General features: G+C 34.0%; 1 protein-coding gene and 1 pseudogene across 1 annotated transcript; both read right to left on the minus strand.

The window, feature by feature from the left end:
* Positions 1-2,297: 2,297 nt before the first annotated feature.
* Positions 2,298-10,666, minus strand: LOC120158585 (annotated as a pseudogene).
* Positions 10,667-18,197: 7,531 nt separating this feature from the next.
* Positions 18,198-19,805, minus strand: LOC120158655 (uncharacterized GPI-anchored protein At4g28100-like). Its single transcript, XM_039169464.1, has 2 exons — positions 19,028-19,805; positions 18,198-18,627 (listed from the first exon to the last, which is right to left on the minus strand). Exons 1-2 carry the CDS (start codon positions 19,694-19,696, stop codon positions 18,286-18,288), a joined length of 1,011 nt encoding a protein of 336 aa, XP_039025395.1. The 5' UTR covers positions 19,697-19,805; the 3' UTR covers positions 18,198-18,285.
* Positions 19,806-66,728: the final 46,923 nt, after the last annotated feature.

Genomic DNA, 66,728 nt, shown 5'->3' on the forward strand with positions numbered 1-66,728 from the left:
TGGGTAAGGTGGCTCAATTCATGCACGCTCCGTGTGATGAGCTCCTAATTACAGTAAGAAGGATCTTGCGCTATTTGGCCAGAACATTGAATTATGGACTTTGGTTCTCCCCTGCAAAGGCTGGTCTGAGTCTCACAGCATTCGTTGATGCTGATTGGGGTGAGAGCATTGATGATCGCATGTCCATTTCAAGTTATGCGGTCTTTGTTGGAGGATGTCTTGTATCCTGGAATTCAAAGAAACAAAAAGCAATGTCACGATCAACTATGAAGGCCGAGTATAGAATTGTGGTTGATACTTTTACTGAGGTGATGTGGGTTGAGACATTGCTTACTGATCTAGGAGTAACGCGAGGTGAAGTTCCAATTATGTGGTGTGACAACACAAACATCATTGCTGTTAGTGAAAACCCTATGTACCATTCAAGCACGAAGCATGTGGATTGGATGTGTAATTTGTTCGTGAGAAGGTTACAACCGATCGTCTTCAAGTTTGGTATATTCTTGATGGCCATCAGTTAGATGATGGGTTAACTAAACCTCTTGCAAAAAGCTGCATTTAATGTTTTTCGTGAAAGAGTGTGTGCAGGCTTGTTGATAAAATAACGACAAAGGAAAAGTAGGGGGAATGCTGGCACGTGGAAGTAACTGAGTCATTAGTCATTATGGTTGTTAGGTTGTTAGGTCTGTTAGCTAGTTAACAGTGGAGTTAGCTTGCTCGTGGGCTATATAATGTAGCTTTCTTGTATTCTGTAATTACGCATATTTTCAATGAAATACTGAAGTTCTTGTACTTTCCTTTACACATCGTAGCTTGGTTAAGATTGTTAGGTCTGTCCTATAGGTATTACACAAAATCACTTTCAATCTGATTGCTTCAACGATAGGAAGTGTCATTAAAGTGAATTATAATACCAGTAAAGGAGAACGGGTGGATTAGCAAGACTAGTCATCTTAATTGACCTGAACAAACTTTCAATTCCATGCATAGGTATTGACTGATTCGTGCAAAAATTGAAATATGATGGACTCTAATTAACATGTTATAGTTGTGGAAATATGGACACACAAAAGAACAATGTGAAGCAAATAAACAATCAATGAAAGTCGGGCAGAAAGAGAACCAGGTGGAATCTGAAACTCGATGAGGAATCCAGGAAGAGCAAAATAGAGATATCCAACCTGCAAGAGAAGTCTATGGTCACTTGGATGGTAATTGAACCTAGAAAATGTAGACCAAGAAAGGAAACAAATATCATAACATCACACACCGATAGGAATGAGAAATCAAAAGGATCGAGATTTAATGTTCTCCAGGAAGAGGAATTGGTAACAGAGATAGAAAGGCCGCGAAATAAAGACAGTGGGGCAGGCAGCGATGGAGTCGAACAACAAGATATAAGAGAACATGGAAAGGTGCAAAAAGAGACCAACAACACTCAAGATAGTCGAGGGAAACAAGGTGAGAGCGGGCCTAAGGAGGTCACGGAAAACGGGAAACCTTCTATGGATAAGAGAAAGGTTGGAACAGAAACCATAGAGCAAACCGAGAGCAATCTTAACCAAGAAAGCAATAAAATACAAATGGTAACGGAGGTAGAAACATGCTTTCAAGGCAAAAGATCTGGGATTACGGGAACATAGTCAATGATAGTCATTCCAATCAATGAGGGACAATCTCCTGAGATAGCAGTTCACAATCCAACAATGGGAGAAGGGAAACACACAACAATCTTAATAACGGAAAAAGATTAATCCATAAAAGGAGACACTAAAGGGAGGAAAAGAGTAGGAGTGGGTGGTCCTGTTCAAAAAAAAAGGATGCCAATGAGGAAGGAATGAGGGCAAGAAAGCGGTATGGGTCGAAGCGCATGGCAGATGGAAAAGTAAGAATGATGGAAAGTGGGTAGTATTTACAGTAGCTCCCATACTGCACACAGGAAGCTGCTATGGAATAAGCTTAGAGAAATAGACGCAGCGTGTATGTTAAGTGATGATTTCAACGCAACACTAAGGAAAGAAGAAAGGAATAAGCATGGGCTTCGAAGATTTGTTTGACTCAGGTCAGGTCTACAAGACATGGACTTCATAGGTCCAGAATTTACCAGCGTCTGGTTAATGACAGGTGGTTCAAAATGCATCCAAGTTGTAACAATGTAGTTCATAAGTAATATAATAAGCATTCTTCCCCCTTTATTATTATATTTAATATATACATATTAAACAAATGCTGAAATTATAATGTATAACGTTAGTATTTAAAATCAATTCTCAAACTTAAATTGTACTTTGAACCTCAGTTTCATCCGGGGGTTAATAGAATAAATGTGGCAGAAGCAAACAACATATCAATGAAATACATGGTACCATGTTAACCTTTGATGATTTGGTCTCACCTATAATTTCAAAGCAAACATCAAATGATAAATGTAAAGCCCCCCTGCCCCTTCAATCTCAGGCTTTACTTTAGCAACATTTCAATCAAATCACCAGAGCATTATACCCAAAAATATATATATAAACTAGTGGAATAATCACTAGCTCCTTCAGCAACTTGATTTGGAGAATCTTTGCACTGGTGCAGGTGCCCTTTGGTAAATTAAATGTGAATTAAGACTAAAAGCATGGTCTCTATGAGGCTGACATACTGGAATAAAGGAGAGTGAAGAAGAGCCCTACTTCTGGAACACTTTGTATGATTTGGATAAACTGGTTTTTGCTTGATTCTTCAACCAAAGACGGACATATCTGTGCTATTCGTGGCAAAAGTCTAGCCAGCGGCATCCCGTTTGTTAGACTGCCTCCTCCGGATTGAAAGCTCTTATCCTCCACCAGGGCTTTCGCCACTGATTTTAATGATAATTCAACAACATTACCAAATTCAGCACTGCAACACAAGAAAAGCAGATTTCAAACTTCAACACCACGCAAAGTTATCTACACGAGAATAAGATTTGACTGCATATAAAAAGTTCACAGATAACATCTATAATTAAATTATGCTTTTTGAGGTCTAAAATCTAAATGGTAACTATTCAACATACTACAGGCAAGAAGGAAAAAAGTTGTCAGGTTCCACCATAATGAATTCAAACTAAAAGAAATCTGGGATGAAAGAATAGTCATCAAAATTCTCAACTGCCACAAAATATATGCTTTGCGGCAGGTAGTCAGTCTCTTTTAGAGCATTATTCTGTGACCAGAAGCCTGTCTAGCTCAAATATGATGTGATAATCATGAAAATAGTATGTTCCAGGTGGTCCAGACTACAAGACTTAACTTGCTCAGGCTGGTTTCTTCTCACTTTGGTTATTAAAAACCTGTGTTTTATTCGCCAATTAACCTTTCATCTCACAATTAAGGAAACTAAAGTTTTTTTTTATTTTCCTTCGCAGAACATTCTCCTCTCCCTCATGACTCATAAAACCTTCCCAAGACCAAACTGAGAGGAATTGGAAGGTATGGTTCCTCTTTGAAGGTTATTTAACATCTTGGTTTAACTAGGATATAACAACATAAAAACATAAATAAGCAATTATCCCCCTATTCTTCCTATCTTTTCCCTTTCCTTTTTTTTAAGTTATCTAAACAAGGGGTAGCTTCCTACTCTTTACTCCTGGTCAGTCATCCCAAGAAACCCCAAATATGAAGTCTTAGGTTTACGAAGCCCTACCCCGACAAGACCATGTACTCTCCTCAAAGTTCCACACTGTAGGTAGCCCTTCATTACATAATCAATAATTAATTCATTACCCCAAAAGTGCCCCTAAATTGATGTATGCACCCCCAACCCTTTTCCCCCTTCCTTCCTTTATGACTAGAAAGGTTGAAAACAAAAGGAAAAGATCGAAAGAGAAATAATGGCAGCTCTCTAAGGCTTAAGCACATCATTTTTTTAAAATATTTCCGTTCTTTCTTTCCCCAAGCAATGCTTTACAATATAAATATTAAATGAGAATGGTTGGTGTTAAAGCCTTTGTTGAGTAAGAATGGAGCTATGCAATTGACCACACCACCCCTTGTTCACTTCTAAGACTCGTAAATGCTAAACAGAAAGCACAATAAAACAATATTTTCTAGGTCAATGTACTAATGATACCTTGAAATTACTTCTCGTGTCTCAACCATAAGTTGATCAAATTGTGTAAACTCAGGAGGATTTGTTTTATCACCGCTGGATGTTTTGGCAAGCTTGTGTAATCTTGGGTCCTCGGGCATCAAGCAGTCCACCCAGTGATGAGGACTTCCCATGCTAAGGAACATGTCAAGTATCTGCATGATAGTTTCATGAAGTATTGCAGTATTGAAGAAGACCCTCAACTGCTTTCTGCAAGAAAGACGCAAAATTCCAAGCCATGTGAGGAAACTTTAATGTTCACTCAATGTCCTCGATAATCTAAGACAACATTCATGAAGCATTCTATTATACCGATTTCGAGGGAACAAGAAGTTTCACAGTAGTATCTTCTGAATAATAAAGTGAAGGCAAATAGAGCTTGTCTGTTAGCGGGGAATGCCATACAGTTCAGGAGGTTTTCTCAAAGAACTATTATTGATGTATATTTCACTTTCAAGTCTTGCCTCCTAATCATTTTGAATTTATTCTCTCGAGGACTAAATATTTAGAAGACATATCACATTACCCCTTAGTGAAAAGGGAAATAAAGTAAACTCAAGCAAGACTACATAATCTGAAGAGTTTTGAACAATATCAGAAATCCGTCTTTCAAGGACATTAGGTTTGGCTATTAACTTCTGGGAATAGATGCATCACACGTGTAAATACTTGTTCTATATTTTAAATAATAATTATATAATGAATACATGGTTGTACTTTGTACAAATATTCAAAATTAGGGTAAACTACATCATATACCACCGAACTTTAGGCGTTGTAACTTGTATCGTTTATACCACTAAACTTTCAATTTTGCCAATTATAGCACTGAACTTTGATTTTCGTTTCAATTATACCACTGAACAGTTAAATCGTTAACAAAATGATGATGTGGCTAATTGTTGCTGACATGGCTAACAGCTACTGACGTGGCTGACGGCTGGCAACATAAGCACCTCACCAAAACGACATCGTTTTGATCTAGCTGGTAATGATTTAACGGCCCAGTGGTATAATTGAAACGAAGATCAAAGTTCAGTGTTATAATTGGAAAAACTAAAAGTTAGAGGTATAAATGATACAACGACTAAAGTTTAGTGATATCTGGTGTAGTTTACCCTTAAAATGAATACCATGCCCAAAATACTGATATATGAAATTAATAACATTCATATTACCATGTAAGTTCGTGTAAGGCGTAGAATATAAAGTTGACAACTTTCAAATGATAATTATATACCAAATATATAGTCATATAATATAAAAAAATGAAATTAAAAAAATTACTGAATTCTAGATAACTTCAAAAATAATTCTTTATGTATAATATATCACAATAACATAACGAGTAGTACTTTTTACATTAGTAGAAAATAAAAACATCGAAGAAACATTTTCAGGAAATCCTTAACTCATTTTTATTTATAAAATAAATTTATTTAATTAAGGTTGAGTTCTTTTTTATAAATAGGATAAATCTTGTTAATATTTGAATGATAACATCTAAAAATGGCAATTTACAATACTGAAAGTCTTCAATTGAAGAAGAGTTTTTATTTAAAAGATAAAATCTTAAAATTGCAATTTACAAAATCATATTAATACTTTAACAATAAAATTTAAACCGGCAATTTAGAAATATAATGACCAATCGAATCCATTATAGTCAGTTCAAAAGATTTTCCACATCCATACTTTATAGGGTATAGATTATACAGTTGAGTGGAAATCCTTCTTGATTAGGAGAAGGAATGTGAATGGATTATTCCATAAATTGGAAGATCAAATTGACAGATCATACCTTATTTGAAGATGGATTATTGAAAATGCTAACCTCAATCAAGACCCAACATAAAAACCAATTTGAGCTGGCTATATAAATAATTTTCCTATATTTTTCTCATTTATGACTATGTTCTTTAGTAAACTATTTACATATTTAATCTCTCTCTAGCTTATACTTACAAAAATGCTGATTCTAAGAATAATAAACCAAAAGGAAAAGATAAAGAATAGGAGAACCACATACGCTTTCAAAACTTCTGTTGCTGCTGTCTGCATGCTGGAAATCAATTTTGGCAAGCCATGACTGGCAAGAAAGTCAGCACTTGCCAGAAATTTTTTGCTGGTCATTGCTGTCAATGAGATCAGCATCCTCCTGCATGAAAGGCATAAAGACCGTGTTCAGAGAATGAGATCATCGAAAACACCTGAAATATCATAACTAAGATTTATGGGGCCAAAAGATACCGGATGAAATGACAGAAATAGATAATGAGACTATTCCGTGATATTACCTACCAATAAGATGATGGCTTGAACGATACAAAAATAATGAACACTCACAATCACATAGCAAAAGAGGGAAAAAGTGGTGAAGATAAGAGGGTCAAGTCTATTACAACCACGGATTGTTTAATCTACAACAATCTCAGTTAACACATACAACAAGTACTAATTTATATGGTCAACATTGTGGCTATAAGACTTGACACCTAGTATGAATTGAAGTCTCATTACCATCTTAATAATTTTTTTTTTTTTTTTTTTTTTGATAATAAGGAAGGCCTCATTAAAAACCCCTTTCATATCCGTCAAGCAACAAGGACTTAACAAACATTGGAAGTAGGAAAGAGTGCCTTAGAAATTTTATTGCATAATACAGGACCGCCAAAATCCTTGGCCGCCCGCAACACTGCGCAAAGATGCACTACAATTAAGCATAAGAATTACCCTACAGAAAACAACCTTCTAATAAGACTCAGCCTGGAACACACTTAAACATAAACCTAAGCTGTTAAAAATTCCCTAGAAACAGGACAGTAAAAAAAAAAAAAATCCCCTCCACTTAACCAATCCCTAGTTTAGCGAATTTATCCGCTTCCCAATTAACTGCTCTCACCACATGACGAACAATGAAACCTTTATCTACCACAATCTCTGCAATATCTTTTACTAAGGATAGGAACATCGGGGTGGAACTTAATGGATTTTTTATCCAATTGACTGCCACAACACTATCTGATTCCAAAATAAGCCTTCGGTTTGCCGACAACCCCAAATCCAGAAACAAATTCAAGCCTCTTTTTACCGCCATCAACTCTACCATAATAGGAGGCTCGGATCCAATACCTTCAGAGAACGAACCCAGCATCACTCCTTTCTCATCTCTAATCATCTCACCAATGCCACCCTTCGACCACCACTTATCCATAGCGCCGTCAACATTCGCTTTAACAAATCCTGACGGAGGAGGAGACCAAGTAACTACCTATAAAGTCCTCTTAACAGAGCACATCGCACGATCAGCTAACGCAAGGTCCCCCACAAGGCTATCAAAAGAAACCATCAGATTTGGAAACTTCGAAGAAAACCAAGCTGTCACTCTGTACCTCGATAGAAAAGATAGCAGAACACAATCCAATTTCTCATTATTAAAAACAATATCATTTCTCATTTTCCAAATCAACCACAAAACAGCTCCTGGGATGAACCCCCAAACCCTTGATTTGGGTACAAGATCTGCCCAAACAGGAAAAAAAAATCATAGGACACTCCAGAATTGCAAAGGAAACCTCTCAACGATGCAAAAAACTAGTCCATAGCCCCCAAGACACATTGCAAGAGAAGAAAAGGTGGGAAACCGTTTCTTGAGCCAACCCATAGAACGGACACAATGGATCTTCTATACCTTGCACCCCACGTTTTATTAACTCTACTTTGACATCAATCTTCTCGTGCACCACTTGCCAAACAAAAGATTCGACTCGAGGAGGAGCCACACCATCCCAAACGTTACTTTCCCACTGAAAACAATAGACAACTCTACTAAGAAAAATTTTAAGGCAAGATTTCACTAAAAAACACCCATCTCCTTCTCCTGTCCATACTAAACTATCATCAATTAAAGGCGTAGGATTGAAGTTATACAACAAAGCCATAAGCTTATTCCATTGCAACATCTCCCAATCAGCTAAGTTTCTTCTCATGGCAAAATCCCAAAAACAGCCTGACGAGTTAGCAGTCTTGAAATCGGCAATCTTCCCCTCCTTATTTTTTGATAGTGTGAACAAACGAGGGAACCGAATCTTCAATGGAACTCCGTCCAACCAAGCATCGTGCCAGAACTTGATTGAGTCCCCCTTGCTTGCATTAAGTTGAAAATTGCTCCGCAAACATACTCCAAACTCATCTTCAGAGCAACAATTCTTCACAACCCCATTCCAAATCCAAGAAGATTTATAAGAGTTCGAACTCTCCACCCCCAAAGAATTCGAGTCAATATTATTTTTACAACAAATTATCCTTTTCCACCAGGAATTTTTCCAACGGGATTAGATAAAGGATTATACAAAAATTAAGTTCACATTTTAGTACCCAAATAACCAGTTTTGGAGTTTTGGAGTTTTCAGGCTTAATAAATAATAAGACAATACATAAGGTGAATAACAAGAATAGTTTACGTCAAGTTATAACCTTCAATAACAAAGTGCTAGGAGCAATATGACGGTTCAGAAAAGCCTCCAGCTAGTAATATATATGAAATCAAAACTATTACAATAGGTTTTGCATCTGTAAACTTTCTATATGTCACTAAAAGAAACTCTTTTATTATACCAAAATTTGAAGTTTGAAACCTAGAAGGCAAGGCAAGGCAATCCACCAGAAAATAAGGAAGTGGACACACAAATAGGGGTTTGAACTAGTACACTTAATCTAAGTAACACAGGCATACGCACACAAACACATATTCAAAGCCAAGTTCCAAATAATGAATCGTTCAAGTGACATGCATGATGCAAACCACTTACTAGTTCCTACGGGTATGATATAGGTTTAAAAAGCAAATGAATTTACTTATGCTCTTCCAAAGGCCTGAACCCTTCACCCCCAATTTAACCCCTTCCCTCAAATTTGAATGCAAACATTTTCAAAATTAGAAGCACAAGTCATGATCATTCCACCTCAATAAATCAGCTTATTGAAAATTTGAACAGAAAAATTCATCAAAAAGAGATCCTCTGTTTCTCAAACAATAGAGGCAGAAACCAGGTGGATATGCCAACTAACATTAAAAGTGAGAAATCTAGACTTAATAATACTGAGTTCACCATATGAAGAGGTAAAAGCTGTAAGTTGACATGGTTTCACAAATCATTTGCAGTTAACAACTTATGAATTGAACATATTATAAAGCATTATGGATAAAAATGTAGTCTCTTACAAGTAAATGAGAGCTTCCAAGACCACGTGCAGTATTGATATATAAATGTCTTCCTAGAATGTTGACTTGAACTCTAATATATAAACTGAGAATTGTTACCGCCCATATTGACACCACCATTCTTGTAAAACCTGGAAAAAAAATTCAAATCACTATCAATTTGAAAGAATAGATACATCAACATGGCATAAGAACTTGCAATTTATAAAATCCAGAGCAGCAAACACTAAAAAAACAATAAGCATCAGCATCTTACTTAAAATTTTGAGTCTATCCCATAATTCAAGTTTCTCTGAAAAAGACAAACTGTTGGGCTGATCCTTCCCTTTCATCAGTCTATCTGTAAGATGTGAAAGGTTCAAATCTTCATCTATCCGACAACTTAAATAGTACATTGCATGAGGCAATGTTGTTGTATCAGCAATTCGTTGAATGTTCTCAAAATGGACTTGCATTCTGTCATCGTTACGAAAAACCAGAAAATATAAGAACCAATAGAGCGATATGTTCCACAAAGATCATAACAGTTTTGATAAGTCTTACTGGGCTTTAATGAATTCGTCGTTTTCCCTCTCTCTCGCAAACTGCATTTCCAAATCAGTAAGCCTACGTTTGTGAGCATCATATAGCTTATACAACAAATACCCACTTCCAAAAACACCTGCTGTTACCAAAACCTTCCTCCTATGCCTTCTCCAAAGATCCCTATATCCACACAAAAAATGTACTAATTTACTAATAAGCAATTCAAGCTCTAAAAGAAAAGTAAAAAAAAATATCTCGTAAACCCAATATTAAAACTAAAGCAAAGCGAAGTACAGAGTAGAAATTAAATGAAAACAGCAGAAAATTAGCAATCAACACATACTAAGCATAATATTAGCGAATGCAACTGACCCAAAAGCAAAAAAAAAATGTAATTGAAGCACGAAACAAACTACGCAGCAGAAACCCAGATATATAATCGAATGAAAACAAATAATTAAAGTGAAGTAAAAAAAACTGACCTTAAATAGAGCATATTTGCTGCTATCAGCTATCGAAGCGACACATCCATTTGGAATTAACTAAATATGAAAGGGGAGCAACCCAAATAGAAAAAAGAAAAAACAAACCCTACACTGAATATCAGATAAACAGGGGTAATCTTTAAAGACTAAAGACGAAAATATATAAAATCTTGTCGATGATGGGTGACGGGAAAAGGCATGTATGGATTTACCCAATCCCTTGAAACTGTAAGAAAAATAAAACAAAATTATGGTTAGTTCCACGACGAGGGTTTATTAGAGAAGATGAGGAATTTTGTAAACGACGTGCAGCCAAATTGTTGGGTGCCTTACTAATTAGAGGTGTAGTTGACTACTCTTTCCAGAAATTTTTTTTTCTTAATGAAAACATTTAGGGTAAATAAACGTTTACTACCTTAACTATTATTTTTATTCTATTTTGGTCACAAAACTATTATTTTTTAAAATCATACCTAACGTTACGTTTTTTAGTTCATTTTGGTCATCTGTTGTTAAAAAAGTAATAGAATTACTGATGTGGTATTTTTTTAGATTTTTAATGATGATGTGACATTAGCTTATGATGGCACATTAATTTTTTAATAGTGGGTGACCAAAATGAAATCACAATAAAACTTTAGGTATGATTTTGAAACAAAATATAGTTACATGATCAAAATAGAATAAAAGTGATAGTTAGGTATTAAACATGTAGTTTACCCAAATATTAATCAGTATTTTTATTTCAATATTTAATTGATGAAAAATGATCGAGTGATGTAATTTATTTTATCAATTAACAAGACTTTCTTTAATATTTTTAGAAAATGACTTTTTTTTCTCATGACAGAATATGAGAAGATTAATATTTCTCTAATCATAATAAATCAGGCACGATGCTTCCATATCAGAACAAAATTAATCATTTATGCTTCTTTATTCCTCATGTATGCAGGCATTTAATTGTTTTTTAATCATTTAAAAATAAATGTTTTTAATATCGTACAACAGCTAGATTTTTAATTTAAAAATATTTAAAAATTATTATTATCTTTTAAACTATTAAAATCGTTTATTTAATTGACTAATAGTTATTGCTTTTTTATTATGTACGTTTTATAATTTAGGATGAAAAATGTAATCTTATATTTAATTGGAATATGCTCACTCGTTACATTTTATGAAAGTATATTAAATTTTAATTATACATAATTTATGTATATATACTAATATATAATTGGTCTAATGATTTTATTTCTAAATAAATTAATACGTAATTAAAGTTGAATTATTAGAATAAAGTTATAAAAATAAAATCTTGAAATGAATTGAAAACACAAAAAGTATTGAAAATAAATAAAATATATCATAGTATAAAAATAAAATGAACAGTACGATAAAAGATATCAACGTATCAATATCCATTTAATGCTACGGATAAACTACGCATTAGTATCTAGATGATCAATTTTGGTTTGTTTTAGTACTTAAACTTTTATTTTCTTTTCAAAACCATACATATCGTTTAGTTTTTGTTTTATTTTAGTCCTCGTCGGTAAAAATTTAACGCGTTTAGTACCTAAACTATCAGTTTATGATACACCTTAAAAATTTAATGCGTTGTGTTTAGTATTTAAATGGTTTCGATTATGAACTGCCTAAAGCACTGATTTATGATACATGTTATATGATTTTGATAAATGTATATTTCTGATAAATAGATGGTATATGATTTTGATAAAAGTTCATTGTATGTGCATTGAGAGTTATTGGTACAATTGACATGTCATGAGGTGGAATGATCATTGATTCTGTATTGGTACATTCGTGTCTGGCATATGTGCATTATTAGATTCATGATGTTTTTTGATGTTGTGAATTATCATATATGATTTTTGATTTCAGTATAGTGATGTTGTATTCTACAGTACTTATACTTCTGTTTGGAACTAAGAATGCAATTTATTTCTGGTAGTTGTGACTGCATATTGCGCACACTCGTCTGACTCGCGTACCTTGCATTTTCATTTTCATTTATCATACATTGGGTTATGGTTTATATGAAATTGAAAAGTACATGTTGATTGGTTCAATGGAAAGTAAATCTTTTATTGAGTTTGTTTTGCATGTTTATACGTTATTATATGATATTTATAGTATTATGATTTATACGATATTTTATATATCTATAGGTCTTACTTTATTTATGATAATGCATCACTAAGTGTATACTTAACATGTGATGATTTTTATGCGTAAGAAAAGAAGATTGAGTTGAGTAAGGAGCATAGATTGGCATCACTTATCGAGGACTACTTACCAATATCAGTAATGACATCCTACTGTTGTTTTAAATTTTCTAGTTGTCATGTATACGTGTATAAGTGTCAGTAATATTTTATGTGGCTAGATTTACTTGGATTAGAAATGCTCTGATATGTCTATAATGTTTAAATGATTATAATAGTTTATATGTGTAGAATTCAGTAAGTAATATAAAGTTAAGAATATGGATTTCGATTTTATATTTTGATAAAGTTATATTTTATTACTATAGATGTAACCCCCAGACCGATGCAGGTAACCCGATCCGATCTGGGTTGTCACATTAGGGCCACCGAAGCGACCCATTGAAAAAAAAATAGCTGAAAATTTAAAACTTTTTATCAGAACATGTAAACTTATAAAATCATTTATCAGTATGCAGAAATAAAACAGATTTTCAGACTCATATATAAAATAAAATACAATTACATGACCACTAATCGTATGTACCGTACTCTGCAAACAGCACCAGAAGAACTCCCTTACTGATGATGATAGATGCACTGGTCAATTCTTTTAACCTGAAAATATGAGTAATAGAGTGAGCTTCGAAAAGCTCAATAATACAGAACTACCAGATGATGCTGAAGAACATGCATATACAGATAAACATATATTTCCTTATTGGTTCAGATATCTACAAATTTCTTTGGCTGAGCTGAGGTCCCATTGATATTTCAAGTATTAACAGATAGTATTTAGTTCTGATGGAAAATATTTGGGATGTTTAGGTTCAGGAGATCAGAATAGGTTTTCTAGTGTGTTCCCCAAAATCATGTAACTTTTCAAATATTTTTAAAACATATATATATATATATACCCCCATCCGTCAAGTCCAAAATGTGTAAGTTCCCCAGAACCATACACCCACCGACAAGTCCAGTATGGCCCAGAGCACACAGCCGAGGAGCTGATAAGTAAGGTTCTGAGCACACAGTCGAGGAGCTTCCGGGTATACTTCCTCCAACATTACCCCCCAAATAAAACATGTTCTGTCCGTAAACGAATATATCAAAAAGCAAAACATAATTCAGGTCAAGTATCATATCAAAATCCAGATCAAGTATTCGATCAGAATCCAAGTCAAGTATCAAATCAGAATCCATGTCAGATATCAGATCAGAAATCAAATCGAAAATCAGGTAAAATATTCATGTGAGTAGGGAACACACCAGAATTTACAGATAGTATTCAAAGATATTGGATAATCTTAACAAGTAGAGGAACACTGATCTTCAGTATACCGATAGAATATTGGAATTCAGAATCACTATTGGAAGAGTTCAATAACTGACATAATCATCAGCTATTCATAATGTGACTTGAGCTGATAGGGAAGAAATGAAGGTTCAGGACCTTTACAATCTATGTCGATTAATCAGTTTATCGAACAACTCCAGATGAATAGCTTCCAGAACTAATACTTGTCAACTTGTCAATTTAATAACGTTCCTGGGTATTTACTCTTTAATACCAAATATTCTTATCCATAGATCATCTTCTAAGTCATCACTGAACAGATCTTAAGGAGACGAACATATATTCTAATGGTCTTTATATCATTTCCATGTTTCAACTGTATCAGGAAATGTTGACGTACTTAATTTGTGGTTCATAATGAATAGAGATGATACATCACGTAAGTTTATCCAAGTTTTCAGGCTTATTCCAATCTCTTACTTAATCCTCAGTCCTTGAGGTTACCTAGTTCATTAAGCAGTCAAGTCTATTCCAGTTACTTCAGAACTTTTCAGAGTAATTCCGGATGTTCCTGAATTTTAGATACATATTGTACTTCTGTTCAGTTTAGTTCGGTATTTGTGGTTGATTTGTCGAACAAACGTCTAATTCTTTGTATTGAATGCGATCTAGAGTTGAGTTAAGCTGAAAACTTCCAAAATTTATCATCGAGCCAAACTTGAGAAGACAAATACGCATTCCAGTAATATTTATGCCATTTAGGTATTGACATAGCTTTAGGGTTGATATACTCACTTAAATTATGTTCCATTACTTTTAAAGGTAGTCCAATACCTATGCTTACTTGGATTCCTTAATTAATCCAAGACATTTACTTAGTTTAGGCCATAAGGTTACTTTGGTAATTTTGGTATTCAATTTTATTCCATTCACTTCAGAGCTCAAGGATATCCAATCATTCCTGAGCTTGGTGATATTCTTGGGTCATTTCCATTAAAGGGGTATTTTGGTCATTTTACATATGCAGTGTATTTTAATCCTTTTCTTTCGTCCGATCTTACTATTAAATTCAATCTTATCATTTATTTCAGTCCTTTCGAACAATTCTGACAGCATAATACCCCCCATAAATTATTCTTCAGGTATTTACTCATTACTCGAATATTTTTGGGTCAAGTGCCTTCTCAAATTTTACAAACGGAATATCATGAATTTTTATGTACAAAGACAGGACCTTAACAATTAAATTCGTACTTAATCGAGTTAAGTACAAATCCTCAAAGTACTTTCTCATTCAGGATCAACTCAGACTATTTTATCTCTCAAGGGCTTTTCATAATTTCTTAACCAGATAATTTTGATATTAGCTCTTAACGAAAATAATATAATTTAGAGATCCTATGATTAATTACTTTCTTGAACACTCTCTGATCTTGAAACGATTCTCTTAACAGACTTCTAGTATCCTTCACAAACCCTCCTAGGATTAAAACCGGTTATCCATAATTTTCAAGTAAAACTAACATTTCTTATGCACATCAATATTTTTATCAGATCAATATGTCTGTAAAAACCTCTTATCCAACTTCCATATTCAAATCTTGTCTTTTTATAACATAAGGGTATTTCCGTAATTTTACCCTACCGGAGTATTCTCATAATTTCTTATCCAAGTAACTTTAACATTTAACCTTTGATAAAATAAATTATAAGTTACATATCCATGTTGATTTCTTTATCACTAAGAACATAACTTATAATTTAATCCTAACAATCCCTCAATTTCTTATAAAAGTCATCTGAACCATAATCAATTACTGAACCTTTTTATCGTATTCAGATCGAGTATAGAAATTAATTAACTACACAATGAGACTAACATTATCTTAATCATGCATTTACCAATATTCACATATTCCATAAAGCATAAAGAGGTAGTAAAGTATTACCTCGATTTCCATACAATACTGATCGACCATTAAATTCCATTCGAACGCCCTCGATCTTGATATCATCTTCCAATATTTCCTCGGATCCATATCAAAATAAATTACATAAAAAACGGAGCTTAATTCTGAAAAGCAGATCGAATCGGATGATAAATTAGTTAAAACAGCTTACCGGGTTCGAATTTGGCAAAACGGACTTCGGATTCGGATTCAGGACGTCGAAAGCATAAAATATGAATTTTTGGTCAAAATCAAAGTCAACGGGTTTGACTAGGAATTTTGAGGCCTTCGGGTCCGAATTTCAAAAAACGGACTACGGAATCAGATTTGGAACGTCGAAAAATGCTAAGATAGGTATACTCGGTCAAAATCAAAGGTCGTTTAATGCCCGATCAAAGCCGGTCAAAGTTTTGGTCAACGGTCAACGGGTCGGGTCAACAGGTCGGGTCAACGGGTCGGGTTGAAACCGGTCAAAACAGTTTCAAAACCGGTCAAACTGGTTTTTTGAACCTTCCCCACACGTAGTGGGGGCGCGTGGGACCTCCTCTGGCGTCCTATAAATCACGTAAAAAATTCTAAAAATTATTTTGATCGATTTCGAGATACTTACAAAGTTCGGTTCAAAATTTTGAATTACGGAGAGCTCAATTTCAACAAACCGAAAACTTTTACCGTCTCACCTCCTCACGCGCTGCAGTCGACGGAGACCAAGGATGACACCAGCGGACTCGAAACGATGCAAGAAACACGATGGTGCAGGAGGTGTCGTAAACGGATGACCGGATCGTTGTGAATCGATGAAAAACCAATTGAAATCGAGTTATTACCGATGATATTTCCTACTGAAATTAACGACGAACAGCGATGATTCATGACGAAAGGTTTGAGGGTTTTTGTTCCTCGGTCGACAACGAACACGATGGTGGTTTCGGTTCGTCGATCGGAGGTCCGACGGCAAGTAGACCGGAGTTAAAAGTTGTTGAGCGGGAGAGGAAATATGAACATTTTTCTGCAGAAATACACGGGAAACGGGGGTTATATTAACTCCTAAAGAAAAATGGTGAAATAATGAGTTTAGCCACTGAACTTCCTGCACTTCTTAAAATGGTCTGTCAACTTTGAAATTTTATAATTTAATCCTCAATTTCCTTCCAAAATTCCAATTAAATTCACCACTTTATAATTTCTTAAATTTTAGCCCCTAAATTGGGGTGTTACAATAGAGATGAATTTTTCTTTAGGTAGTTTTTTAGCAGTTTTACTCCTTATACGAAACAGTATTGAATTGTCATGTTGCTGCCTGAAATCGAATGTGAAAAATATTTTTAAATTTTACATTTTAGATTTGTTCAATTAAATACTTTTGATTATTAAAATTAAATTGAATAAATTTTTAAGAAACAAAATTTTAATGATTTTCAATAAAAAAAAATATTTATATGATTCATGTGATATCTCTAACTCGTATTCGGGGACGTATACAATCAATTTCAAAAATGATAACACCATTGAAAGTTTGATGACTTTATGTTCCTTAGGAATATGAGAAATGAAGTTTGAATAACACTATTGGGTAAACTACATTTTTAGTACCTAAATTATTACTTTTATTTTATTTTGGTACTTAAATTTTATTTTTTTTAAAACATATCTGACATTTAGTTTAGGTTTCAATTCGATACATGTTAAAAAATAATAAAACTGATAATGTAGTAAAATCAGGACTAAATTGATAGAATGCGTACGTATTGAGGACCAAATGTATAGTTATGCTAATTTTATTAACTGACATATCACCATTTTCGTTAAAAATTAACAGTCAGTTGCTTGATTGAAACATTTAAATAATCAAGTGGCTTGATTGATTGAATCAAAACATAGTTGGTCAAAATGAAATTAGGCAATAGTTTAGTGGTCACCCATGTAGTTTACCCTTAATAAAACAATGATTTAGTATTTTTTTATTTTTCTCAATGATAACGTGACATTACCTTAATGGCATGTCAACATCACCATTAAGATTTTAATGGTGGGTACCAAATTGAAATCTAACATGTTAACGTTAGATATGATTTAAAAAAAAAAAATTGAGCGTCAAAACAGAACAAAAATAATAATTTAGATACTAAACATTTAATTTAGACAACGCAATTGGGGACGGCATCCTAATCTCGATCTATGTTGGGAGATGCGACAATTCATGAATCCCTCGTGAATTGAATTATTGTGTTTTAAAATCATCCCCAACAAAGCCACTAAGTTGGCGACCATTTTTTCTCGAATATTGTCCTTACACGACAAGGCAGCTCTGAGCCAAGCACATGTTCAAAAGGCCCACTTTTGGAATTTGCTTCATTTTGGAACTCGTAAGTCTTGGATATCAGTGGAAAATCCCATCAAATTCACAGATCTAACTCACATACACAATTTTACATCAACAACAGGAAGCCATACAAATGCCTTAGCTGGACTTGTATGATAATGCAAGGTGGATAAGCAAAAAGCAAAGCGATAAAACTGCGAGACGACGGGATAAGTAGAGGGTAACTGATGAGGATTGTTCGAATATTTCAGAAGAATCAACCGGAAGCGGCATTCCGTCGCTGTTTAGAGTGCAGGAAGAAGGGCTTGAACCGTCTTTGCTCATCATCATCGCTCGAAGAACGGCAGAAACTGTTCGGATGTATGCGGTTCGATTCTTTGCGAGCAGCCATGTGAGGCCCATCAGCTGACAATCTTTGTTGCGCATTTTGGTGGTCCTCTCCTCTGCCTTGCTTGAATTCAAAGTATTATTCTTGTTGAGCTGCACCAACATTGTTTTTCCATTAGAACAAGAACAGTAACAATTGGCTAGCTGCTCATTAAACACAAGTTTGGTGTATGTTTTAAACAACAAATTGATTAAACATCAAAATGGACAATTAATATGCTACCAAATAATCAATCTTTCGAATAATCTAAAGTGATTATAAGGTAACATCCGTTCAAATAATCATTTTCACTGCTTTTTTTTACAATAAACTACTTAAGCATATCAAATTCAACCGATTGATTGGTTCCTCATATTCACTTTTTAGGCTAAAGGAAAGTTCACTTTCCCATTTGGCAAGGAAAAAAGCCCTAACTAGATATGAAGTTGGACAACAAAGTTATGTAAAACAAGAATACAAAAGATACAAGTTGAGAATAAGAGGTGAAGTTACCAAATGGAGCGTTTTCAAGCACTTGTTGCACCCTCCAAGACCAGGAAATCCATTAACATTGCTACTGCTACTTAAGCAATTTCTTTCCAATTTCTCCACATTGTCATCCCCAACAAGGTTCCCCTTTCGGTCAACCGAGAAAGCATCAGGGCAAGCGAACGGGTGAAGCCTGATGCCACAGTAGCAATACACCGCATCGCACGTCTCGTTTGGTCTAACCAACTCCACTCCCCTCAGTTTCAGAGCTTTCCCCAAGTCATCCACACACGTCTCCGAGTCATCCGGCAGCAACGGCATATCATACGACGGTGTACGCCCCATTAGCGCCGGTGCTACTCTCTCGGCCCTGCCGAGTGCGGTGGAGGAGTAGGCGTCGTAAAGCCAAGCCGCGAGCACAGGACAGCAGCGGCTGCGGTGGAGCTGCCCCGTGACCCCATCGTTTTTCTTAGTGCCGCAAGCGTTTTTTATGCTGTGGAAGAGCTCTTCCGGTAAGTCCAGCGGACAGCCGACGACATTGGATTGTTCTGGAAACGCAGGGATTGTTGCCGGCGGTGATGATGATGATAAAGGAAGGGGTCGGATGCTTGGTGTGTCTGGGTTGGATATGGTAAAGGAAACAGGGAAAAGAAAGGTGAAAAAGAGGAAGAAAAGGGGGGGATTTAGGGACATTGATGAAGGGGGAGGGGAAGAGAAAATGTGGGGGCGTGCCTGGGTTTGGGTTGATGAAATAAAAAAGCTTGAGGGGAAGTGGTAATGGTGGTGGGGTATTGGAGTTGGGAGAAAAAGGAAGGGGAGAAATTGTAAAGAAAAAGTTTGGCAGTTTGCTCCCTCGGCTTTATTTATTCGGTTACAAGTGTACTACCTTTGTAATCTCTCCCGTATATTCGGCTTTCTAAATTACGTAACAATTTTAACTTTCAGCAGAAATTCATATCTGTCGGCCCGATCCATCTCTACTAGTATTTATGGGAATATATAAAGGGAGTAGTAAATATTTTTATTAGCTTATTTGATAGATTAGAAGATTATAATAAATAATTAAAAAGGCAGTTTTCTTGTATTTTATGAATTATACATCTTTTTTTCTTTCTTTTAATAAATAAATTGCTAATTTCCCTGGCGAATTAAGTAGTGGATTTTGTCAACATCCCACACAAATTTAGTGGTTGTTGTCTAAGAAGAATTAGGTGATTCAATAAACACTGTTATCCTCTTATACAAGTGTATGTAATCCATAGAATGAGATTTTTGTTTTTCTACACTTAATACTGTATGATAATATTTTAGTTGAACAAAAAATAATGCTTCCTTTTTTTCTGCCTTAAAACTTGTTGTAAGGAATTAGGTGGTAGCATGTTTATTTTTTCTTTTAAAAACTTGAGTAATTATAAAATATCATTTGTTCATAGTTTTTTTTATCATTTTAAATGTACATATACTTTGTAAACATACTTACTCGAAATTGAATCTTTTTATTAAAAATAATATTTTTTATGGCTGAAACCACTTAAAGACTTGATACCATGTTTTATTGAAGTACTAAATTGAAATTGTAAATAATTTGATATTCTCTATATAATATTCTAAACAATAATTTTCTATGAAATCTTAGACAAGACCACCAAAATGGATAACAAACTTTTTTTAAATGACTTGAAAAAATAGTATCTATGAAATCATAATTAAAAACTGTAAATAATTAAGTTGTCAAAGTGAAGAGATCCCATAATACATCTTAAACGAAATAAGTAAAATACTTCAAAATAGATTTTCGACTTAGTATAAATAGAGTCTATGAATAATACATGTCCTCTACAGACTCAAGACGTACTCTGGTGCCTCAACAAATCTGGAATGCTTAATGGGGATAAACTCCTCAAGAAGTCTCCTAAGAACCTACGCACAAAAACACATTTTGAACATTAAGCTCACAAGCTCAGTGCCACACTAATAATTGTAGTATACTACGTGCATTCACTACATGAGCATACTAGCAGACATAAGTATGAACATATACAGTCACTAACATGTAAAGCTAAGGTAGACATCATGGTGTGGTCGGAAGGTTCTAAATCTTGGGACGTACACCCTTTTAGCCTACCTATTATGCCTTTGTGGATATGGTAAGATCCAGAATTGCATCGGAAACATTCACACGACCAACTAACTCCTTAGAGTCTTGGGAAATCTGTGCCCAATCAGCCACAAAAGTGCCTTGAAACTAGCTGAGATATATTTGGATATACTAAACATGCATGACGATTATCGTACTACTAAAGTAACTCGAGTTTCTAGACTGTTTCCCGAGCGTCATACAATGACTAGTTTTATGTCATCTTAATTTATATCGTTTTCTAGTTGTAGTTGTATTCATTAATTGTTCCCACCTGTAGTTTTATTTAATGAAGTTTTGCTTCTATTAGACCCCTTCCTAAACCCCTTAATCAAATTGAGTTTCTTACCCAATTCAAGACGATGGTACCGTTACATAGTGTTTTAGCGTCGATATTTACCTTTGAGTACCGGTACTCACCCTTGGTATTGTTACCAAAACTGGCTAATGGAATTTAAGAAAGCTAAAGAGTATCGATACCCTTATTTGGAGTATCAATACTTATATACTAGGGTATCGATACTATCTTGAATATCAATACTAAAATTAGATTCGATCTTATAGAAATTAACTCAGTATCAATACATTTACTTAGGGTATCGATACCCACCATATAGTATCAATACTCTCTTGAGTAATGATACCAAAATAAGTTACTAGAATTTAAAATCTAAAACTGGTACTTTAGAGTCAATCGAACCAATGAAATAGCCAAGAGGGGTGAATTTGTAATTAAAAAATTGATGGAAGCTTTTTGCAATAGAATAAAATTTTTTTGACACAATCAATTTTAGAATGGTTCAACTTCTTCAATGAAGTTTACATCCACTACCTTAGCTTCCACACTAAGGATTTCAACAAATTCGCTAATTTATTCAAACCTTAGCTTCCCAATGAACATGTATATATACCCTCATCCAAAAGCCCCTGGTTTTAGGCTATTTGAAGAACAATATTGATGCTTTTAATCCAGTATCAATATCCAAGCCTATAACTGCTCTGTTTTGAGCACAAACGTGCTACCGAACTTTCCCAAAAAGCCATACTGAGGTACCAAACTATTTTTAAGTCTTATATATGTTAAAAGGGTTATTATAGGCCAATTTACATGCTGAAAATACTATAAATTGAAATATACCATTGATGCACTTATATGCTTCATGAACACATGCAACCAACCAACACATCTAGTGATTTACAAGTGGTAGAGATGAATTATAAATTTGTTACCTTGGATTATAAGCTGATGGAAACACTTGAAGTTCAAAAAATGACTACTTTTCTTTTCCCTTACATTTAGAGCTTTCTCAAACTTCTTAGGATGTTAATAAAAAGTTAAGAAGGCTTCCTAAGACTCATATCCATAAAAACAAACTGGTTGACTAAGGATTCTTAAACCCCCACTAAAACCATTATAACGGCTACCATGACAAAATAGAGAGGATGAAGGCTTGATTTGAAGCTCTAGATATAAAGATTATGATTCTTAACTTTGTAAAAATGGATTATATATGTAGACCACTAAAGCTTCCACCTTTGCTCTAGTTCTAAGAAGATGAATGGAGTTGAAGGAATAAGAAGAAAATGACAAAGTTTGTGGGAAGAAAAAGAGGTATGTCGTGTGACCTCATTACAGTTAAAGGGTTTTAACATTTCAGAATAAAAAAGGTAAATTACTTTCTTGGTCCCTCAAGCTTTGGTCACCAATACAAATGCCATTTTTAACTCTAATTGGACTCAATCCAAGCCTAATCCAACTCCCATTTGGACCAAGCTTTCCTAAAAGGCTAATGGGTTAATCAAAACACTCTCAATTTAACCCGAACCTACTAACCTAGGGTTTTGGGTGTTTCAACTCTCCCCTCCTAAATAGAAATTTCATCCTTGAAATTTACCTGGATAGAAAATGTGTGGATACTGAAGCTGTATGCTTTCCTTGGTTTTCCATGTTGCCTCTTTGGTACCATGGCTCCCCTATAGGACCTTCACTAGTGGGATCTTTTTGTTCCTCAATTCCTTAACATACCTTGCTAAGATTCTAATCATTTCTTTTTCATAGATCATGTATTAGCTCACCTCGATACGTTCTTAGGGTATGATGTGGGAAGTATCGAAACAATATCTTCTAAGCATAGATATGTGAAACACGTTGTTAATGCATTTTAACTATAACAGTAAAGCTAACCGGTAAGCCACTGATCAAACTCTCTCTAGCACCTCTTATGCTCCTATGAAACGCTGGGTCAACTTCCTCTTGTATCCAAAACGAAGCACTTTCTTATATATAGAAACCTTTAGGAATACCTTGTGTCACAACCCCAACCTATACCCGACCCGGATACGAGTCCGATGTGTCACATTGACTTTTCAACTTTGGCACTTAAAGAAAATCAAGGAAATTTTGAACTTTCATTACCATAAAAATTGTTGACTTACAAAAGTTTGACCAGGACAATACAAAATCGATCAGAGCATTCGTAATTAACAAACTGTTTACATGCCAACACACTAATTACAACCAAAATACATACTTTTCCAATTACTTCTGATTTGATTTTCTAGTAGTGATGATGTCCTTGCCACTCCTAATTCTGATCTTCTGTTTTCTTGGTACCTACATGTAAATCACTTACACGCTAAGTCACAGACTTAGTGAGGCATAAAATGATCACTTAATAATAAAATCATGAACATGTATTACTATCAATCCATTATGACATGGCAATGTATATGTATATACTACACGCTGACATATATAAATATGATATGCACAAATGAACATTTATGTTTTATAAGGGGGAGTAATCCCGGTATATCTAATGTCTAAACTAGTAATTTGAATTATTTTCCCTAAACAAGTACACTATATAAAGGCAAATGTAAATATATATCTAAATATAACATGTATTGTCAATGTTTTTATGTAAATAATTGTCAAAGAATGATTCAAAGGCAACTGATGAATGGATTAATATATAAATAGGTTTGATATAAATTTGATCTTCAAATAAATAAATTTTAATTATTTTATTTAAAAATTATATTAAATTTTAAAAATAAAAAAGAAGAATTTACGGGACTGCCGAGTTTGATCAGTTTAGGGTGTTTTTTTTTTCTTTTGGTAATATGATATGCTTATGAGGATAATGTGTATATTGCATTATTTTCTTATTAATATGGTGTAATTATAAAGTATTATTTATTTGAAAATTTCTCAAACATTTGATAATATATTCAAACAATTTTATAGATATTGCGCTTGAACTTAAGATTTCGAAACTAACAATAATTTTTTAATCATTAAAATTGTTTGATTTTGTACCAAAATATTATCAGTTATAAAATTATATTTATGTTAGCATAATCTTAGAGATGGGTGGTTTAGGGTACTCCAGTAGTCCCAAATATAAAGTATGTTCAGCGTCTTTCATTCCTAACTTGTTAAGATTGTTAGGATGATAATGTTCAGAATTTTAATTAACAACAAACGACGTATGAAATAATAATAATGGATGTCAAAAACGTCGAGTGGTGCTATCTGGTCCTAGGCTTGGACGTGTTCCTAAGCGCTGGGGCTATTTGGATGGTAGAAAAGATAATTATTTAAGAGGAATTTTTTTTCCTTTCAAAATCTAATGCATAAGTTTAGATTAAAAAGATTCTTAACAGGGAGTAGTAAATCATTTTCAATAGTGAAATTTTGTGGGTGTTTTACTAGAATGTCAATCGCTCTCACTGCTTAGGTATTTACTGTTTCTCAACAATTTATACTAAAATACCCTTGAAACAATGTATATTTACTCTTTTATTCTACTCATTTATCTTTTAATTTTGTAAAAAGTAAATATATATATATATATATATTATGAATTTAAATTTTATAAAAATACATATAAATTAAAAATAATAAAATAATATATTTTCTATGAATCTATATAAATATTTTTTTGAATATTCATGATTCAACTTATTAAAAAAGAAATATATCACAAGGGTAATTTGATAAAATAAACACCTCAATTATCTTTCATTCCTTTAACCAAACATTATAATTTTATATTATTGGCAAACAAACTAAACACAATAATATAACATTCTCAATAATATATCAGATAATATTACATTCCCGTAATCCTATTGTTAAAGGTAATGCTACATTCTATGAACCAAACAACCCCTAAAGTCATAACCATTTCATTAAAGCCCCACACTAGATAATGTAAACTATAAAGATTGAGCATGAACCAAACGACCTTAGTGATTAAGGAATTATTATTATTTCTTGAAGTCTTGGGTTCGAACACCACATATACAAGAGTGTATGTGCGTTGAATATCAAATGATTAAGACTTTAGAATCTATAAGTAAATATTACCTTGTATCCACGTGATATTAATTAAAAAAATATAAAACTTGAATAAATCTCATTTTTTTAACGAAGGTTTATTTTTGGTTTTTCTATTTATACATATAAAATTTTAAAATTATTAGATAAAATAATATATTTTTAAATTACTTATTGAAAGACATCTATTTGTATATCAACTATGCCTTTTGGACATGTAACTAATGAGAATAATAACCATGAATGATAATGATAATGATAATGATAATGATAATGATAATGATAATGATAATGATAATGATAATGATAATGATAATGATAATGTATTGATCATTATATTCTGTTATATACTAAATGGAGAATGAGAATGTAATTCATGAGAACTATGTATAACTTTATTAAAATTTTATAATTTGTAAAAGAAAATTTCTTAAAATTATAATTTTGAATTTTCTTATAATTTTAAAATAAATAATGAATTTATGTTTATTTTAAAGTTGTTTTTGTTTAATTTTTAACATTATTATAAAAATATTAAAATAAAATTTATAATTAAAAGATTGAACAAAATATCATTCATTAATTCCATATATCATATAACCTGTTATTAATAATTAACAATAACTAACGATACAATATTATGTTATAATAATATAAAAAACTAATATATATAATATAACTTCTTAAAATTCAAATATCTATAATACGAATCAATTTATTTTAGTGGTTAAAAAAATCGCCGTTGTTCTTAGAAATTATAGGTTTGAGTACCAGTAGTATTATTAATAAATCTTAGTTTAATTATGAACTCGCAGTTGTTATTAATGTGTATATATTTTATATTTTATATTTTAACTTCAATTTTAAAAAGATTTTCAGGGAAGACTCTCATGCTGTTGTTCTTTACCTCGAGAAGCTTCCATATGATGGTAAGCAGCTTGCAGGGGGAGCTCTAATCAAATGAAAAAGAAACAATTGCAAAAAGGAATTGGCATAAGACCCTCTCTTACAAATTGCATAGATGGGCTTGTACTTCTCCATGAAATACATGTTACCGAGTGATTAACAGTTTTACCTTCCAAAACTTTCTAGAATGACTTTTCTTAAAATTATGGAGTTGAAGGAAGAAGAAGAAAATGACAAAGTTTGTGGGAAGAAAAAGAGGTAAGTCGTGTGACCTCATTGTAGTTAAAGGGTTTTAACCTTTCAGAATAAAAAAGGTAAATTAATTTATTGGTCCCTCAAGCTTTGGTCACCAATAAAAATGACATTTTTAACTCTAATTGGGCTCAATCCAAGCCTAATCCAACTCCCATTTGGACCAAGCTTTCCTAAAAGGCTAATGGGTGATGCGATCCAAATCACCAACATAAATGGACTTGCATCTCAAACCTTTCACAATAATCAAAGAGGGATTTTCTCTAACTTATTCTTTTATACCATAGTTATGATAATAGTTTACATACATTATATTTATAGCTATGATGATGATATTATGAATGTATGAAGTTATTATTATAAACCACATATTTATACATTTATATCTTATATTATTTAGCTTATAATATGCTTTCTTTTGTAGGAGCATGTTCGGCCACATGATGGGTGCTGACTTAAAGCTAGCATTGGAGTTCAAGAGCTATGGAAACTTGACTAGGACAATTCCGGGACAGATCAAGATCATTTTGGGACAAAGTTGCCAGCTACCCCCGAGCTCATAGCTCACTTGAGATGGACTTTTGAGGTAGCTAGATACCTCATTTCAGCTAGAGAGTTACACCATCATCATCACCACACAAAGCACTATAAATATGGTCTAGGTTAATTTTTGTGGATTCGTACCTATTCACGAAGAGTTGTCATTCCGAGAAGTGTCTTTTCACAAGGAGTTGTCCTAAGACTCATATACATGTCCTTCATATATGGCCAGCTCATCTTCAGCTCATCTTCAGCTCAAACACATGGGTAGTAGCTCAAATGATGAAAGGTTGCCTTACACAAATGTGACCTTTCATAATAAGTTGCTGCCCCAATAATGCTATGTCACCTAGACGCAAGTTGGATGACAAGTCATACCTAGTTTGTTGCTTATCTTCACGCCAAGGAGGAGCCACACCATAAGCACCATACATCACCCATGTGAGTGCCTCATGACCAGTTACCTATGTGTCATGCGTGTGGATAAAATGGGCGCCAAAGTGAAGGGGTTCTCTCTATTCGGCCAAAGCATCATCTTTTTTCAAAGTTGGCGCCAAGATGAGCAGCAAGGAGACCATTTGACCAAGGACATTTCCCTTCATCCAATTATCATCTATTTTCATTTTAAGACATGTATTTCCATTAAAAGTCATGTATCTAGCTGAATGGACACATAACTATTTGGCCAAACCTTTGCAAACCTATAAATAGGGCTTTGGCATATCATTTGTACTCAACCCTTTGATAAATTAAATCCTTGTGAGATTATTCTCTCTTCAAGTTCTTTTCAGAACTATATCGATTAAGCAAGCTTAATTCTTAAGTTTGTGGCGTCTCCTTCCCTTGATACTTTTGGTTCCTATCTCTTTATAGATAGTGGGTCAAATTCCTTACTACCATCCCTTATAACGACTTATAAGAAACAGATCTTTGCTCTTTATAACATTGGTTCCTTCTTAGTCTTATAAGATACTATCTTTCCATCACCATATTCCATCACCTTCACGCCAACTCTACCACCATTCCATTACCATCTTCATCTATTCACCATTAAATTATCCTTTAATCATCTTCAAGGAATACGCCCATCAACATTATTTGGAGCCTGAATCCATCATCACTTGAAGGATAATTATACAACACTTTTGCATCCTACTTTGATATCATTTCTTTCCATTTCCTTTCTTATCATTTCCTTTCTTCTTCCATTTCTTATTTCATATTTCCATTTTAATCATTTCTTTCTTTTAATTTTTGCAGATTACTTATCAATTCAAAGTGTAGCATTTGGTGTCTCTCCTAGATCGGGAAAATACAAGGCTGTCAACTTCTCCATTATTGAAGAAGCTTGAATAACCTTACATCAAGCGGTAATCAGAGCTTAGTCGGATTGACAATCAAGTGCTGCAAGAAGAAGAAAAAGCAAGAAGAAAAACAAAAAAAGAAAAGAAAAGACTCTTACAACAAATTTGGAGTGCAAAAGAAAGAAAAAGAATAATTAAAAGCAAAGAAAAAGAGAAGAAAAGTTGCAAAGTACACTCAAAGAGAAGCACATTACAATCTGCCCAATAACAAACTGGAAGGAGGTATCATTGTTGTTTCTTGTGAAGGAAGATAGTAAGTGTTGCAACTTGAGTTGTAAGTTATCTTCATTTTCTTACTATTTCATTTCCTTAATCTTTCATCTTTTCTTATTTCATTACCTTATCCTTTTTTTAACATTTTCTATCCTACCTTTACCATAACCATTTCTATACCCTAACCATTTTTATAGCCAACACACAAACTAAGAAACTTGGTCAATCTTGAGTTAGTTCTTAAAAGGACCCATAAGAGAGAATCGAGTGGTAAAAGGCAAACGAGAGGGTAAGATCAGAAGGGGGATCGAAAAAGCCAAGATTATATCCCCGAGTGCAAACACGAGAGTGAGTGGAGTGCAATCTGAACTTTCTTTGGAGTGAACAAGTGAGGCTTTTGTTAGTGTGCTGGTAAGGTTTAAATTATTTTTTTATTACACTAACCATGTCTCAAAGCCCCAAAGAAAATACAGGAACACCAAACTTACAGATGCAAGCACTCATTGGCAAAATAATGCGAATGTTTCGTGAAGAGTTCAATGTTCTTCATAAAAAGATAGATCAACGTCAGGATCTACCACCAACCCAGAATAATGGAGTCCCGAAAAGACAACAACAAAAACCATCTCCAGAAGAAGATGTTCAAGAAAATATTGACGATGGAGAGCAAGCAGTATACCAGGGTCCTAGACGTGCTATTATTGATGACAATCTGAGAAATATCAAGATCAAAATTCCTCAATTCCAAGGAAAGACAAATCTTGAAGCCTATCTCGAATGGGAAAGCAAGGTGGAACACGTTTTTAGTTACCACAATTATTCCGAGATGAAGAAAGAGAGATTGGCAGCCATGGATTTCATAGATTATGCTTTAATATGGTGGGGTCAATTTACCCTTAACCGAAAAAGGAATGAAGAACGACCGGTCTCAACTTGGCATGAAATGAAAGGTATTATGTGAAAATGATTTATTCTTGTTCACTATCACCGAGACTTGTTTCAAAAGTTACAGAATCTCAAACAAGGCCAGAGGAGTATGGAGGATTATTACAAAGAAATGGAAGTGGCAATGATCTATGTCAAAATTGAGGAGGATCATGAAGCAACTATGGCGTGATTCCTTGCTAGACTTAATCTCGAAATTGCCAACACCTTAGAGTTATATTATTACATCGAAATAGATGAGATGGTATAAATGGCAATGAAACTTGAAAGACAATTGAAGAGGAGACATACATCTCGCAATGTTGCACCCATACCATCAAAATAGAGTCCAAACAACATAAAGAAGCCAGCTCCTCCTCCTGTCAAAGAACAAGACGAATCTTCAAAGACTCAGCAAGTAAGTAAAGACCCCAACCGAGGAAAGCAAACCACTGAACGTTCAAGAGACATTAGGTCCTTTAAATGTCTTACGAGGGGCCACGTATCTACACAGTGTCTTAACCAGAACACCATGCTCTTACTTGGAAATGTTAAAATAGAATCTGAACCTGAAAAAGAAGAAGAGGCACCCACTGAAGTAAATGAAGAAATAACTCTTGCAGATCCTATTGATAGAGGAGAAACCTTGGTAATTAAAACAAGTTTGAATCTTCAAGGTACGGAAGACAATGCACAGTGAGAAAACATTTTTCATACCCAATTCCATGTGAATGAAAATGTATGTTTTGTTATTATAGATGGTGGAAGTTGCACTAACGTGGCCAGTACAATAATGGTAGAAAAGCTTGGCTTGAAAACTATGAAGCATTCGAATCCCTATAAACTACAATGGCTCAATGAATGGGAGGAACTCAATGTTAACAAACAGGTGATAGTTCCTTTTTCAATTGGTAAATACAAAGATGAGGCTATGTGTGATGTTGTCCCTATGCACACTAGCCATCTACTTCTTGAAAGGCCATGGCAATATGACAAAAGGACTATTCATGATTGTTTTACCAATCAATACTCGTTCAACCATAAAGGGAAGAAGATTATCCTTACTCCTTTAACGCCTAAACAAGTTCAAAATGATCAAGCCAAAATAAAAGGCTATAAGGAAAGGAAAAGCATCAACAATTGTGGAGGAAATTGATCCGAAATCAAGTGCTTATTCTTCAAAGTGCTTGATACGAAAATGCCTACTAACAAAATGCAAGGTTGAAAATGATCATTCTAACTCTGAAAATGCAAATTTTTCTTTGACTTGCAGGATGTACCAAGAGACACCATTTGGAAAAAGGAAGGTTTAGGAGACGTGACCTTTGGGAATCCAAAAGATATGTCCATTGAGCAGCAAAATGATGCAACTTTTCATTCAAAGGACATGTCCTTAGGAGGGCCAATGGACGTGACCTATGAGGACTCAATGATCATGCCTATTGGAGAACTATGGGACACCACTTTTAGGATATCAAAGGACCTAAACTTTCAAAACAAAATTACATGGACATATCTCACACAAGTGCCTATTGAAGGGGTCCTTACTTTTGACAAAATAACAACTATGGGATGGAGAAATGTTGAAGAGAAGGCACCCTTCGATTTGAGGACAAATCGCTTTAAAGAAGGGGGATGATGTGATCCAAATCAACAACATAAATGGACTTGCATCTCCAACCTTTCACAATAATCAAAGGGGGATTTTCTCTAACTTATTCTTTTATACCATAGTTATGATAATAGCTTACATACATTATATTTATAGCTATGATGATGATATTATGAATGTATGAAGTTATTATTATAAACCACATATTTATACATTTATATATTATATTATTTAGCTTATAATATGCTTTCTTTTGTAGGTGCCTGTTTGGCCACATGATAGGAGTTGACTTAAAGCTAGCATTGGAGTCCAATAGCTATGGAAATTTGACTATGACAACTTCGGGACAGCTCAAGAATATTTTGGGACAAAGTTGACAGCTGACCCCCGAGCTCATAACTCACTTGAGCTGGACTTTTGAGCTAGCTAGAGACCTCATTTCAACTAGAGAGTTGCACCATCATAATCACCACACAAAGTACTACAAATATGGTCTAGGTCAATTTTTGTGGATTCGTACCTTTTCGCGAAGAGTTGCCATTCCGAGAAGTGCCTTTTCACAAGGAGTTGTCCTAAGACTCATATGCATGTCCTTCATCTATGGCCAACTCATCTTTAGCTCAAACACATGGGAAGTAGCTCAAATGATGAAAGGTTGCCTTACACAAATGTGTCATTTCATAATAAGTTGTTTCCCCATTGATGCCATGTCACCTAAACGCAAGTTAGGTGACAAGTCATACCTAGTTTGCTGCTTATCTTCAAGCCAATGAGGAGCCATTCCATAAGCACCCTATGCCACCCATGTGAGTGCCTCATGACCAGCCACCCATGTGCCATGCGTGTGGATGAAATGAGTACCAAAGTGAAGGGGTTTTCTCTATTCGGCCAAAGCATCATCTTGTTTCAAAGTTGGCGCCAAAATGAACAGCAGGGAGACCATTCGGCCAAGGACATTTCCCTTCATCCAAGCATCATCTATTTTCATTTTAAGACATGTATTTCTATTAAAAGTCATGTATCTATCCGAATGGACATTTCCCTTGATACTTTTGGTTCCTATCTCTTTATAGATAGTGGGTAAAAGTCCTTACTACTATCCCTTATAACGACTTATAAGAAACGGGTCTTTGCTCTTTATAGCATTGGTTCTTTTTTTAGTCTTATAAGATACTATATTTCCATCACCATATTCCATCACCATCACACCAACTCTACCACTATTCCCTTACCATCTTCATCTCTTCACCATTAAATTATCCTTCAATCATCATCAAGGCATACGTCTATCAACATCATTTGGAGGTTGAATTCATCATCACTTGAAGGATAATTATACAACACTTCCGCAGCCTACTTTGATATCATTTCTTTCCATTTCCTTTCTTATCATTTCCTTTCTTCTTCCATTTCTTATTTTATATTTCCATTTTAATCATTTCTTTCTTTTAATTTTTACAGATTACTTATCAATTCAAAGTGTAGCATTTTGTGTCTCTCCTAGATCGGGAAACAACAAGGTTGTCACCAATAAAAAATGTCATTTTTAACTCTATTTGGGCTCAATCCAAGCCTAATCCAACTCCCATTTAGACCAAGCTTTCCTAAAAGGCTAATAGGTTAATCAAAACACTCTCAATTTAGCACAAACCTACTAACCTAGGGTTTTGGGTGTTTCAATTCTCCCCTCCTAAATAGAAATTTCATCCTTGAAATCTACCTGGATAGAATATGTGTGGATACTGAAGTTGTATGATTTCCTTAGTTTCCCATGTTGCCTCTTTGGTACAATGGCTCCCGTATAGGACCTTTACTAGTGGGATCCTTTTGTTCCTCAATTTCTTAACATACCTTGCTAAGATTCTAATAATTTCTTTTTCATAGATCATGTATTAGCTCACCTCGATACGTTCTTAAGGTATGATATGGGAAGTATCGAAATAATATCTTCTAAGCATGGATATGTGAAACACGTTGTTAATGCATTTCAACTATAACAGTAAAGCTAACCGGTAAGCCACTAATCAAACTCTCTCTAGCACCTCTTATGGTCCTATGAAACGCAGGGTCAACTTCCTCTTGCATCCAAAACGAAGCACTTTCTTCTATATAGAAACCTTTAGGAATACCTTGTGTCACATCCCCAACCCGTACCCGACCTGGATACGAGTCCGAGGTGTCACATTGACTTTTCAACTTTGACACTTAAAGAAAATCAAGGAAATTTTGAACTTTCATTACCATAAAAATTGTTGACTTACAAAAGTTTGACCAGGACAATACAAAATCGATTAGAGCATTTGTAATTAATAAGTTGTTTACATGCCAACACATTAATTACAACCAAAATACATACTTTGCCAATTACTTCTGATCTGATCTTCTACTAGTGATGTTTTCCTTGCCACTCCTAATTTCGATCTTTTGTTTTCTTGGTACCTACGTGTAAATCACTTACACGCTAAGTCACATACTTAATGAGGCATAAAATGAACACTTAATAATAAAATCATGAACATGTATTACTATCAATCCATTATGACATGGAAATGTACATGTATATACTACACTCTGACATATATAAATATGATATGCACAAATGAACATTTATGTCTTATAAGAGTTTTCCTTTAATTTATCTTTGGATGCCCATGTACATTATTGAGAATAGGAGGTAGTACACTGTGGTTGTGCACAATACTGTCACCACAGCTCGAATAATTCCCACTAATATTTATCCCGAATGACCACTATGTCCCGAAGGACCATTGATAATTCCTCGACTCTTGGCATGCTAATTATACCTACAGCTCTCATATAATATAACATGGGCTTAATTATAAGTATTTGTCACATTTGTCACATTTCAAATCACTTCTATCTTTCTCTTATAACACATCACATGTACATGTGTGATTCTTTAATCTTTATATACATAGCTTAGGATTATTATTTAATGATATCATTCATTACACATATTATCATATTATAACATGGATGACTTATGCATGTAATCGCTATAACCAATATATATATATATGCATGTACATGAATATAAATATGAAATCATGAATTCAACTATAAGAGATAGACTTATCCTAAGTCTTTTCTCCATAAACTTCTACCTAGGGAATGCACTCACCTTACTCTAGCTTGCTTTGACTTGATCCTAATTCTCTGATTGTTTCAAAAAAGGATTACGTTCTATATCTACATAATAATACATTGATACATATCAGTATTCTAATTGGTATATTATAATCTTCCATCTCTTAAGCTAAAAGAAAGAGTACTTTCATATCTTATATAAGGTAGGTATAAGTACACTCTAGAGTGTATCGGTACATCTCTTAACGAGTGTATCAATACACTACATGTGTATCGGTACCCAAATTACATTCTAAGTTTTCATTTTAAGGGGGTATCGATACACTGCCTAGGTATCGATACCCAAATTACATTCGAAATTTTTCCACTTCAAGGGGGTATCGATACACTTGTGAAGGTATCGGTACCCTTATAAATATTTCTTGAATTTTACCCTGGATGTATCGGTACCTTTTGAATGTATACCGATACACACCAGCCCAGAATTACATTTTGAGCATAGAAATCACTTCATTTTCATCTCAATACTTCATATTTCAATCCTTCACATATTCTTAGTTCATCTACTCATGTTTAAACTCATTTCTACTCAATAATAACCTCTTTAACTTCAAAATCTTATCCTTAATATGTAATTCAAAAATTACACCAACTTTGCAACATATTCTAAATCTAATTCTAACACTTTATATGTCTTAATTCGGTTGATGACAAGTCAAATTTAACTTTCAATTCGAATTATGAACACTATTAAAAAATTCCATTAAAGAACTCTCAATCTTTAATCCTTCCTACACCCTTCATCTTGTTGTTTTAAAACAAATTAAGCTTTCTTAAACTTAATTTCCATCTAATGATCATAAACCAACCTTAATTTCATCTAATAAGCAACTAATAAGAATTCTTACCTTTGCTTGGGCTCACACGCATGAAGAAGAAATGAGAAGAAGAGCACTCTGGAAGCTTGATTTCTTCCCCCCTCATTCAACGTAGAAACATATGTAACCATAACAATTAAATTATTTCCCTTGCCAATGACCATTTTGTCCTTTTATTCCTCCTTCTTTTCAATTCAATCCTACACAATATTTCCCTTATAAGTCCTTAAACTATTTAATTAATCTATTTTAATCACTAAATTCCTAAACTTTACATTTTAGTCACTAACCCGATATTGAGGATGTTACACCTTGTCCCCACTGTAAACTTTATATACTTGTGTTTTATGTCTATATACGATCTCTGCCTATCAGAGGCTTCTCTCAATTAACCTTGAATCAAAAGAACCTTCCCTATGGTCTCTTTATTCACATCGAGATCCATTATCTTACCTTTAATGAGCTTTTTCCAACACAAGAGAGTCCTACACTTATTTTCCATACAAGGCTTTATACAGAGCAATCTGAATGCTTGGTTGATAATTATTATTGTATATGAACTCTACTAACGGTAAATGGTCATCCCAACTATCATCGAGATCTATAACAGTGCACATATGCATGGCCTCTAGGATATAAATAATGTTCTTTAACTGGCTGTCAGTTTAAGGATGGAAAGCGATGCTGAAGTGTACTTTGGTGCTTAAGGATTCATGGAGCATTTTCTAAAACTAGGAAGTAAAACGTGGGTCTCTATCAGTTATGATTGAAGTTGGTACCCCATGCTACCTCACAATCTCACGGATGTACAGTTGAGCTAATATCTCTAAGGTATAGTCCATCTGAACTAGAAAGAAATGAGCTGACTTGGTCAAGTGGTCCACTATCACCCATATTGCATCGTGCCTTTACCTAGTTATCGGTAACTCGGTCACGAAGTTCGTGGTCACCCTATCCCTTTTCCATTAAGGTATCTGAATAAATTAGAGTAACCTTGGAGGAACTCCATTAAGTGTATTAAGAAGATCTAACCCTAAATTTCTATTAGGCATCAAAAGTGAATCTTATCTACTATGGCGTCTAGACCTAAAAGACTAGATACTCAAACTCCTATCTTTAATTCCTCTACTCGAATATTTATCTTTCAAACTAGGTCATGATAGATGTAGGAATAGCTGGAACTCGGATATATTAATGTTGTAATTGGAATAGAAAATATTGTAAATGTACCTGAGATCACATCTGTAGTATTACAATCCTCTCAAGCTTTCACAAAATACTTCCTAGAAGCCACTCTTGGCTCAACACCGACTATTGATCTAATCATCCCTCTATTATGCTGCCCAGATATAGTGCCACCACCTCTTAAAGGCCCACGACTTCGCTAATGAATAGTACAGATCTTTGAGTCGAAATAAAAGTTGTACTATGGTTCTCTAGAAAATCCCTGATGAAGTGGTCCAAGGAGCTGTAACTAAAGTAACCTCTCGTCCAACACTAACACGTCCCTAGATGTCTCCTCTCATAGTGAGCTCAAATTGGGTGGGTGAAAACCTTTTCTGAACCACTAGCATGCACCCTAGAAACTTTTACCAAAGGCATTCTATGTGGCTCAAACTTGCCTCCATGACTGAACTCTTCTCTAGCCTCTTAGATTAGCCTGGTGATGACCTCCACGATCCCTGTGAGTCTTTGGTCCTCTTGGTTGACGTCTGAGAGGACTTTGCTGGCTCAAAAACTCTCTTATAATATCTCACCACTCTAGTAATCTGTCAAGCCTTTAAATTCTAAACTCTCTCAATCACCTTTGCCTGACAAGTCAACTCAGAAAAGAACCTTGGAGGGTCGACGAATATGTGAAAAAAGATGTACTAGTACAAACCTTTACTAAACCTGTGATAGAAGTGGTCCTCTATCGGTACTAACTCTAGTTCATACCGACTTAACAGAAGAAACTCTCGTTCGTACTCATTAATTGTCCAATCCCTCTGAACCAAGTGTAGAAACTGATTCCTCAAGTCAAGTGTGAACCTTCTTGATATACTTTTAACAGAACTCTAACAGGAAGTACTCACACGATTGTCTTTTTAGTTCAGTGCAAGCTCTACCGTCTCCAACTAAACTATGGTGTTACCCTTCAACAGGTTAATGATACACTCAAGCTTACCCTCCGGGGTAAGAAACAACTGACTAAGTGTACAGAGGGTCTCTCAAAGACACTGGTTGGCTGTTGTGTGGTCATCGTTCTTGGAACCGTAGAAGTCAATGGTGTTATACCTACGAACCCTCTCTACTATGGACTCTGGAAGTGGGCTAGGCTCGAGGTGTTGGTGAGGCAGGTAGCACAATTGATGCCCTAATATTGGAGCTGATAATCTGTCTAAGTGATGAAATCAAGTCCCTAAAGAAGGTTGCCTCATCAATACCTACTTCTCCCGAGAACACGAACTACTAAATCCAAGATAAACCCATCACCGATTTCGTTTGCTAAGGAGGTGTGATTCTCATCCCTACCATAATGACTATGAGATCGGTTGTCACTGATAGGTCTTTTATGAAATTAAGAGAGATTATTATCATCATTCTAGATATTAAAGTATTATTGACACTCTAGAGGCATATACGCAAATAGACACTTACTAACTTCAACTAATGGATCTTAAGAACGACTGAACCTGATGCTCTGATACCACTAAATGTAACACTCTAATTTGATACGACTCAAAGATCGACAGACTAGATTCTTACACGGGACCACCAAAGTGGCTAAACCAAAATTTTTCTTTAAAACGACTTGAAACATTCATTTAAAAAATAGTATACATGAAATCATAATAAAAAACTATAAAGAGTTAAATCGTCAAAGTGTGGAGCTCTCATAATACAACACAATCAAAATAATTAAAATACCTCAAAATAGAGTTACGACTTAGTACAAATGTGTTTTATGAATAATACATGCCCTCTAAAAGATTCAAGACGTACTCTGGTGCCTCGATAAATCTGGAATATTGATTAGCGATAGACTCCTCAAGAAGTCTTCAAAGAACCTACGCACAGAAATATATTCTGAACGTTGAGCTCACAAGCTCAATTCCACACTAATAATTGTACTATACTACGTGTATTCACTATATAAGCATGCTAGCAAACATATGTATGAACATATACGTTCACTAACATGCAAAGATGAGGTAGGCATCATGGTATGGTCGAAGGGTTTGCTTCTCGGGATGCACACTCCTCTTGCCTACATATGATACCCTTAGGTATCAAGGGTGAGATCTGGAATTGCATCAGAAACGTACACCCAACTAGCTCACTCCTTAGAGTCTTGGGGCATCTGTGCCCAAGCAGGCCACTATAGTGCCTTGGTACTAGTTGAGATATATCCAGATATATTAAATATACGAGATGATCGGCGTACTACTAAAGTAACTCGGGTGTCCTGACTGTTTCCTGAGTGTCACACAATGACTAGTTTTATGTCATCTTAATTTATATCGTCTTAAGTTGTAGATGTATTCATTAATAGTTCTCACTTGTAGTTTTATTTAATGAAGTTTTGGTACTAGTAGACCCCTTCTTAAACCCCTTAGTCAAATTGAGTTTCTTACCCAATTTAAGAGAATGGTACATACACTAAGTCTTTTAGTATCAATATTGACCTTCAAGTATCAATACTCACCCTTGGTATCGATACCAAAACTCTCTACTAGAATTTGAGAAAGATTAACAATATCTATACTCTTATGTGGAGTATTAGTACTTCTATATTGAGGTATCAATATTATCCTAATTATTGATACCAAAATTAGATTCGATGTTTTGGAAATTAACTTAGTATATATACCCTTACTTAGTGCATCGATACCCTCATCACAATATCGGTACTCTCTTGAGTATTGATACCAAAATAGGCTAATGAAATTTAAAATCTGAAAATTGTACCGATACCCCATTCTTTGGTATCAAAACCCAAAGAACAAGTATTGATACCCCCAACCAAAAGCCATTGGTTTTAGGCTATTTGAAGAATAGTATCAGTATTGTTCATATAGTAATGATACCTAAGCCTAGAAATAATCTATTTTGAGCACGAACGTGCTACCCAACTTTCCCAAAAAGCCATACTGAGGTACCCAACTGTTATTTAAGTCTTATGTGTGTTAAGAGGGGTCATTATAAGCCAATTTACATGCTGAAAAACACCATAAATTTATATCTACCATGGGTGCACTTATATGCTTCATGAACACATGCAAACAAACCAACACATCTAGTGATTTACAAGTTGTAGAGAAGAGTTATAAATGTGTTACCTTGGATTCTAAGTTGATGGAAACACATGAAGTTCAACAAAGGGCTAGCTTTTCATTTTCCTTTCTTTTAGAGTTTTCTCCAACTTCTCTCACTAAACAAGGATAAAAGAAATTAGTTACTAACTCACTTAGGATGTCAAAAGAAAGTTAAGAATACTTCCTATGGCTCAAATCTATAAAAAAAATGGATTGGTTGGCTAACGATTCTTAAACCCCCACTAAAACTCTTCCATTGGCTATCATGACAAAATAGATGAAGTCTTGATTTGAAGCTATAGAGATGAAGATTATGATTCTTATCATTGTAAAATTGGATAAGATGAGTAGACCACTAAAGCTTCAACCTTTGATATAGATCTAAGAAAAGGAATGAAGTTGAAGCAAGAAGAAGAAAATGACAAATTTTATGGGAAGAAAAGAAGTGTGACATGTGACCTCATTATAATTAAAGGGTTTCAACCTTCTTAACTCTAATTGGGCTCAATCTAGGCTCAATCCAACTCCTATTTGGATCAAGCTTTCCTACAAGGCTAATGGGTTAATCAAAATAATCTCGGTTTAGATCAAACCTAATAACTTGTGATTTTGGGCGTTACAATAACAATGAAAGAAGATCATTATTTTATTTGCAATCGACCACTAAGGTTTAGATGTTACAACCAAAGTATTTAATTAAGGTGGGTCCACGATATCATTTATTACTATTATACTTATGATTACTTAACATATATGAAGATAAAATTACATGAAGGAGGCAGTTTATTATCCGAAATGACATAGAAGTCTCAAGAGTTTCAAAAAAATACTCTATATCATGTGTCATGATTTTCAAAAATAATTTTTCCCATACTATTACAAAATACTTTTGCATATTTATTCCAAATCATTTTCAAAGGTACAATGGGATACATAATTCAAAAGTTTTAGATGTACTCTAATACCACTAAATGTAACTATCAATATTTAGTTTAAAAAATACGATCAAATAGTAAAGACTAAAATGACCCTTGAAAGAAAAATATATTTGGAAAACTTAAAACTCTTATAAATAAAGTGGTAAAAATAAACCCATATCATTGTTAGAATAAGGTTAAAAATCAATATGTAACCATAATATAATATAAAGTTGAGACCAAAACTTTGATTATTAAATTGGTCCTACATCTAAGTTATCAAGAAGGGGGAAAATGATGAGCTATATATTTCAATTGTCCTCTAAATGAAGGCATCAAAGTAAAATCATAGATATTATAATCAATATGATATAGCATACAACATAGTAGTCAAGTAAATTAATAGACCTAATTACCCATCATTTGAAGACCATAACAAGAGGTTTTCATAAACGTGTGTCTCCTTACAACCATACGAGGACCTTGCCCTCCAAAGAAGAATCTGAGACCTCTAAATAAAGACACTAAATAAGAAACAAGATGAAGATTAATTCTCCAAAGAGGAGTCTGAGTTAACCTTCGAAAAGAAACTCAAAACATGAAACATGATGGAAACTAAACCTTTAAAGATGAGTCTGAGTTCATTAGAAGAGGAACTCAAAACATGAATCTTCAATCATATCATCTCAAATCTCAACCACATAAGTAAGACATGAGTAATACATAAATAATAAAGCAGACATTCATAAGGTAAAATAGGAAAACAAAACATGTTCATAACCAGAAATCATACAACATAAATATTATGTACATGATTTAATATTAAAACATAAAGTGTAACACAAGTCAAAGGATACTCCTTTACGGCTAACATTTCATAATCGACAGAATTAGGTCTTGCAGCATAAGAACCTATGGTAATATAACTTTACAGGAGCAATAAAACACAATAATTAAATTAAAAGAACCACTAATTTAATTAGCAATACTCACACATGCCTTTGTTGAATATACAAAGTCACGTTGGCCTGACTAGGAGTAGTCCTGATATGTTAGAAAGCGATACATGAATATGTGATCACTTTCATAACATAAAAATAATGAATAAGTTCCTTTTCCAGAATACTCCTAACATAAATGCAATTTAAGTAAGACGTAAAATAAGGATTTAGGGGTTAGAATTTGATGAAACAAACTCAATCCGTCGAAAAACATGAAGTCAAATATTCAATAAAAAGTTAGGATTAGCCAACGGTTAACACCCTTCAAAGTTAATGGTCAATGGTCAAATCAGACTAAATCATTCAAACAAACTAGACAATCAAACGGGTCAATGGTTCAAATTGGTTAACGTACTTGGTCCAACTAGAGTCTAAATAGAATAAGTCAAATTGGGTTAATGTATTTGGTCCAATTAGGGTCGGGTTCAGTAAAACATGTCAACACTACTAGTCGTAGGCTTTCAATAAATTGGATCATGATAGTTGAAGCCTCCAGCTTGGGTCAATTTATGGTGGGTTAGCTTGCTAGGTTAAGGTATTGGGCTGGGAGTAAAGAGGCCCAATATAGGCAAGCGATGGCCTATAAAGAAAGTGACCTCGACTTGGGTAGGTTGTTGGGACAAAGAGTTGGAACACAAGTGCAATTTTAGGGTTTGATTGATTATATTTCATTTGATTTTAGGGTTTTATACTTTTCTTATAGGGTTAGGAAAGATCAAGAGGTCAACGGTGGGATGATGATACGAAACTTTTGAAACCAAAAGCATTATGATTAGAGATAGAGTGATGGTGGAGTACAACAGTTAGAATTCGTCTCTTTCGAGAATCGAAAATAGCTTCAAAAATGGTGTTATGCTACAATTTTAGCATTTATAGCCTTAGTTAATGGGTAAATTACAACGTGTGCCCTTGTACTTTTTTAATATTTTCAAAATAGATACTAAGTTTAACTTTGAATTTAGTTTAGTTTACTTTCGTAATTTGAGCACCCAATTTCAAACTCATTTCAATCTAATCTTAATAATTCGAATTCCCACCTAATTGGGTCCCTAAACTTTTCAAATAAACCAATTAGAATATTTCCTTTCCTTTTTCATTTTTTTACCTTAACACACAATAACCAAGAAATTTCATTTTCCTTTCCCCCCGTACTTCATGTATCGACAGATCCAAAAGTGGAAGTGCTAGACCAACCCATGACATCAAAAATACAATCACAATATCTACAACCATAAGACAATAGTATACTCGGCCAATAATAATACAGCTCACATTCAACTTGTCAAATAATAATCATAATAAAATGTTTAAATGAAAAATTGTTATTCTAAGAGGTCTCAGATTCAAGCACCAACGACTACAACTTGGATGATTGAACATTTATTATCAAATGATTTAGAATATTTATTACAAATACTACTTTGTAATAATCTTAACTTAATAAAAATTATATAAAAATATGTATAATAAATGAATTTAAATAGACATAATTTCAATGTTTTCACGGGACATTATCGTCTATTCTTTGATAATATATAAATAATAGGTGCATTTTTATAGTTTAATTATTTTTTCTTAAAGTTACTATCAACTCAACCACCAACTTGTTAGTTTAAAAAAAGTGTAGAAAGAAAAACCAAGAATAAAAATCATTCTTTTATGAAAAATACATAACTTATTATAAAGTTGTATTTAACGATTGATTTCGATGATAAAAATAAATGTTGTTCTTCATATAGTATTCGAGTTTGATCTGTTGCGTTTGTAGTGTGTATATGTGATGTTAATAGATACAAAAATTCTAAATATATAATATCTTGTAATCACCTCGTATTAACAAAAAACAATATTACTAATAGTTAATAAAAAAATAATCCATCTTTGTGTGTCTTATCTCTCTCCGGTTCAATAAAACACATTCATTTCCACTTACCGTAGCACTACTAACAAAAGATATTGCCTTCATTTTGAACCATTGGCTAATCAAACCACAAACTTTGCAACATTCGTCTACCAACATAGAAAATGAGAGAAAACCCTAAATTTGACAAGATATTGGTTCCTTGTGTCACAATCGAGGCCGCTCAAAAACAAAGCGGAGGGATAAGGCACAATAATATTCGAGTCCAATTTAAGAATTAACACCCCCACAACGCCCTAAATTGATACCTAGTCGATTAATTAATTGTATTTGCAATGAAATTTAAGAATTTAAGTATAATTTAATTCAAGATATCATACAAATAATATTCTTAGAATTTTAGGACGAAACACAATAATATTTAATTATTTCCTATCGAGAAGAATCGACCTCTCATACCTTAAAGCAATCGATTCTTATTCCAATCGAAATAAAGAACTATTAAAAAGTTAATTATTAATTCAAAATAACAACACAAAAATAATTTTAAGAGAAAAAACGATAATATCTAATTATTTCCAATCGAGAATAAATGACCTCTCGTGCCTTAAAGCAGTCATTTATTACTCCAATCGAAATGAAAAGATATCACTATTTAGTCTTAAAATTCAATATTGATTCGAGAGAAAACGGTAATATCTAATTATTTCCGATCGAGAATAAATGACCTCTCATGACTTAAAACAATCATTTATTACTCCAATCGAAATGAAGAAATATTACTTTTTCGTCTTAAAAATCAATATTGATTCGAGAGAAAACAGTAATATCTAATTATTTCCAATCGAGAATAAATGACCTCTCATGCCTTAAAGCAGTCATTTATTACACCAATCGAAATGAAAAGATATTATTATTTTCAATATTGAGTGTTACTATTTTGAAAACCTATTGAAAAACACATGCAAAAATAAAGCAAATTAGAAGCATACATCAAACAAATACAATTAATTATTTATTTAACTAATATTTAATGAGAATAAGATTGTTCAATTATTTAAATAAATCAAGATGTGACATTAGATTCGATCTAATAGTCTTATCTCGATGAACTTAATTAAGAGAACATGATTTTTTCCCAATCCACCAATTTAAAATTGGATTTCATTTAATTCATGTCGCTTAATGAGATAGACTTTCATTTTAAAGCTATCGAAAATAACTTTCTTATACGTTAAGACAGTCACTTTACGAAAATATTAAAATGAACGAATATTACCCTTAGTCAAATTATTTTGATTCGAGTCAAGAAATGCTTATGAGGGTATCATGCAAAACTAATTAATAACTAAAATGAAATAACATGCAAAAATTTAAATAAAACAACATGCAAATAGGACTAAAATATAAACAAAAAATTATCATGTCCAAAATTAAAACAAAATAAAGTGAAAAAGTGACTAAAATGAATATTTTTTAATATTAAGTGTTAAAATTACAAAGAATAAAAAAATAAAACATGGGGACCAAATTGAAATAAAATAAAATTGCATAGCCAAATTTAATTAAATAAAAAATAGATTACATTTTGAAATATAAACATGTTGAAACTACAAGGATCATTTCATAATTATTCCTTTTTCACAAGCCTAAAACATGCTTTCAAATAAAAATGGGTAAATTACTAAATCAGTCCAAAGGCATTAAAATAAAATTAAACAGTCACTACACATGTCCAACATATAGAAACACGCTAAACATAGAGGGACTAAAAAGCAAATAACCCTATAAATATATAACTTACACAAAAATGGGTAAATAGTATATTCGGTCCCTATAGGTAGAGATGCACATAGCCGGATTTAAATCCGATCCGGATTGGATAAAAATCGAACCGATTTTTTCACCAAGCCAAAAAACCGGTTTATAAAAAAACCGGTTTGGATTGCCGGATGATGTAACCGGTGTAACCGGTTTCGGTTTGAAAAAAATCATATTTTTTAAAAAAAATAGGATATAAAAAACTGATTTTAATATTATTAAAATTACATCGTCATCATTTGCAACAAAGTTTACGATAATTGAAATACTTAAATACTTCCAAGTTTGATAAATTCAAATACTTAAAAATCTCCAAGTTTGATAAATTCAAATACTTAAAAACTTCCAAGTTCGATAATTGAAACAAAGTTTACGATAATTGAAATAAAGTTTAAAAATAAACTATATCGCCATCTCTTCTTCATCATCTTCGCCTTCTTCATTTGGAGGGGATATTCCAAGTTCGACATCTTCAATGTGTAAGTTCGCTTCCAAATCGGCATCAATTGCATCTTCTAGGGTGGTGATATGTTGCTTCTGAGCCGCTCCATCCAAATAATCCTTCAAACAAATGCATACTTCCACCGACTCAGGACTTAGTCTTGATCTCCGTTGCGATATAACCCTGTCACTAACAGAAAAAGCAGTTTTCGAAGCTACCGTAGAAGCTTGGACGGTTAGTAAATCACGGGCCATGGCGGCTAGAATCGGAAATTGTGCTTCCTTTTCTTTCCACCAAGCCAAAATATCCAAACTTTCAAACTCTTCAAATGTCATTTTTGATAGAAAATCGCATGACATGTAATTTCCCAACTCGCTACTTGGGGTGGTAGTACGTGATCGTTTGGATTGGGAATTTACAAGAGTGTTAAAAATAGACAAATTTATGTTGCTTGGACATCTACTAGATGATTCCGCATTCGTTCTCATTTGATCATGTATTACACTACTTGATCCGTATTTAGTTAAATAAATTGCAAACACGTCTCGAAAAAATTTGTTAAAATAATTTATTTGGTTTTGGACAAAGTTGTGTTCATCATCGGTTAGATTAAAAGTAAACGCAATTTGTTCAATTAGTGTTTCAACCCCGCCAACATTTAACGTTGGGTTTAAAGCGGCGGTACATGTAAAAATGGGGGGAATCTCCTTAAAATATTTTAAAAGTTTTTCCTTCATTGCAAAGCCAATTTCTTGAAAAACTTCAGTTTCAAATTCAAAGTCATTTAGTCGGGTAGCCAACAAAAATATTTGATTAAGAACAAACGGGCTAATAAGGTAATAAACACCGGATAAAAAAGTTATTGCATTTTTAAAAACCCTAAGCAAATCGATTATTTTGGCTATAGTTTCCCAACTCGAATCCGAATAAATGTTTGGGACATGGCCCCTCTCGAAAAGTCGATCGTGAAATGTTTGCAATGTTTCCCTTTGCCTTAAGGCGGTATGCATAATCATCCAAGTTGAGTTCCAACGAGTTGGACAATCCAAATTAGGACCCAAAGCTTTTTTATTAACCGACTTACAAAATTGTTTATAATCATTTAGTCTTTTGTTGTTGTTACAAAGAACCGATTTTATCATTGCTTTAAATTCTAATCTAATCGGCTCAATAACCTCCAAATCGGCTTGCACGGATAAATTAATTATGTGTGCAACGCAACGTGTATGAAAAAACGCACCGTCTAAAATCGATGAAAGTAATATTTTCAATCTTGGAACCGAGTTTCTATTATTCAATGCATTATCAAAGGATATAGAAAAAACTTTGTTTTCTAATTTATAAAGACAAATTACCCTTTTTAAAAGTGTAAATAAATTAGCACCGGTATACGGCTCACCGAATAATTCAAATGTGATTGTTCTTTTCATCATTTGCCAATTATCTTGATCTAACCAATGTGTCGTAACAGCTAAAAAAGAATTTCTGATATTTTGAGGGGAACTCCAAACATCACATGTAAGCGACACACCATAACGGTGTTCTTGGAATCCTAAAATCATTTTTTCCCTCACCGTACGCCATATTTTTATAGCATCTCTTCTAAGGGTAGAACGACTTACTTGAGTATAACGTGGTTGCATTAGTTGTTGAATTGTTGTCATGAAATCTTGATCATCAAAGTGGTCGAACGGCAATGCTTTTGTAATCACGAACTTTGTAAATGCTTCTCGTAATTTTTCGTTATCGTAAACAAAAACACCACCTTGCGGTGTAAGATTCGATTGACTTGGATCCGATCTTGAGCGAAGTGCCTTGCATGATTTTGTCAAATGGTTCTTCAACGTTGTATTTCCTTCCGATGCAAGCAACTTTAGACAAAGTTTACAACGCGCCCTGCTCGAGCCAGTTGACATCTCACATAAATCGTAGTGATCCCAAATATCTTTGTTTCGATTGTGTTCGATCACTCTCACGACTTCAAGGTTTCCCCCGACGGAAGATTCAGCCGTGTTACTCATGATGAACAAAAAATTACAAAAATAAGATTTGAGAGATGTTTAGGTGTTGTGTAATAAGATTTGAGAAAGTTGTAATCAACCAAATACATCCCCAACCTATTTATATATGTTTAGGGTGGTAAAATGGTAATTTTTCAAGAAACAACGGTCACAAAACCCCCCCAACGGCTATATTAACGGCTATTTTTTTAAACTCGGACCGATTTTTTTCGGATAAAAAACTGGTTTTTTATCCGGTAAAAAAACCAGTTTTCTAATTTTTTCCCAAACCGGTTATACTATCCGGTTTTAAAATATCCGATCCGGTTTAAAAAAACCGGTTTTTCCCAAAACCGGTTTCGGATATTTTTTGTGCAAAATCAGATATTCGGATTTTTTGTGCACCTCTACCTACAGGTGACTAACATGCAAAAACATGTTAAAGTTAGGGGACTAAACAAAAAATATACCAAAAACTATAAAGCATACATAAAAATGGGCAAATATCAAACTTGGTCCTTGTATGTGACCACTTTGTAAAAACGCGCTAAAGGTGGGAGGACATACGCTCAACTTTTCCCTAAAGTTACACTATCCCGAAAACCCAAAAAAAAGTTTAAATCCTCTCCTCTCCCCTCTCTTCTCTTCCCTCGGCCTACCCACTGTTGCCCACCCTACAACAACTCCGGCCGCTGTCCGGTTGCCTTTCTGGCCTCTTTTTCGACCACCGCATACGGTGCCGGAGCTCTGAAATGAACCCAAAATAAGCCTATTATCTTCTATTCATTCTCTAAACCTAGATCTAGGACTTAAATCACCTGATAATAACCCTAAATACCCCAAAAATCTCTCTCAACCTTTCGGTTACCCATTTTTCAACGACTTCAAAACCAACTAAAACCGAACCTGAAACCTCCCAAAAGCTCTGATCTACCCGCCAAACACACACTTCGACTCCTCCTCCTTAGATAAACTACTCGATCTATTTGTTTCTGTTTTTGTTTCATGCAATCTAGGTTTTTATTTTAAAATGCTTTTTTGGTTTCGAACACCGAAAATAAATATAAAAAAATACCTCGAATATTTGTTTCTTATTTGCTTTACTTGTATTGCTTTTCTGGAAAACCAAAAAGGGAGGAACTCCTATTCTTACAACATAGTTCGGGTTTTATAACCCTTATTTATAGATTTTTCATCATTTAAAAATGAAATGGTTACAACTGTCTGTGTGTGGATTTGGGGTTGCTTGCTGACTTGGATGAACTGTCATGGCAGGGGGATGGCGCGTGGTTGGTGGCAGCGGTGGTGGTTGGGGAGTGGTGAACGGCGGAGGCTGCAGATGATTGAAACCCTAGGGTTTCAAACACTAGTTAGTCTTGGGCATGTTGTTGGGCTCACCATTTGGGTTGGGTGCTATTGTATCTGGGTCGGTTTTACTTAAAAAAATTGTTTGGCCTGATTGGGCCTATTGTAATGGGTTATTCACAAATTAATAAAAGTAATAATAATAATAATAATAAAATCAATAGTGGGACGAAAACGGGTGTCGACACTTTCATATTAAAGAAGTAAGTTAATATATATTTAAATTAACCGATGAAATTAATTCATGTGGTATAAATTTGATATCGCTTAAGTAAGTCTCAAGTTTGAGTCATTGTTTATGTAGAAACTTCCCGTTGGGAGATTCACTCACTAAAACTAAGTGTGCGACACAGATCGATCGGGATTAGTCAGGGCAAACCTTTGTAAAACCGATAGAGCAGAATTAATTTTCTAAATGTTGTGACGCTTCGAGGAGCCCAAAGAAGTTTATCTTTTTTGAGTTGTGCACGTCGGCCGATCATCTCTTTGGGGGTGATCATGTTAGTAGGTCGTTTTGGAGTGGATGGACTTTTGTTGTCTTGATGGCTTTCTTTGGCTTTTCTTTGTTAGAGGTCTTTGACAACCATGATTTGATAGATGTTAGTGTGGTTTTATTTATTTTTTCTTATAAGATGTTGAGTTACGCTCCTCGTGATATTTTATGTTTTAAGTGGTTTCTTTCATTGCCGGTTTGAGCGAAATATCTCAGGGTACTTTATTGATTTTGGTCAATGGTTATTGGGTTCGTACACGTTAGAGAGGTAGCTTTTACCTAGCTGTGTCATATTCTTTTCCTCTAAATAGGTTTATAAAGGTATTTAACGAGACACACAACTTGAGATAATTTGTTTAAATCCTTAATAAAATTATATTTTCCGTTAAAAAAAACTAAACTAAATCTCAATACTCTAATTTTTGGAAACAAATGTTGGTGTGGAATAAATTTGTTGTTTGCAAAAACTTTATCATTGTAATTCTGTTTGGACTTTAATTTTCTCAATACTAAAAATCCTCTCAAATGCCATTTTCAAACTCTATATAACTAATCTATTAAGTAATTTTAGAGATATGAGTAGACATTATTTTCTTTAAAATAATAAATTTAAATAACAACATTTATATAATACGTGTTCGTTGTTAATAATTAACAAATATTATAAATAAATATTATTTTAAAATAACTACAATTTTAAAAGAAAAGTTTGTTTGTAGTCTCTTGTTTGCTCTCTATCTTTCCTGTGCAAGTTAGACATAGATTTGTTCATTGATTAGACTAGATCTATTTGTAGTTTGATCTTTTTATTTTGATTAAATTCCTTCTTTTATTCTTTTAAAATGATTAATTATATATTTAGAAGTTAAATTAATTAATAAATATTTTATCGACCAATATATAGTAAAACTTCTTAAATTCACCGAACCAAAGTTAAATTCACCTTAATCAAATTCGATTTAGGTTTATACGAATACTCAAACCCTTATATAAATATAGGGTAAAGTACGCAAACGGTGTTTCAACTTTAGGCTATTACTTTATTAAGATTTTTTACTATTAAAAGTTATAAAATAGTCCTTCAACTATACATTGTTGTTTGGTTGAGTCTCTCGACTATAAAAGTTATAAAATGATCACTCGATTATTCATTATTTTTCAAACTCGTCGTCATTTTTTCGTTAAAAAATATATGGTATTCTGAGATGAACGTTAACATGTTGACTATGATATGATTACATAATCTCAAACGATTATCATATCTCAGTCATCATGTTAACATCCAGCTTAAACAACTGTCAATTTTTTAAAAGGAAAATGACGAATTTGGAACATAACGAATAATTGGGTGACCATTTTGTAACTTTTAATAGTCAAGAGACTTAACAAAGTAACATTCTATAGTCAGAAGACTATTTTATATCTTTTAATAGTCGATGGACTTAATAAAGTAATATCTTATAGTCGATGACCATTTGTATGCTTTACCAATAAAATCTAATACAAAGCCAGATTAATCCTCCAAATTAGAGGGTTTATTGGATATTCTGGAAGATTTACATAAAAATAGCAATTTCAAAAAAAAAATTAAAAGTAAGACTAGCTCAAAAGATTGCTCGATCTTGGCTTCTATATTAAAAATAAATAGAATTTAGACTTTTGTTTAAAACTATTTTTAGGTTTAAGGGGTTGTTTTAATTTAGAGTAGTCTTAAATTAGTAATGTTATAATCCTTTTAATTATATTAATTTTTAGTGTTTGAACTTTCTAAATTATTTTAATATTGTTATTTGGTGAAAATTATCATTGTTTATTACAGTACCGATGTGATAATCAATTATATTAATATTATTGTACATGTCCACGATGTTAACACATATGAATGATGACATGACAAAAAAATATAATTGATTTTTTTATAAAAACTTTAGTAGCTTAGTTAACTTTAGCACAAATTGAATTACTTCAGTGGTTAAAGGAATTATTGATTTTCTAGAGGTTTCACGTTCAAGCACCAAAGACTACAGAGTATTTGAGAGTTCATTATTAAATAGTTGATAGTCTTTCGAATAGATATTATCACCTTTAAACACCCTAAATTAACCAAAAAAATTAACTTATTTAACTTTAAGAAAAAATAAAATTTGAAGAAATTATAAAAATTTGGAAAGAGTCTATTAGAGGCATCAATTGTTCGGTGAAAACTAAAGTAACCAAAAAAAATGACTTGTCCCTTTTTCCCATATGTATGGGGTAAGGGGGAGGTAAGATAGTAGACTACCCCAACACCAGGTTGAGAGAGACCTCCGAATTATGAAATGCCCTCCGTGTGACTCGATCCCACGACCTCAAGGTTAAAACTAAAGGAACCAATTAAACTAAATTAATTTTGTTAATATGTCAATCACTGAATTTTTTCCCCATCGGAGAAGAGGTATACCGAATATATTTTTAATTTTAAAGCTTAAATTTCATCACTGACTCGTATTATGTAAGATCCAAAATTTCAATTAATTGCCGCTTGACGTATAATTTAAAATCAATACTAAAAATATTTAAACCACTAAAATCATTACGAGAAGTATGGTTTTGTTTCCTCTAGTCTTCTTCCGAAATCTCTCCAGGGTACAGTAGGGTCTTGGTTATGGAAAAACATCTATAGACCTTCACTAGGTTCGGACGATTACTTCACTAGTAATATTCGCTTCGAGTTCGGAGATGATAAACACAATAAACTTTTTAGAGAATTTCTGCATTAAGGTACTGTAGACATTAATTTTCGACCGGCCGTGTATATATATATATATATATTATTTTCATTATTATGGTATAATATATATGTATATATGTTATATTTATTATATGCTTTTATTAAATTTATAGCGCCCATTACACACAAGTACAAAACAACCCAACATGTGGCCCAGCAGAATGCCCCAGTGCAGCAATCCGTCTGCAACCCGAACCCGAACCAGTCCAGTTAGGGTTTGAAACCCTAGCTTCTCTTCTTCACAGCGCCGTAATCCCTCACCCGAAGACTCCTCGATGCTCATGCAACTACGCCGACCGTTTTGCTCAGTTCAACCAACCGCATCAACGTGGATTTATGGAACACCGAAAAACAGCAAATAAACAAGTAGTTTAGTTCGATTAGGACTCAAAAAATAGTCTAAAAATAGGGAATTTTTTACCTATAAATACATGTAAATCGAACTCAAGAACACAAGACTTACGCACAGAAAAATCACGAAAAAATACAAGTAAATAGGAAGAATATTCGAAGCATTTTTTGTAAAAAAATCGAATAGAAATATAGGTAAAAGCTTGTATCTTGTTTTCGGTGTTAAGGCTCGCATATATTTTGTTTTCCTTTCTTTTGTTTTGGATTAAAAAAAAAAACCAAAAGACCGAGGAACGAAGGGGAGGCATTTCGAGACTTTTACTCTCATATCTAGCCTCCCTTGAAGTCGTTTTGCAAAAACAAAGGGGATTTTTGAAGTGGGGATATGAATATCTATCTAAAAAGTAATTTTTTTCGAGTTTCACCGCCAATGAACGACGGTCGACGTCGATTAACGGCAGCCTACGAGGTGGCGTTTGGACGAAAACTGGGTTGGGGCGGCAGTGTTCTTCAGGAATGAAGAACACCCAAGAACTTTCAGAGGATTTTCGGGGAGGCTTCTTTTATCCATTTTTTAGACAAGTGTAAAATGAAATCATGTTAATGATTTTTTTTAACTTTTATAGCAACTTGTTAACCCGTTGCTGACCAACGTGTCTACCCGACCCGAAGCTTAAGGGTCTGCATGTTTTACCGAATAAAAGGGATAATTTCCCTTTTGGTCCTCCATTTTTTCAATCGTTCACTTTGAGCCCTAAATTTGACTTTTTAGCCCCGAATTTATTTTAAAATTAACCCCTGATTTGTTTTTCTTTCAATTCAGTCCCTTCACATTTTAATTTTTGTTTTATTTCTTATTTTTATTTATTTAAATATTCTATTTTATTATTATTATTATTATTATTATTATTATTATTATATATACATATGTTTTTTCTTTCTTGTTTTATTTAATTTATTTACTTTATTTTACTTTTCTTTTTTTCGTTAATATTATGTACATATATTTTTATTATTATTTATTTCTTTTCCTTATTTTATTTAAATACTTTTTTATATTCTTTTGGTTTTTTAATTTATTCTTTTTTATTTTTTCATTTACTTCATTTATTTATTTATTCATTGCTTTATCTTATTTTATTTTTTTACCTATTTAATACTATATTATACCTACATTTATTTTTATCATCTCTTAGGCCCCCTTTTCTTCTTCTCCCCTCTTTTTGACCAAATTTGTTTTCTTTTTTTTTCTTCTGTGCATTGATGTTAGTAGGCCCCCCTTATTTTGTTTTACTTCTTATTTTCTTTCTTTTGTTTTTGTTTATTTTTTTCTCACGTTATATATATATATGGATATTTTATTTTAACATTATTCTTTTTATTTATTTATCTTATTTATTAAACACTACATCATATATATATTATTTTTTTTATTTTTTTCTTTCTTCCCTTCCCTTCATTTTGTTTTGTTTTATTGTTTTGTTTTGTTTTTTATTTTTTTTATTTTACATTTTTTCTTTTATTGTTTTCTTTTATTTTATTCTTTAGCCATCTTCTTAGGTTTTTATTTATTTCATTATTTGTTTTTCATTTGTTGTTTAATCTTGTATTTAGCATGGTTATTTTTTTCATTTTTGTTAATAAACTTGTTTCCCTTATATTGTTTTTTTATTATTATTTTTTCATGAATTTTAATATGCGCACTTTATCTTTATTTCAGTTAATTCCTCAACATATACATTTTTTTAAATATTAACCCTTTTCTGTTTTCTGGTTCAGCCTTTTTATCTAACATGTTATTATTTAAGGGTATTTTCATAAATTTGTTAAAGGTAAGCAATTTGGATCCATTATTTTTACCTTTTAATTTAAACTTACAATTTTCTTAATTAAAGACAACTGGAATTAACTAGTACTGAAATGGCAGTTCAAGGGTGCTAACCCTTCCTTGACTGTAATCGACTCCCGAATATGACATATCGCTGGTAAGATGCATATCAGGTAAGAAATTAGGGTGTCCGATCAGCCCAAATCTCGTTTTTAAAATGATCGGTGGCGACTCCAACACATTATTTCAAGTCGAAGCCCAATTCCGGATCTAACTGAAAGAAGGGTCCGACATCTTGGCGGCTCCACTGGAGACGGGTAAGTGAGTCAGGCTAAAGTAATTTCCAGTTGTCTTTTTAATGAAAATGGTAAGTTTAAATTTTAAGGTAACTTTTTCGATCCTTATAACTTACTTTTGATTATCTTTTCAAATAAACAGTTGTACTAATGATTTCTTTCAATGGTTTCAGCTTATCAAAACTTTTTCCATCTAAGGCTCTATACCCGAGCTTTGAACCCTGTTTAAGTAGGGGTGAAAACGACGCCTTCGTGAGAATTTATTCTCCGCACAAGCCTAGCAAGTAGCCTTCGGGATTCATATACCTTGTGTCTTCTTGTTAATTTATTCACTGTGCTGGAATAAGGGAATGTATCCTTTCGAGTTTAACTAAGTCTACATGAGCTTTTAATGGGCTTAGGACTAAAGGTCTGGCAAGCCCAAGGGGGCACCAGCAAGAAGAACTCGTGTACCTTTTTTAGAACCTAAACCGAAAGACTACGGGAAATTAGAGCCCACCCCAAAACCTCATTTCAAACCCTAGGCTGCTTTGAGATTATTTACTACTTTATTTTCTGTTCAAAGCATGTGAACTAGAAAAATATGCGGTTAGGACTTGTTCAAAATCAACTTGCGGGATAAAGATCATGTTCGGGTAGGAATAATAAGCATGTGGGGTAGATATCATGTGGTGTAGGACTTTTCATTTTCATTATTATTTTGATTTACCTCACTAACTCTTTTCATTTTTGTTCTATTTTAATTTTCATCATTTGCATCATTCAAAAGAGGTGTTGATCCATCAAAAACGTGTTTGTTAAACGTAAATAATCTGCATTAATGGACAAAGGGATTATAATACAAGAGATGAAAAGCTTAGAAGCCCAGCCATGGTCAGAGAATACTAAGAAAGGACCGGGATTTACACCGAGCTCACCGAAAGTCAACTTTTTGAGTTGGCAAAAGTTGTAGGGGCAAACGAGAAAAAGGTTACTGACCTGGATAGTCCCTTCGAAGACAACGAGAACAATATAGCAAAGCGATAGCTGAAATTGTTGATGAATTCAAGAAACAAGTAAATAAACTTTTGGTGGTTCCTATCGATGGAGGGCTCCAATGGTGTTTTCGTTAGGGAACAAACTCAACATGGAGTAAAAACATGAGATGCAATCATTCGACACGTTTTAGAGCAAACAGCGCATCACTTGCACGGTTTAGCCAGAGGAGCCGGAGTGGTTCGACATGGTATTCAACCGGTGATGGACGAAGGCATAATACTAGTCAACCTATCAGAAGCTGTTCAGGGAATATACCTTAAAAATATTTTTTGTCTCTTAAGAAATAACACTTTTGTCCTCAATAAGAATTATTTATAATAACAGACACATTTTTGGATCAATGCCTCAAACATTGCATGCATCATGCATTTAAACATATTTTGCATTTTGTTATTTTCATTTTATTACATTCACGTTAACTAACAAGGGATGTCTCATAAAAAAAGGAATAAAAACTGGATACATCGAGATCGTTCAAAACATAGACAGTTAAAAGAGAAACATTGAAGATAATTTGAAGTTACCTGAAGCATGTCTGTAAGAAGATCCAAACCAATGAATGAGATACTAGCGCGTGTTGGTAAGATTGAGAAAATTCAAGAGCAACTCGTAAAAACCCAACAGGATATGATCGATCAAGCAAAAAGATTTCAAGATGAATCAAGAGAATAGATGACCAAGTTAATGAACATGATAAATATTGTGATCCATGGAGAGAAGCCGCTAGTGGATCCCATCTTGGATCGGACGATGAATGTTGATGCCGAAAATGAAATGGCAGCAGCCAGAGGACCTGTTAAGGAACCAGATATTTCAGGCCAACCTCAAAAACCAAATGTGGTTGTATAAGGTTCCACTGGGCCAACAATAAAAGAAGAGCTAATGAATGATGAAATTTCTCTTGTGAGATATAAGCTTCACTCAAAGAAGAGGGTCATAGAAGATGACCAAATGTTGACCAACAAAGCTAAGAAAGTTCAACCTCTTATGATCAGAGGTTCTAACCCTTTACAATCATCAAGTCAAGACACTCAAGTTCTATCTATAAAGTCATTGCCAAGTAGTCTCTCGTCATAGAGACTAGATGAGAAGAAAAAGAAAGTACAGGGCTTTCAATTCCCTCCCTTCCATTTTTCACTTGAAAAACTACATTAAAAAATGCTCACAGCCGGATTAGCTACACCGGGATATGTTCAGTCACAGTAGCCCCCAAATGAGAAGTGGACCTATAAGGACATTCATTGGATAAACCAGGATGAAACCCCAATTTATTCAGTTAAGGTTCCTAGCAACCATGAGGATCCTTTAGAACAAACAATTCAGGGGTGCAAGGTAGAAGAGAAAGGGATGAAGGTCCAAAACTCGGATGTCGTCGATTCAACAGAGAATACCTGTGAAGAACATAAGAGGCAAAAGGATGAAAAATAAAATTTAAGCAAAAGGGCCTCCATGAATATAATTCGAGACTGGCCTGTGAGTTTGAGAATGGATTGGGTAGATGTAGCCAAAAAGACACCTCAAACTGCTTCAACAGAGGATTTCTGTGAAAAACATAAAGCGCAAGAGGATCAGAAAGGAAATCCAAGCAAAAGGGCTTCCATAAATGTACTCCGAGACTGGCCCGTGGGTTTAAGAATCAGTGGGAAAGACGCAGGTTTAAAGACGCCTCAAACGCCTATATCAGATTTCCTGAAGGCAAGTGGGGTTTTGAGTGGCTTAGAAGGCCTAACGAATATTATGCCAATCACAGCTGTAATATGCGTTCGGGATCCAACCAAAACTATCACCACCAAGGAAAATCTTTTTGGATCTAAATTTGGGCCCAATTTCCACCCATGAAAGGAAAAACTAATAAATCACAAGGAAGTAGGATCTTCCCAAGAAGCTGCTCGAGAGGAAGCATAAATTTGTACATCTGAGGGTACATCAAAATGAGCCCCTATAATTGAAATGGTTGAGACATGGGGAGCAAGTGTAGATGAAGGCCCTAATCCAAATAGTATGGCATCCAAATGAGGCCTTATTCCATTTTGTGGTATCCTGTTTGAATTAGTTTTTTTAACTTTCTCATATTTGGAACTTGTTTTTGAACTTTCTTTTTATATGGATATTTGAATGAATTTATGATGAGCATTTAATCAAATTTACAACTTGAAATTCTTTGAATATCAACTGAATTAAAAAACTATGTAAATGGTCGAAGTTATAGGTCTTTGACAAAATGACATTTTAAAAAATTGGTAAAATAACGACCCTTGATTTTCCCCCAAAAGTCACACCCAAACACCATATCCTTCTCTTATAGGGACCAATATAGCCTTCTCTGTAACACCCCTGCCCGTACTCGACCCGGATACGAGTCCGAGGTGTCACATTGACTTTACAAAACATTTACTTTGACAAAATATAATAAAAATTTAGTTCGACATTTTCAATAAACCAAATAATTTCTATTATATAAAACATATGGTTTTACAAAACTTATCAGAGTGTATCCGACACCAATCTTTTATCTTACATGCCAACTACATTTCATAAAATAAAATACATTTATTTAACTACATTTATGATCTAATCCTTGGAAAGGAGAATCTGACCTATCTTTCTCCTCATAGCTTCTCTTCTTGTTCTATAACCTACGTGTGAAACAATCACATGCTATGTCTATGACTTAGTGAGGCATTAAAATTATAAAAGAACTCTAACTATTTATACATGCATGAACATATCATCTTATGATTCCACATCAAAACAATATAACATTATATATAATGTACTATACACATATACATATCACACATTATTTCCATCTCTAACCTTATTCCACTATCAATATTCTTATCATTTATATTTTATAATTATATCTTCTTATATCTATTCTTTTAATCAACATATGATTCAATTAACCAGGCAATACAGACATCATCATATAAATCATATCAGATTATCTAATAAGAAATACATGCATACATATAAATCATCATTAGTTGCTTATCATTTAATCCCATAGCACATATACTTAACCTTCTTAATCAAATACTATACCCATACCTCATCATTTCCTTTCTATAACATTTATCATATCACAACATATATTTGTTATTATCTTGATTAGCCCATGTACATATGTGAGAACTATAGATATGTGAGTCTCTAGAGGTTGTGCACTAATGTTGTCACCACAACTCGTATAAATGCACTAAAGTTCCACGTAGAATTGCACCGAAGTGCCGCGTATAATTGCACCGAAGTGCCATATAAAATGTCCCGAAAGACCACATAGAAATTCCTTAAGAATCATAAACATATTCTAAGGACCAAGTATGTGTCTCAAAGGACCTCATAGAAGTTCCAAAGGATACACATATGTCCCGAAGGACCGCGTAGACCCTCGACTCTTGGCATGCCAACTATACCTCTAGCTCTCATGTCACATAACATGGGAATTAATATATATGTTATCACACATTCATATATATACATAGACACATGGTTCACTTACACGTAGAACATTTTCATATGATTCACATATCACAGAGCTTATCACATATAATTGTATTCTTTTTCATATAATCACATAGTCATATAATATTTCATATGATATCATAGGCCATATCACATAGATACGTATTCAATACTCATAGTCACATATCTTATCTCTTATTCTAATAGGTTCATATTTATCATTTAACACATAGATTCTTATTGCATATTTTATATCATATTCTTATACCAGTAATTCATAATATAATTTAGGTCAATGTCGCTTAACTTATTTTACTCTTTCACTTATTCATATAATTTTATTACACCAATTTCTATAATTTATACAACATCATGTACTCATTTTCCTATAATTGATACATTAATGCCATATACTTTATATTTCTAATTCTTATAACATCCTCATATGATTTCAAGTACTTTGGTACTATAATTCATATCATATAAAACTTCTAACAGTTTTAGATCATAGTTTCATTTAACATATAGACCTTCCTATATTACTTATCTAACATATTCATATACTCATATCAAATAATAATTTCACTTGACTATATCTTATGTTCATTTCATGCTTAAATCGTATAATATCTAAGTCTCCCTTATATAGTTTACGCTACTTATTCATATAATCTTATTTGAATCTTATAGGTAATTGCTACTTATCTTGTCTCATTTCCCTTTTACCAGTTTACATGATTTATTACACTAACCTTTACAATAACGTATGACTTATATCACTTATCTCACCATATTTAAATACTAGTTTACTCTATTTATTTAATTCAGTTTCATATAACACCTATAATCCTTCTGTAGATGCTCGTTTCTGTCCGGGGCCAAGTTGGAGCAGACCCGAAGCAATGAGAGCCCAGATGAAGGTCCAGCTCAAGACCAATTGACAACAGTTGGATGTAGAAAAAGAAAGAGATCGAGGTTGGTTTTTAGCAGTTGAAAAAATTAGATAATGGGGAATTAAAAAACTGTAAATAGTCAGTTTTGAGAGGGTTATTACCATGACAGGAGAGAAAAAACGGGGGGAAGGGTTAGAGAGCAAAAAAAAGCGAGAGAGGAATCGGAGACCATTGCTAAAAAAAAAACAGAAAACATATAGGGAGAAAGAGATCAAGCAGTGTAACAGACTCATTTTTCAGGAAAGCAATATTAAGCAAGGAGCAATTTTCTTGGTATTTCCTATCTTTAATTTAATTGCTAGCAATTTCCATGAATGTTTTTATTTCTAAGTAAGTGAAAATACAGAGAAGATGAACTAGTTACGTTGTATTGCTTAGTTTTGTTTTTTTTAGTGGTATTGTGGCTATCATAGTGTGTAGTTGGGATGTTAATGAGAGTTAGGTTTCCTTGAGTAGCCACCATTCGTAAGTTAGAGGCGAATTCTTAAGAGAGATAAGTAAAAAATGGTGAGAGAACAGTGAGTTTACCTGTCTTTGCAATTTTCGTCTGGAGAACTCTCGACGGCAATGGTGTTTGAAGGAGAAGAGTGACAATCAGCCTCCTTTTCTGGTCAGTAGTTTGCGTAATAATAAGAAGAGAAGGGTCTAAATAGTTTACCTCGCAACGCATCGTTGTTTGTTGTCGAATTCGTCGGCAAGATTGAGGGTGCGCAGGGTCTTAGTGTTCGGGAGGTATTAAAATGGCGAGAATAAGAGAATTTAGGGTCGGTTTAAATTCGTTTCTAGATTATCCGGCAATCGAAGGTGAAGATCAGAGTACTCGATTTTGGGTATCACGGCGGCGTTCATGGGTATGGAGGAAATAGGATAGGGTCGGTTTGTTTTTTTTTTAACTTCTATGGTTGTCGATAGTGCCATGTAGAATAGATTTATGCGGCTAGAAGCTATGGTAGTTGAGAGATGCGCCATGCATGGCCGAGAAAGAGATCGGCAGTATGCGAAGAAAGGGAAGAAGGAAATTAGGAGTGCGGCTAGGCATGTTCTGTTTGAAGATTAGAATAGTTTGGCAGTTTACTTAGGTTTAATATTAAATAGTTTGGGTTTTGCGTAAGTTAGTGTAGCTGGTAGGTTAGTTTTCATTTAAGTTTCATGTTAATTTTTTGGGTAAATTAGTATTTAGTCCTCATAGGTTTAGATTTTATTTATACTTAAGTCATATTTAGTTATGTTTTCGAATTCTGTCATTTTGTAATTGTCCTAATTTCGTTGTTTTCCCAACTTTAGTTTTAGTTGTAATTTTTTTAGGTTATTTATGTTAGATCCTCTATATTTATGTGTGTTTTTATTTAAGTCTATGCTTTAGTTTTAATTTGTATGTCAAATTTTACATTCATTTAAATTTAGTCATTACATTTATGTATATATACACTTTTTAAAATTTATAGTTTAGCATGTTATGATTTGTTTTTATATTTAGGTCACATGCTTACATTATATGTTATGGTTTATGATTTTTAATTAAAATGTACGTACATAATTTTTTTGTATTTTACGTTGTATGATATTTTTAATGTTTTTTTAATAAATTTTGGCATGACATCTTTCTGGCACAATTCACATGATAACCGCATTCGCATAACTCGACATAATACATAATTGAATTAAGGGTAATACATTTTTAATTTAAAATTGTTTTAAGTGGGCAGTCATAACTGATTTGAGGTCTGCTTTTAATGATTTTAAAATAAAAGTGTATCCCGAAAGTGAAACCAAAAATTGATTCGTCATCTAAAATTTGGGAACGAAAGAAAAAGAAATGTTCGTTTATTTAAATATATCGAGAAAAGGTTGTTATATCTTTAAGATCTGGTCTCGATATTTGTAAATAATCGAACATTCTTTATCTTTCTAAAATTACTTGGTAATTTTAATTTAATTTGTTTGAGTGTTTTTGAATATTTCAAATTTACATTTTTATTTTATGGGATCAAAAATTAAAATAAATTTGAATTTGTAAAGTTCATTGCAAAGACGTTAATTAATCGACTAGGTACCGATTTAGGGCGTTGTGGGGGTGCTAATCCTTCCCCACACGTAATCGACTCCCGAACTCATTTTTTGGTAACGCAGACCTCAATTTGTTGTTTTAATTAAAATTAATTTTTATTTAAAATGACAAAGCATTTTTGGGTGCCCAATCACACCTTAATCAAAGATTGGTGGCGACTCTTTGAACCATATTTTTTTGATCGTAAGGGAAATTCAAAATTTTTCGAAACGAGAGGTCTTTTAAATTGCATTTGTTTTTAAATTAAAAAGAGATAATTAAGAATCAATGTGGTTTTTTTAAATCTTACCTTTTTTCACCCTTTAAGAAAAAAATCGTTTCGACAGCTTGGCGACTCTACTGGGGACTTTTTTTAGAGAGTCAAGCCGATAGTCGAGTAATTAATTGTCTTTGCAATTGAAAATTACAAATTCGTTTTAATTTGATTTTTGATCCATTGTTTGGTTTTTAATAATTTTTGATTGTTTGTATGTTGATTTTCTTTAATTTAATTCGATTGACAATTAAATAGTTGTACTAATCTGTTTGCTAATGGTTTCAGAATAATTGTTTGTTTTAGGAATTGATTTTGAGTGTTTTTATTGTTTGTTTTTTCGCTTTTCCTCACACACTGCACAGTTGCATTATCATAGCATGAGCTAAAACCCCGCTCTGTCCTATTTAAGTAGGAGTGAGAGACTATGCCCTCGTGTGGTTTTCACCTCCGCATGGGATAGTGGATCGCTCCTGGAGCTCACGCCTTATGGTCCTCGTGATGTTAATCACCTCCGCATGGACATAAGGAGGTGTGTTCCCTCGAAATTGAACTCGATCCCCTAAAGCCTATGATGGGCCAGGATTAAGGGTTCGGCAGTCCAATGGGGCACCTGCAAGGACAATTCGAGAACCTATTACTTTAGAACCTAACCCAGCATATAGTGAACGTAGAGCCTGAACTTAGGTTGAGCCAAACCCGAACCTTAAGAATCCCGTGAGGAGGGTACACAAGGAAAAGCTTTTTTGAGTTATTTATGTTCGTTTTTTTTTTCGAATAAATGCATGCGAACTAGATATCATGCGGTTAGGTTCATTTTTTGAATAAGCATGCGAATTAGATATCATGCGGTTAGGATTTATTTTCGTGAATAATAAAGCATGCGGGTAGATATCATGTTGGGTAGGATCAGATAAAGCATGATTGGGTAGCCAGCATGTGTGGGTAGGATTCTTGAATAAATTATTATCCCGACTTAATTGCTTTATGTTTACTAACCGATCTTTTGTTGTTTTTGCCTTGTTTCTTTTCTGTTTTGCATTGCATTGTCCATTACATGGTGTTGATTTGGGGTCGATGTCCATATAGAAGGCCAGTAATATGGAACGAACGGTTCAGAAAGAGGTTGAGGATAATGCAGATGTTCTGAGGTGGTCGGATTAGTCCCAATTGACCAATGGAGACAGCGTGATGCATGGATACGTATCAGAGTTATTTGGTTATACTCACATCAACGTGCGTCAGAATGATCTAAGTGAGCTAAGAGAGATATGGGAAAGATGGGAAGCAGCCGATAAGGAGATGTTTTATCAGTTGTACGGCGATATTCCTTATCTTCTGGATGTTCCTATTGACCAAAATCTGTTTAGAGCATTGGCGCAGTTCTGGAATCCTGCTTATGGCTGTTTCACATTTGGTAGAGTGGATCTAACACCAATAGAGGAGTATCAAGCATTGGTCCGTTTTCCGAGGGTCCCAGATAGATAGAATATATACCAAGCTGCCAGTCACTCCTTCATTTAAGAAGAAATTACTATTGATGCCGGAATGAGTGAAGATTGGGTAGTCAGAAACATTAAGAAGAAGGGACAGTGAGTGCATCTCTTGGGCTCTGAAAGAAGTCATCATCCTGATAAGAGAAAGAAGCTTGATTTGTTTGCTTTAGGGATTTATGGGCTCATTATTTTTCCAAAAGTAGGATATGTAGATGTATCAGTTGTTGACCTGTTTGAAAGATTAGACAAGCGCGTGGATCCTGTTCCAGCCATTTTAGCTGAGACGTTCCGGTCTTTGAGTTCTTGTAGGCGCGAGGGAGAAGGACGCTTTATAGGATGTGCGCCTTTGCTGCTAGTGTGGATTCTGGTCATTTCAAACATGTTGAAAGGGCACCAGGACGAGTATTTTTAGACGGTTTCTCACCTTTGAAGGATTTTCTTTCTAAGAGTGGCCTGGGGGCGAGGCAGTTCTTCCAGCCACGTGGGACTTGGTAGGGTCAGATTTGCATTCAAAGGAGATCAGTATAAGGGTAAAGTAAAGGGGTGCTGAGGCTTGGAAGTAAACTCGTCGCGTGAATTTATTCACCTATGATCTCGAGTTATCTCAAGAGTACGAGCGGGAGAAGCGGTCGAGTAAACGATAACATCCCGATAGTGAATCCTGAAAATATATTCAGCCGGTGGAAGAACAGTTGAGAGTGGTGCCATCTCCATTAGAGTTAGCCAAGCGCGATTTCGAAGCAGAACGGAGACAATGGAGAATGACTCTACAGAAACTGGAAGATGAAGTGTATCAAAAGGATTGGAGATTGACATTCAGAAGAGTAGAGCAGATCGAATTGAAAAAAATGGAGAAGCAACTTCGGCTAGACTTTGACGATCTTCGGTCAACTTATCAGCGAATGGAAAAGCTCAGACAGGTTCTAGTCGAGTAAGTCTGTTGAATTGAGGCAAGAGGTGGCGAGCCTCAAAAGGGTAGCGAGAGGGTCGAGAGAGTCAAGAAAGCTCAAGAGCAGGCCAAGTGAAAATTTTATCGAAGAAAAGGATTCTTAGAGCAGCGGTTACAAAAGAGTCAAGCCCAGAATGAGAAGTTGAAGGAGAAAATTTCAAGTTTAGAGACTGCATTACGACGATACCGAAACAAGGAAGGTAGCTCGAGCCAGGGAGAGGTTGAAAGTCTGAAAAGACAAGTGAGCGAGCTTGAAGCCATGGTTTAAGATTTTCAGAGGCAAGCAAGTGAGCTATCGATAGTTCCTTATGAGGGGGATATACAGTGGCGTTTTCGGTGGGAGCGAGCTCAGGCGAGAGTTAAGCAAATAGAGGACTTTATTGCTTGTTACCTAGACCACGCGTGGGGGATAGCTCAATATTTGGTCATTCTATCTGAGGAAGCCGATGATGTGACTGAAGAACTAGATCCTGAGGCTGAAGAAAACCAGAAGATTGTAGAGTTACTAGCACACGTACAAGAAATAGGAGAGATGGTGCAGATTTATTTGTGATGTTTCAACTTTGTTGACGTCGTTCTAAATAAAGAGTTGTTCTAAGGAGTCGTTCCAGGATCAACACCCTGCATTTGCATATGCATTTTTTAATGCATTTAATTTTTGCATCGCATTTTTCATTCATAATCATGTTTCATATTCATTAATAAATACAGTGATAACAAAATGACTCTGTGACAGAGTAATACTGGAAATCCCAAGCATATCTACAGAACCGGAAGAAAGTTATGGAAGACAAGCTTGCCCAAATTGAGAAGGCTCAGTCAGTTACAAGATAATATCAAGAAAATGCAAGAAGATATGATGAATGCCCAAAAGGAGATGTTTGCCAAGTTTGCGAGATGTGGAAGGAAGAAATCCAGAACATGGGAAAAGCCCTATGCCAGAAGGTGTAACTGAAGACCCACTTCATCATCCAGGGTTAACCCCAGAACAATCTCAGAATGTTCAAGTGACCCATGTTCATGTCGGGAAGGTGCACATTAATCCAGTCGGTGCTTGTTAACGTACAGCCTGGATCTAGTTCGTATCAGGAAGAACATCAATATCATCAAGTTCCGGACCTTGATGAAGAAGCCAAGGGACCAAAATCTGTTGGAAGAGAAATGGAAGCAGTTAGAAAGAGAGGTCAGAGCCATGAAGGAAGATACCAGTGTCTATGGATTGACGCAAAGGAGTTAAGTCTAGTTCCTGATCTGGTCTGCCTCCAAAGTTTAAAGTTCCTGACTTTGAGAAGTTTGATGGTACTAGGTGTCCCTCTGGCATATCACGATGTTTTTAGGAAGATGACCGATACATAGGGGACGATCAATTGTTGATACACTGCTTTCAGGAAAGCTTAACTGGCTCGGCAATCCGGTGGTATAACCAGCTGAGTAGAGCTAATATTAAATCGTGGAAAGACTTAGCTAAGTCATTTCTTGAGCAATACAAACATGTAAAAGATGTTAGACCTAACAGGATGTTACAAGGAATGGAAAAGAAGTCTAACGAGAGTTTTAGGCCTATGCTCAAAGATGGAGAGATGTAGCAGTGCAAGTCCACCCGCCATTGGAAGAGGAGGAAACAAATATGCTTTTGTCAACACCTTAAAGGCCTTTTTTCTCACATTATCGGTAATCCTTATCGAAGTTTTGCTGATGTAGTTACGGCGGGAGAAATGATTGAAATGGCTGTTAAGAGTGGGAAGCTCGAGGGAGGAGAGTCTAGTAAGAGGCCACCAACG

This window comes from Hibiscus syriacus, unplaced genomic scaffold, assembly GCF_006381635.1.
Source record: "Hibiscus syriacus cultivar Baekdansim isolate YM2019G1 unplaced genomic scaffold, ASM638163v2 tig00111330_pilon, whole genome shotgun sequence".
Taxonomy (NCBI): domain Eukaryota; kingdom Viridiplantae; phylum Streptophyta; class Magnoliopsida; order Malvales; family Malvaceae; genus Hibiscus; species Hibiscus syriacus.

Excerpts from the sequence above, each read along its gene's own strand:
- LOC120158655 (XM_039169464.1), bottom strand. The coding sequence starts at position 19,696 with ATGTCCCTAAATCCCCCCCTTTTCTTCCTCTTTTTCACCTTTCTTTTC. Across the intron at positions 18,628-19,027 it reads GCTTGAAAACGCTCCATTTG|CTCAACAAGAATAATACTTT; the intron begins GTAACTTCACCT and ends ATGTTGGTGCAG.